Source organism: Amblyomma americanum, chromosome 4 (genome assembly GCF_052857255.1).
Source record: "Amblyomma americanum isolate KBUSLIRL-KWMA chromosome 4, ASM5285725v1, whole genome shotgun sequence".
NCBI lineage: Eukaryota > Metazoa > Arthropoda > Arachnida > Ixodida > Ixodidae > Amblyomma > Amblyomma americanum.
The window spans coordinates 136,388,954-136,460,722 of record NC_135500.1 but is presented as its reverse complement, the minus strand read 5'-3'; the positions used below and the strand labels follow the sequence as shown (position 1 = coordinate 136,460,722).

At 46.2% G+C, this 71,769-nt stretch overlaps 4 protein-coding genes across 5 annotated transcripts in view; 3 read left to right on the top strand and 1 right to left on the bottom strand.

The window, feature by feature from the left end:
- Positions 1–10,118, top strand: part of LOC144130379 (troponin C-akin-1 protein-like) — a 17,811-nt gene extending 7,693 nt beyond the window's left edge. The window contains exons 1-3 of one of the 2 annotated variants that reach the window (XM_077664303.1): positions 2,366–2,444; positions 4,369–4,615; positions 9,583–10,118. In XM_077664303.1, coding sequence (XP_077520429.1) covers positions 4,406–4,615; positions 9,583–9,981 — 609 coding nt within the window. In that variant the 5' untranslated portion in view covers positions 2,366–2,444; positions 4,369–4,405 and the 3' untranslated portion in view covers positions 9,982–10,118. Of the gene's footprint in view, positions 1–2,365; positions 2,445–4,368; positions 4,616–9,582 lie in introns of those variants that run through there. The other variant, XM_077664302.1, reaches the window with a different exon arrangement.
- Positions 10,119–24,097: 13,979 nt separating this feature from the next.
- On the top strand, positions 24,098–31,152 carry LOC144128404 (troponin C-akin-1 protein-like). The gene is made up of 3 exons (XM_077661783.1): positions 24,098–24,186; positions 27,919–28,161; positions 30,535–31,152. The coding sequence occupies exons 2-3, from the start codon at positions 27,952–27,954 to the stop codon at positions 30,931–30,933; spliced, it is 609 nt and encodes a 202-aa protein (XP_077517909.1). The 5' UTR covers positions 24,098–24,186; positions 27,919–27,951; the 3' UTR covers positions 30,934–31,152.
- A 4,436-nt stretch (positions 31,153–35,588) lies between these two features.
- LOC144128402 (uncharacterized) lies at positions 35,589–46,330 on the top strand. Its single transcript, XM_077661780.1, has 3 exons — positions 35,589–35,724; positions 42,358–42,600; positions 45,188–46,330. Exons 1-3 carry the CDS (start codon positions 35,719–35,721, stop codon positions 45,578–45,580), a joined length of 642 nt encoding a protein of 213 aa, XP_077517906.1. The 5' UTR covers positions 35,589–35,718; the 3' UTR covers positions 45,581–46,330.
- A 15,469-nt stretch (positions 46,331–61,799) lies between these two features.
- Positions 61,800–62,767, bottom strand: LOC144129855 (uncharacterized). Its single transcript, XM_077663919.1, has one exon. It carries the CDS (start codon positions 62,649–62,651, stop codon positions 61,800–61,802), a length of 852 nt encoding a protein of 283 aa, XP_077520045.1. The 5' UTR covers positions 62,652–62,767.
- Between the last annotated feature and the right edge of the window lie 9,002 nt (positions 62,768–71,769).

Here is a 71,769-nt window from a genome sequence, read left to right as displayed (position 1 = left end):
AACACCCATTCCCACCCTCGCCTTCTCCTAGCGGCCCTTCCCGAACCACCCACACACACAACTCTCTACAGAAAAAAGACACAATAGCCATAAATCACGAAACATGTGCACGAACACCCATTCCCACACTCGCCTTCTCCTAGCGGCCCTTCCCGAACCACCCACACACACAACTCTCTACAGAAAAAAGACACAATAGCCATAAATCACGAAACACGTGCACGAACACCCATTCCCACACTCGCCTTCTCCTAGCGGCCCTTCCCGAACCACCCACACACACAACTCTCTACAGAAAAAAGACACAATAGCCATAAATCACGAAACACGTGCACGAACACCCATTCCCACCCTCGCCTTCTCCTAGCGGCCCTTCCCGAACCACCCACACACACAACTCTCTACAGAAAAAAGACACAATAGCCATAAATCACAAAACACGTGCACGAACACCCATTCCCACACTCGCCTTCTCCTGGCGGCCCTTCCCGAACCACCCACACACACAACTCTCTACAGAAAAAAGACACAATAGCCATAAATCACGAAACACGTGCACGAACACCCATTCCCACCCTCGCCTTCTCCTAGCGGCCCTTCCCGAACCACCCACACACACAACTCTCTACAGAAAAAAGACACAATAGCCATAAATCACGAAACACGTGCACGAACACCCATTCCCTCACTCGCCTTCTCCTAGCGGCCCTTCCCGAACCACCCACACACACAACGCTCTACAGAGTGAAAGCATGCCGAGCATTTTGGAACATCACATTTTTCAGAAGTACTGTAAATTTGTTCAGAGTTCAGCGATGTTTGCTTTGTGAGGTTATAATTGATGATGAAGTGCCATTTTGTGTTTAATGCCACATTCAGAAGATGGCTTCACCGTGTGCCACAGAGTTAGAATCCAACACATGTAACTGGCAACTTGAGGCCACTATAACATTGCTAAGCTCCTGCACATTTGTGCAAAGTATTCTCGTTAAATCATGATATCGCGTAAAATGGTTGTTTGGGCTAGAAGTTTTATGTGAAATGTGAGCTTTATAAAGTTGTTATCGTGAGTTCTTAAAGCAATGACGCACTAATTAGAATTTATGGCTATGAAGTAACGGCAAAGTAACGTTCAGTACGTTTTTTTCGGTAACGGTAACGCGTTACTTTTTATAGGTAACGTAGGGTGGTAGCGCGTTCCTTTTTTCTTAGCGTAACGAGTAACGTATTTAGTTACTTTTTTTCTGTAACGCCTACAACACTGGGATAGAGTATGGCGACAGCCGAGCAATGTAGCACGGTCCATCTGCGGTGGCTGGAGCGAAACTTGCCGCTCGGGGAGAGGCTCAGCGGCGGTGGCGCCGATCGTCTCGAGCGGCGGACTGGAGAGGAGCGCAATCCGAAGGAGTACGTGTGGAAAACCTAAAAGAACGCTTTATTACGACACAGATATGAAGTCGCTCTCATATCCACTCCATAGACAGTAAAATATAAGTACCTTAATAACTCTCGCTCAGTCTTTCGTTACACCGTGGTAACCGTCCTGTGAGTTTTTTTTTATTAATAGCGGGCAGTTAATTTTATTGCCGCCGTGGGACGCGACAGTCAACTTTCCAAATGGTAGACCAAGTGGCTTGCTTGTTTTGGCCTGCTTTTGCTCAAACAGCATGGTCTGTGCTTTTAGTCAGAGCTATATGGCGTTTCTTTTTACTTGTTGACCAAAGCGGGATGCTGGAAATGCGTTTTGTGCGAGCAGCTTCTTTATACGATCCGTGGTGTTGAGCATGGACTGTGTTCATGCATGAATGCAGCTTAAAAGAAAAGTTCGCTAAAAGGAACACATAGTACAAGAAAGTACGCTGCTCTTAATCCGGTTGCAATTAATTTATAGAATCAAAATCAATTTGCCCGATTCTTTGTCCGCCAACAGCAAAGAGGAAGTCTTAAGCGACGAAGTAAACTGGCCGGCCCGTATTATGGACAAGCACTGGGTGATGTTGTCTAGAATGGTCCATGAAGTTTTAGAGAAAAAAATAACAGAATAAAGTTATTAATCTCCTTCGCTGCGTGAGGGAACTTGTAGCGGTAAATATATAGTTTAACCAAAAACGTCAACAAAATTATAAATTACTCTGTCAGCGTCGCATCTCTTCTATAGATGACGCGTGACCAGCGTCACTAGTTGATCGCACTTTTGATCGCTAGTTGATCGCACTCTCCGCCATGGACATCTCCGTGGGTGAGATCATTGGCACCTAGTAACGCATGTACCATAGACGCTGACCTCTGAGCGACATCCAACAGAGAGGAAGAAAGCCATTCCGGCTGCTCTGATTTATGGTCTTCACCGGTTTCCACCGGCGCGGCCTGCTGGGCGAAAACGTCCATTTGGGCCTTTCACCTATCTCGCACGTGCCACGCGTTTCCCTGCCACCACCGACTAGGTACGCGTCTCAGCTGTTGCTCCGCGCTTTCAGCAGCTGAATGTTTTGACCAACAGCGCAGCTACACCTGTGCCGGTGATGTAGGAAGTAGGGGTTCGACTAATATCATTATTGTGACACGGTTAAAATTTTCTTACCTCCTACTAGCTCTACCTGTAAAAGACACGACATTGATAGCGGCGGAGTAATTTACGCTGCACGTGCCTCAGTCAGCTGCCGACCTTGACACGACATCTATCCCACCCACTGCCAGGTCTAAATCAGTCCCGAAGGGAGAACACCTCCACGGAGACGAGGAGTGGCCGTTAGTGAAGTGTGAATGATTTGCAGACAGGGAGCCCGGAACACGGGGGCAAGGGGAGCGGACGCCCTTCTCCCACATTTTTCCAGAGAGGGCAGCGCCCCCCCCCCCCCCCCCTTCACCCAGTCTCCAATAGCTTGCACTTGGATCAGAATTCCGACAATTGAAACACTTCAGTTCTAGGGCTCCTTTAATGCAAAGCACAGTGGGGCTGAGCTACTTGGCTTAATTCGTAGCCGGTTGTAAAGCATTTCGTAAATGAGTAACATAAACCAGTCATACTCCCAACAGACTGTCTGACCCGTGTGCATGGTCATGATTACCAGAATTTAAACAAACTATGCATAAACTTTTTTTTAATCATTTGATCACTCCTCGTGCACACATTCATAAAGCTGCCCATTTCAGCTCGTTTTATATTGCCGTGAATCTTTGCACCGTTTGATCGTTCGCATTCATAAACCGCCGGCACATGGTTTTATCATTTTGTTTTGTAATGCTAGATGCAACCAGATTTATCTCCATTGATCGTGGCCACGTGCAAATGTTTCCACATTTTTTTCAGATTGTTGTAGTTGCTGTTAGCTCTATATCTCGAAGGTTGCCAGCTTTAAATTGAGCGTGGCTAAGAACTGCGGGCATTCAGTTCGATGACCTCCCAGCGTGCTTGTGACTATTGCCGCCGCCGAATCATTCAGTTCTTAGTGGGCTTTTGAAAGCCCACTAAAATCCATAAGCTGGCACCGTACTGTTTTCCGAGCAGGCTTGCTAGTTGCTGGACATCTTGAAAGCTTAGCTTTTTCGGACTATGCCAACAAAATACGAATAAAGCATGGACACCATGAAGGAATAAAAAATCGGCTTTTTCTCGAATTACTATTGTTCTCTTGCGAAGCGGCGAACAATGTTTGATCCATATGGTCGGCCTCATATTCCATAATTACCGCTACAACGAACAGAAAACTGAGTGGTCTCGATTTTGTGAGCTATGACACATCAACTTCGTTCGACGCACAAACATGTGTGACTCGTTCAGAATGGAATTTAGAGTGAGCAGTTTGAATGTCAGTCGCCGTTTTCCTGTAATGCCCTCGCGCGTTGACCTGTCCCGACTGTGCATACGTAAGAAGTCGGGACAATAACAAAATAGGAAAAACAACCCGTATCAGCATTAGTTTCAGCGCATATTCTGTCGCAGCCGGAACGCTTAACGTTTGGGTGTTTCGCTGTTTCGCAGCAGTAAAATAGAACGGCTGGTAGGAGGGAATGCTTGCATCATTGAGTTACACACTGTCCGGTCTCGAACTGGCGGCATTCAGATCTGTCGGTCGAATGACTTGGCCGACAAAACTTCCCGTTCATGCTTGATATTTCTGCTCTCCACCTTTCGTTCACCATTTTCCTGACACCTGTCCGCAACGTTTCTGGAGACCTGTTTACCGGCCTCGAATTAGGAAAAGAGGAGAGAGCGAGGTGTTTCTCCCTTTCTCCTAAAACACGTGGCAGTGCACTATAACAACCTGAGCACTCTTTCATAGACCATCTTGAAGCGATTGGTGGAGACATGTCAGTTTTCCGCTGCAGATATTTTCAATGGCACCTTGTGCTACTTGTTACGTGCAGATTCGCTCGGAAGACCCGTCAGAGCTCATCTACTACTATGCCAGGAGAGGGGGCGAAAGAGGCGTGGCACTCCGTGTTCGTCTACGGGACTCTCAAGAGCGGCGAAAGCAACAACCACTTCCTGAAGAGCGCAGCCGACGGACGGGCGACGCTGATTGGTGCGGCAAGGACGGTCAAGAAATGGCCTCTGGTTCTCGTGTCATCGTACGAGATTCCCTGCCTGCTTCCCTACGAAGGCGTGGGTTACGTAAGTTGCGAGAGCATACACTGTACTTGTAAGCCTCAACGGTTTGGTCACATGCGTGGTTTTAGTGCTGAAGACTATAGGCAAGTTGGGGCATATTTCGTAAAGTGGAAAGCGCGAACAGTACGAGTTCCAAGAGTACTTCTTCTTGGAAGAGTAGTATTTAGTGCAGACGCAACGCTATAACTAACTGATTTATTGAAACGTATAGCTAAATGGGATGAACAGCGTAGAGAACAAATATAAAACAATGCAAGAAAACGCCAAACCAGAGCCACAAAAAGGAAGTAAGGGTTTAGTGCATCTACCTATTACGCCAAAAAGTAATTCTTGCGATATAACTACGAGCGTCTTCCCTGCGTATTGCTCGTTTTGCGACTGGAGCGCTACCGACTCTAGTATATCTCACGTGCATTGGTTACTATCAGGGTCAGTTATGCTGGAAATGTTGAAAAAGGCCACGCATTTATAGCTCTTACAGTGCAGGCAAATACTGCTAGTTCCTTCGTTGTTGAACAGCCTGTGATGTTCCCCATTTTATTCGGGCATCTGCCTATCTAGCCTATGGAGCTGCTGCCATACGAGAGCTGAATTTTGCGCACGACACCCCAAGCGCAGTCCCAGGAGAATTATTCTGGCAGTGGGTCACGCAAACGGCGACAGCATCGCATTCGTGCTCGGTCTCAATTGCTTTACAGGGGGGACATTTACAGGGAGTCTGATAGATTAACGTACCGGAAAAGGAAATATGTAACTTTTATCGTGAACAGAACTTTTATAAGCCAGAAAATTGCGTAAAAGCGCTCTACATGCGCCCCCCCCCCCCCCCCCCCCCCCCTTTCCTCGAATTCCGGTAACTGCACTTCCTCGTGCAACGCTATTTCAACGTCAACGCATAAATGCCGTCGAAATAGCATGGAAGCAGCGCACCAAGTGTTGCCGAGACTGCGAAGAGTTTTTTGCAGCCATAAGCCGTTCTACTCCTAAAAATTAAGAACCACAAGCTCTCAGGGGCATTCACGCAGCATTGGAATTGTTTGTCCGGCCGGTCAAGTGGTTTCGCTGTCGCTCGAGCAGTCAGATTGGCCGCTTTCTGCAGGTGCAGGCTGTGGGTGATCTCGGACTGCAAAACGTATCTCCCAATGTGCATATAATTTTCATAGCTGGAGTTTTCGATAACGTTCGCTGTTGTCCTGGCGGTGCAAGCAATCATGTATGCTAGACTGCTAGGCGGAGTATTTGTGATACACATGTACGTGCTGTTGCATAAAACTGACGTAGCTCGTCGAAAACACGTTTCCCTTTGTCAGCGAACTAGACCGAAACGTCCATTACTGCTTCGACCTTCACAGCTTCATAGCAGAACGTTTTTTGCTCAAAGTCACACCGAAGCAGACCTCAAGCAAGATCAAAATGAGCGGCGATGTGAAGCGCATGCAGATACAGTGTTTGTATCGTAAGCTACATTAAACCATGTAAAAGTTTCGTTCTTCACTCGCCATTGCACTAGAGGAGAACATAAGCATACAAAATCCGTGAGCACGATTTGCCATGACTATTAGAAACTGGATTATGTTCACTGCTTGTTTAAGATATAAACACGAAGGAATAAAAACAGGCAGACAGGTGTCGATCCTAATTAAACAACAGACGACCTTTATACAGGCCTGGCACACAGGAGGGAGACGCATATCCACACGGGTCACGAACCACACTGCTACACATGGCACGAATATCCAGCACTGGACAAACGAATGAACATAGCACACACCGTCGAAGCTTGTTGTGAGGTTGAAAAAAGAAGCGACAATCACTTCGAAAGTACACGCGCTGTCAAAGGTCAATGAACGGCGACTCTCTCGATGAAATTAATTTTTTTTAGCGTCCAAGGCATATTGTTCGAGTTTTAATGGCGCACTGCCTAAATCGCACGCTTATATTTAGGCTACATTAATCTTTTCCAGGATTCACATAAAGTCGGTGATGAAAATATACTCTTTCGCTAATATCCCATTTCATAAACTTTCCACTACGGCACAAGCTTTTCAAAGACCGACTCATTCGCACCTCTACGCCTTCCTATTATGTCTGATCTCCCAATGTGGATGTACCCCATTTTCTGCTTGGGCAGCGACAACATCAACAATACAGCCCCGAGTCAGTCATCTTCACTGTTAACTCCTGGTTTCTTCGGCACGGCTCGTAATCGGCGGACTGATTTCCGTGACGTCACCAGGTGTCGCGCCGATTCGCTCGTGAGCTTCGGTGAACCCACATCATGAAATTGACGTAATCACCGATACAAAAATGTCCTATGGCCGGCTATAAAATTTTGGCCCAAATAGCTATAGACCTTTTCTATTTCTATCTATAGCTGTAGATAAAGGCTGATACATTTTTCTATAGAGAGCTTAAGACAGTTGTATGGTTCCAAAGCTATAGCTTTAGTGGCATAGATTTTTCAATAGCTGGCAATAAGCACCTCTCCGGGTGCTTATAGACGTTCATAAAAGGCCATAGACGGACATAGCTTTTTCCACAGACGCCCATAGGACGTTTTTGTATGGGCAGCCGTAGGTATGCGTCAGTTGTATGACGTAACACCCCAGCGTTTCCAGCGACGGTATTTGGGTAAGAAAAATTGGGATCCTGATTTTGAGATTTTCCAGCAGCGCTGCTGCGTTTCACGCAGAACAAAATATTCGAAGTAATAATGTATCCGTATAGCGTAGCAGCAACTGTCAACACGCGACAGTGCAGATTTTAAGCTAATCTGGAACAAAGGGCAGGCCAAAACGAGGCATGTGTGAGGGCGCAATTGCGCCTGGACAACCAAGGATATAATATCCGGCTATGCCTGTCGAAATTAAGCTTGGTTCAGGAGGCGTTTCCTGGTTAAAGGTTCAATTCAAGTGCATTATTATTATTATTATTATTATTATTATTATTATTATTATTATTATTATTATTATTATTATTATTATTATTATTATTATTATTATTATAATCATTTCTTCGTTACAATACATAGGCACTGCTTTCGGGATCCTTAGACAAAGTCTTGTCATGGATTCATGCAGTAAGAGCCAATAAATCTTTGAGGGCAGGGGGTTTTCTTATGAACTCTATCGAAATCTGATAAATATATACAAAAAAACAATATTTGCGAGGTGCAAACAATAGCTAATTAACATAAATTGTCCAAGTATGACGCAAAATGAAAACAAAAATCCTTGCAAGAGGAGCGCTAGTTGGAGAAGAAAAGCACGTGTCCCTGAAGCGGCTATTCCTGAGTTTTCATAACCCGGCATCAATAATGTACACGACGGCCATAAGATATGTATATATATATATATATATATTCTTGACAAAGATCGGTCCACCGATCGAAACGTCGAGTAAAATAAAAATGTTGCCTTAAACGAAGCATATACTTCCATGTGTGTGTGTATATATATATAAATATAAATATATATATATATATATATATATATATATATATATATATATATATATATATATATATATATATATATATATATATATATATATATATATATATATATATATATATATATATATATATATATAGAGAGAGAGAGAGAGAGAGAGAGAGAGAGGGGGGGGGGGAGAGACCAAACGTTTATACACTATTCATAGCGTGTTGGGAGTCTTCATAGGTGAAGTCTCTAGACCAGGATTCCTGCAGTGGCTGCGACAGCTCGGTCCCGTTCGACCAGTGAAAGCTGATCTCTGGGTTCCCATGCCAACCAGACAAAGGCTCCAAGCAACAGGCATTGTACTTAAGCTCATTATTTCCGTCAGGAAAAAATATTTAATGAAATTCAGAAATTAACCGATATTAAGACAGCACAAGAGACCTTGTTCGAAATCTTCGCCACTACGGAATGAAGGCGACGACGCCCATGGTAAGTACGAGATATGGGATCAAGGAATTATCCTTTGGCTGCTGAGCGACTGCTGTTGCTGTGCGAAATGAGCCCGAAGGAAAAGGAGAGACGTCAGAAAGAGCTCTTGGCACGAGTAGCGTAACGAGGAAATGTCGAAGCTGGAATATCGGGATCATTTGTTTACTCAGATGCAGCAGGAGAGAGGGCGTATTTGGGGCTGTGCAATTCATTACTCTAAATGCCCGCTTATGCAGGCGTAAAACGGGTGGAATGTAATTTTTGAAAGCGAACACCCACGACGCTATATGAGAAGTTCATTGTGCCTAGAAAAAGCTGCAGTGCAACGTTTTTGGAGTATTTTGAAGTACCGCTGAGATTTAACCAGACTAAAACATGCATAAGGAAACTTGTTGCACAATTTCTCAACGTAGGGTTTCCAGTTCAATGCAGCGACCAATGTTACACCCAGGTATTGAACTGTGCTGAACTACATGCCATTATCTCCTATCGATATCGCGTAAGGCACATTTTTTATAGATGGGCGTAAAAATGACATAGTTAGCCTCATGTTTATTTATTTAAGATTACTAACGTTAATTTAAAACATGATGACCCCTCAACGTGACCGAAACCCTGACACAGGCTATATGGTTACATATGGTTACCGTTCAAATACTTCCGCCATGTCCTGGAATGCGCAGCACCGGAACGGATCTGTTCATGTACTGTGGCGGTACACAAATGAGACTCTGGTCCTTCTGCGGCCAGTGTGGAAGGAACTTGAAGGTTGATTGCCACCAAAAGCAGACTTATGAGGGTGACATAAAATATGAACATGAGTGTGAACTTCCCTTCTTTCATCTTAGCCAAATTTGAACAGCCGCATTCTGTTGTCATTTGACACCACTTGAACGCACAGACGTGAACAGAGCAGTAGACGCTGGTTTGTCTACCGACCAGATATACAGAACGCTCCTTTGCCAGTGTCGTGCTTTTCGTTGGAAATTTCTTTACTCCCGGTTTTCAGCGTTCGTAAACACCTGATTGCCTGCTGCGCAGGAGGTGTCTGGCGAAGTATATGAAGTGGACGACCGTATGTTGGAGCTGCTCGACCGCCTCGAGTCACATCCAGACTTTTACGTGAGATCGCTGGAAGACGTCGAGTTGCTATCCCAGCCGCAGCCAGCGGACCCGGAAACGGAATCAACGCCGGATCCTCCTGACTCGGCTTCGCATTCGTCCAGTGACCTTTCGAGCTCCCAATCTCGACGAAAGGCCTGGATCTACTTCGTGCCCAAAATGGAGAAGCAGCTGCTGTCACTGCCGTATGTGGCCAGTTACACGCGTAGGCCCAACATCGTGTGGCCCGCACTAAGCGCGGACAAGGAGGAGTCGTTGCGCTTCTTGATCTCCGAGTTTCGGAAGATCCCTATGAATGACAGCTGTGGCAGCGGCTGAGCGCAGCGTGGAGAGAAACATCGCTGGTTGGGAGTGCACAGGCGTATAGTTTATTGCTTCCTGTTTAGCGGCAGCAGCTCCATCGCGTTAGACGCTGAATCAACTTTGCTGGCAATAAATATGTCCCGCCTTTGTAAGCGTTGCTGTGCCTCTGCGCGGCTGCACATCACATCATTCGGTGTGATGCGTGGCATGACGCTCCGTACCCATATCGTTAGAAGGAACACCGCTACTCTGTCCATGATTCGGGGTGAATCACTCTGCTAGCTGACCAACATAGTAGGTGTGACGTCCACCTAATTTTCGCAGTAGAATCATCATCATCATCATATATCATCAGCTTTGCTGCGCCCACTGCAAGACAAAGGCATCTTCCATATCTCTCAAAGTAACCCTGTGGTGCGCCAGCTGTAGCCACCCTATACCCTCAGGCTTCTTGATCTCGTCCACCCACCTAACTTTCTGCCGCCCCTGCTGCGCTTGCCTTCTCTTGGAATCCACTCCGTTACCCTTAAGGACCATCGGTTGTCTTGCCTTCGCATTACATGCCCTGCTCAAGCCCATTTCTTTCTCTTCATTTCGACCAGGATGTCATTGTGCTCCTTAGCTTAAGTTGAACCCTTTCGTTGGCCTCCACGTTTCTACCCCAAAGGTGAGTACCGGTAAGATACGGCTGTTATATACTTTTCTCTGGAGGGAAATTGGTAAACTTCTTTTCATGGTCTTAGAGGACCTGCCATAAGCGCTCCACCCCATTCTTATTCTTCTAGTTACTTACCTCTCTCGATCCGGATCAGCGATCGCTACCTGTCCTAAGTAGACGTAGAATCACCGGGTCTCAAATATCCTACACGGGGGCATCGTTTGAGACGTCGCTGCATTGAGACAGAGCTTTAACCGTCGCAACAATGACACTAAGTTCTGCAATGTTTGCTTCAGTTCAGACGGCGCGAATACGCCTTCTCGAACCTTACACCGCTGAAGGACGCGCTGAACGCGTGTCTGTGTACGTGGAGTGCTTGACGCCCTTTTCATACGTGTAGGTACCGCTGTGTCTGACGAAGAAATAACACCACACCCAGCAGCGTGGCGCGAATGATGATGAAGGCAGAACATTTTATACCCTATTTGCGGCTTGTACTCCTATGACCTGAAACTGAACTGTTACTTGATCGAATCGTTCATTACCTTTACCACCCCCAAACATGATCACAGGCCTTCCTATGCCTCAATAAGAGTTCGTTCGTTCGTTCATTCTTTCATTCATTCATTCATTCATTCATTCATTCATTCATTCATTCATTCATTCATTCATTCAGCATTCTGCTGGACTTGTGCGGGCCCTGTCGGATCTTTTCTGTCGGGTTAAATTATTTAGTTATTTTGCGAACATCTTCGAGTGTACGTTATTTGCGCGAAGGGGCACTGACGAAAACCTGAGATTGGCCTGAGTCAACTGGGCAATGTGAGGCTAAACAACAGTACCATTCCCTTCTATACACCGTTCACGTGGTCGTTAATAGTTTTTACGCCACCATGAGCGTCATGAATTCGAATCTAGTGGCGGGAAAGAGAAAAAAAACGCTTCATTTTCAGCTTCAAACTTCTCAGCAATAAGCTGGTCTTCCGCTGCCGAACGAACGTCACTGAACCCACAAAACGCCCAAACCAGTGAATTTTACTAACACCGATGATTGGATGTAGTTCGAAGTGCCCCATACGCCAAGCGCGCAAGGGCTGTAAGCTGACGCCACATGCGTGTTTTACGGCCGATAGCTGGCTGGTCCTCAGCTAGGTGCCTGGTACCACGGTGAAACCTGCGAGCAATGGCATAGGCCTGGCCGAGTGTTCAGCGCCTCTGATGGGAAAAGTGAGTGGTACTGCGGAATCAGCGCGGAGAGCCAACGACTAGCGCCATCTATGAATGAACGAATCAATCTAATGGGCTGCTTTCTATGGACAGTTAGATCACTGTTCTTTGCTTAGCCGAGCTTTTACACCAGTCTAGACATCTAAAGCTTATTTTAGTAAACTGATAATTCAGCCAAAATCCATCCCGGCTTCGTCGTACAAGCGGCATCTATGAAGAAAACAGTCCAGCAGTGTAGGCCTGGTACGCACGAAGGGGCAAGAGTATTTCGCTGCAATCTCTGGTATGTTTGCATAATGCCAGGTGGCGCTAGGACTGAAAGACGTTGAAGTTCGTGCACTCCGCTATTCACCTTGAGGACATCATCATCACTTACCGAAGGACGTGCGCTCTGCGGTGAAAAATTTCCTTCAAGAAACTCAGCGACTCCCATTCTTAGTTTTTTTTTCCCCATCCCTCTCTCAGTCAGTACGAAATTGAAACATTACAAACGTTGTATACGATTATGCACATTAAGCCATTGTCCCGTATTCGATCTCCAAGTTAAAAGAACCCCTCTCTTTACATAGCCCAATCTGTAAGACTATATATTATTACTACTCCTTTTCCCGTCAAAACGTTCCTGTTTCCAGCAATTAACCACCTGTATTTTGGCCATTCCCCCGTAGTGGGTGTGTGCCAGCTTTATTTGAGGCCAACCAACCAACCAACGAAAGATGTGCCGCCAAGCTGTGCCCGGTGTTCTTTTAGAGAGCAGCCTATTTCTTGCCACCAACACCATGACAAATATAGTGGATTGCCACCTGGAAATATTTGAGAACAACGCAGTCGCACTAAATAACATAATTCGTTCTATAGTGCTCGACAATCTCCAGCCATTATACGGCCAGCGCAGTCGGCAGTCAGCTCCATCTCAAGCGTTATCTGCTAGATGGGCACAGCAAGTGCTCAGACTTACGCAACTTCCGTCACCAAGCGAACACCAACCAAGGAACACCAAGGAACACAAGAAACAGTCCTTTGCTGAGAGCATGCTCAGAGACTATGACAAGCGACATACGCTGAAGATGTGCGACGTCCCGTGTCTCTTTCATGCTACCAGTGGACAGTCATGCAAGTCATACAAGTCATGCAGTCATGCAGCAAGTGGACATTTGGCGCGCGCCAGAGAGGCATGCGTGTTATACGTGCTCTTTTTCGGGGCATGCCGGTGCGAGAGCGGCGAGCGGGAAAAGAACACGTGACGCCTACGTCAGCGTGTGACATACGCTGTGTGTGATTGCGAGCGGTCTTCGGAAAGTGGTGTCTGTTTTGCGCGCCCGAGCTGCCATGATTCCTGGCCCTGCAGTGCCCACTAACATCGCATGTTAAAAAATCTAAAAACTGGTATGGCTACTACTGAAGGTTAAATACAAGTACTGATTTATAATGAGGCGTCTAACTGTATTAGGTGCGCTAATAGATTTCAGTTATACAAGTTTTAGCTATTTTCTCATGTCTTCCTCCGCTGACAATCCTGCGCTGGAGAAAACGTATTTTTAATGGAAAACAAAACCTACATTCTAAAAATTGCTCTCTACGGTGAAACAGCTTTTTTTATATGTGTAGGTGTTTTCTGTTACTGAAAATGCCAGCTAGGCACTCATGATGTGCATTTTCCTGCGCTCAATGCAACTGCAAGAGGCGCATTTATTAGCAAGGCGTCAACGGATCTAATCTGTACTGCGTCGGGCAGAGATATTTAATGGCGAACACTGCCGTTGTCTCTTCAATGCATAGGACGTGAGCGTGTGGGTCAACGCGCACAGAATTGGCTTGCAAAGTTTCATATTCGTGAAAACGCGGGCAATAAAAAAGTACGGCTGCTCTGGCGCTGCTCGAAAAAGTCGTCTTACTCAGTCCAGTCAACAAGGGCCGAACGTGCCAACCACAAGAAGCAAAGGCAAAGTTTTCAGAACCGGAACTGGAGGTCAATAGACGTACAGTAATGATCTGCCTCTCATGGAAGTCAGAGGAGTCGAGAGGAGAAGGCTGGGGAGGTAAGCGCACCCCGAGCGAGCCCCCGGCGTACCCCCAGCGCACAGCGCGAAGAGTGGAAATTTTCCGCTTCGGCGTCGGGAATTCTTTCGGCCACCTGCTGGGTGCACGCAGTACTGGCTTGATGATTTTGCGTAGGTTTAGGAAGGGTCACTCTTCTTTATTTATTAATGTTTGAATTATTAATGCGCGGGCATAATAAGGGTCTGTGCAAGCGGAAATGGCGACTGACATCACTCGTGATGCGTGACGTTTGGCGGGATATAACGAACCACCTCGGATATAACGAACTTTACGGCGTTAACCTAAGTATGCTACCTCGGATATAACAAACTCGTGTATTTCGTCGGATACAACGAACCTAACTGTGATACCTCGGATATAACAGACGGTCGTGTGTTGACTCCGGAAATAAAGAACTTAAGTGTACCACCTCGTAAAAAACGAACTTTAGTGCGTCAATCTTAGATATAGCAAACGTTTGGCTGCTTACGGATTCAAAACGACACGCCGAAGAACGCCTAGAGCTTTTGTTCTTATGGTGTAGCCTCTATTTTGCATTCTTGGCCCTTATTTTTGACTGGATCCGAGTTGAAGCCTGCAGAGCCAAGGTCTTCTTATGATTGAAAGCGGATCAGCCTTTATGTTCATGACAACGCGGATGGTGAAGCATATCTTAACTGCTTTAAGGACAGGAAAAGGCAAGAAAGAGGGGACACGAAATGCTGGGCTGGGGGCACTTCTCACATATGGCTAACGATTCGTGTATACCTGAGCATGTCTCACTGTATAGAACGGCGCTTTTGCACTCACTAATGCGTTAAGCATTGAGCATCAACAAATATAAGACAGTTCATTAAGTTCCTCTTTCGTCTCTCTGACGGTTTAACAACAAAGGCCGTCAAAAAGAACTGAAACACAGCCCCCACCTCGTCGTCCCGGCTTTAGCTGGTGACAGGCAGGGTGAGCGATCTAATCCCTGGTCGACCAGAGTATTCAATGGACAAGCGAACTAATACTGTCAGTTTGTCAGGCGCTGCGATATCCAAACAGCTGTCACAATGAGCAGCTGTGCGCCAAGCACCTGGGCAAGACGCCTATGAAGAACATATTGTGAGAGTCCCCGCTTTGTGCGCCTCATGAAGGCCAACCCGGCTGGGCATTTTTTTTTTATTTCCCTCTGGTCGCCTTGTGTGAAGTGTTGATGCCAGCATTTCCCCTCTTCACGTCGAGCGCTTTGCTGCTGCCCCCAACACGATCCCTACACAAACTTTGTGAGGTTGAGCCTCCCGTACTTCGCGTAGCTTATCCCGCTTCAAATGATACTCAGCAAAGTCAGCAGTTCTTTTCCTCGTAGGCAAACTTGTGTACATTGAAATGCACCGCTCTTTTTTTTTTCTTAATGATTAATTGCTGGACCATTCGAAAGGACAACGAGAAACAAGTGTATTGATTTTACACATACGGAGATTGTAAAAAAGGAAGTAATTACTCATTGGCATACACCCAAGCAGAGCCATACGGCTCCAAAGGAAAGCTACACAGCTTTCTCAGAAACTTCGCAGTTAAAAAAAAATTCGCCCTGGTCCGAGGTTCGAACCCGGCACCACCGATTCACCGGAGCAGTTTACAAAGTCTACTCCACCTTGGGGGATTTCCCTAAACATTTGATCAATGCAGAGATTGATATCTGTGTGTGTATAAGTAGATCATGCCCACTGCAGGCACCCGCCGCGGTGGCTCAGTGGTTAGGGCGCTCGGCTACTGATCCGGAGTTCCCGGGCTCGAACCCGACCGCGGCGGCTGCGTTTTTATGGAGGCAAAACGCTAAGGCGCCCGTGTGCTGTGCGATGTCAGTGCACGTTAAAGATCCGCAGGTGGTCGAAATTATTCCGGAGCCCTCCACTACGGCACCCCTCTCTTCCTTTCTTCTTTCACTCCCTCCTTTATCCCTTCCCTTACGGCGCGGTTCAGGTGTCCAACGATATCAGACAGATACTGCGCCATTTCCTTTACCCAAAAACCAATTATTATTCACTGCAGGCAGTTGAAATGTAGAATGCGCCCAACGCTGGATTCAACGGTTCGTGTTCAGTTTGACCCAGTACCACAGCACTTAAGGGGTAGCATTAAAGGACAAATAGAAATTGACCTGTAGGGATATTGTGCCACGTTCTAATCACAAAGAGACCAGCCGAACCAAAAACGGCAGTCGTAGCACCCCGTGCGTGAATAGCACAGTGCTGCCTCCTGCGGTTTAGTCAGCTGAAGGTATACTTACCAGTGAGGTGTCCCTCGCGGCTTTGTGGATATTTTGTAATTTTATATCAAGCATCACACTTGTTTTCATCAGACCGTGTGCTCTTTCTATGGGATCCTTTCAGGCCCAAACCATTTTATGTGCTCTTTTACAAACGCACGGCTTCTGTTGTGCAAAAGTTACTTTACGAATAGTTTAAAAGAACTTCTATTTGGGCTAGGTTGGTCACTTCGATCCAGAAAGAAAAACAGTAGCGCCGAAAAACACACACAGTAGAAGAACGACGTAGGACTGAGTGCTGTCATTTATAGATTGCCGCAATTCTGTGACGTGTTATCGCTGGGGATGTTGCTACTGTCGCGGCGTGTACATCGACCTCAGAGCGGTGCATGGATGTTGGACATGTTTTTCTGAGTTTAAGAACGCATGCACCTGCGGATGAAACTTGTTTATCAAAGCTAAAACCACATTCAATTTATCAGCATTCACCAGCACTCGCAGCTTTCCCGGAGCATGGAGGGTTGATGTGTGATTGCAACTGGGACAGTGTCTCTCACAGAAAAATAACAAATAAACAATTTTTATTCCTCTCGTTTAGTTACAACATCGTAGTTGCCTGTGTTTACTGCCCTTGAGCCGAGTTTGTGCCGACCCGTAGCACAAGCCTTAGAGATGAATAATGTCGCCCGAGGTGTTTGTCGACCTGTTGTACCGGTGGTGTAAAACATGACTACGCAAGTAAAGTTTTGGTGCACAACTCACAAGAAAGCGTACCTAACCGTTTTTTTGTGCGTCTTGGAAGGTTTATTCAAATAAGAGCCTTGGGAGAATCAAAGTACCGATCTGACTGTTGTCCATCAAGCCCTGTGTTGAAAAAGTCTAAAGCTAACGAATAGCTGGTAACATCAAGTTTTGTGTTATTGCTAGGCATCACGATACATTATAAACACGAACATCAACGACAGGCAGGCATAACATTCTCATCGTATATTTAGGGCACTTTTCCCGTGAGCACTGAATTTGCTCTCGTAATATTAAGTTACAGGCGGCACCTGCTGTCGGAAAGAATGAAGAAAGCTGTTTATCGTTGGTCGTTCTAGTCTAGATTCCGCAGATGGCTTTGTTATTGAACACTGGCTCCAGCTTCGAAGCTGTCTCAGTATTGCTCATAATGAAGGTGCATTGTCCGGACAACCTGCCTTCCTGCGCCGTAGTCTTATCTTGCTGGTTGTTCTCGAACTCAGGCGTTCCGTTTGACGCTATCGCCATGGACATGTCTATTGATGCGCCATGCACAAGGGTTTTCCAGGGAACAAGAATTATTGAGTGCTGCCCTCGTGTGAAAGATGTACTAGGGTTATCCATAGAGCAATGTAAACAAGGCTCCAGTGTGTGGGTCTAGGGAGCAGAAACGTCGATGCATTTGTAATCTGGGCAGAGCTGTTGTATTTTTTACCACGTAGAATCCTGACAAAAATGGCTTCCGCCGCAGAAAAAAAAATTGAAAGACTGCCGAAAGTATAAAAACAATCAATTTTAACGGCTTTTATTCACAACATGATCTGCCTTATTACAACATTAGTCACAGCGGGACACAAGCTATCGATTCTCATCTGTAGGGGTGGTTAGGGCCTAGGTGGAAGCCGTAGTTCGTGATGTGTCTTTTATGCCAGCAAATTGTTTACCCAAGCAGTTGGTAGAAAAAATAAATACCTTATTTAATTCCTTCCAGCAGGATCAACAGCTGCGGCATTGTGTTGCGTTTCAAGCTGCATGGCTCGGAACTGATTTGCTCCCAACTGAGACAACAGATAATTGGCGTAAAGAACTTTTCGCTTGTTTCAGGATGTGTAAATTCTTACAGATCATGGGGATGCTTCGCCTAAAATAAAGGCATCTAGAGTGTACGATAAAGGCAGTCGTCACAGCTACAGCTCGTGATGCGCTGTGATGACGTCCTTGATGACACTGCAATCGCAAGACGCATGACACCAGGTTGAAGCTTGTGTAAATGAGATTATACCGAATATATTTCTGTGGAATATTAACGCGATAGCGTTAGGGTTCCGGTTTTGCAGAAAAACTGGAGTCGTCTTCTTCGGCGTTGTGAGCGAGAAATCCCCGGAGAAGCAACCAATGCGGGGTCCACCTCTGTCACGCGACCTTGTGGCGTGATAATAACCTGCCCACTGGATTGTGAGCAAACTGAGCACCGTGACAGGTGTAACTTAAGTTAATGATTGGTAGTGAGAGGTTGGTTACTCGGGAAGAGCAACCTGGGTCACACAAGCCCCCACCGGTGACAGCACTTGCCACCTAATGGCAGTGGCGATCGCTTAATTGCTGCACCACTGCGCCAGGAGTGGTATGAGGACTTCCAGGGATTTATGAATGTAAAGTCGAGAATGACCAATTATGCGTATATGGGCATTAACCCATTAACGTTATCGCGTCATACCAATGAAGCGGATAAATTTTCCTAATGCTCGATCAAAACTTGAATTCTGGATAGTGCGTTTACACCGAAGTGTGTTGCAACAGTGGCATACGATGGATTTAATCAATAAAATCCCATCACAAGTTCGACTTGTTAATAAGCAGTTTGCCTTCGTTATAGCGAAGTGCAGTGTTGTATACTGCAGTGCAGTAGAATGCCCGATGCCACATTTTCTTTTTTCAGCGATGCGGGAGCATTCTTCGTTCAGCACTACGGTTACTCGGGTTGGTATGCTCAACGACGTTACCGTGTGTTACTTTGTACGAAGGTAGTTTATATAATACTCATTGTGACTATATTTCCCTTTGTATTTAATGCTCCCCTCCACCCCAACCCCGCCATAACCTCATGAGAGTTAAATGAGACAAAACAAAAATGCCAATATAGTTCAGCAAGAAAAGCTACATTTATTTCTTGAACCGAATATTTGAAATAACCGAGGCATGCACAGCGAAAGTGCCCCATGTAAACGCTGCTGTCCTCACTCTAGAGCGCCCTCAACTTTATAGGGTTTTTCGGGCCGGCAGTCGTTTTTGTAACGGCGTGACCATCGCTTTCAGGAAGCAGTTCTCGGCGACGAGGTTCCAAATAACCGCCTTGTGGGCATGCCCTTTCACTGCGAAGCCGTACGCTTGAAGTTGTCGGCAGATTTCAGTGCCTGATTACTGTGCGGGCTAGGCGTGTTGTAGTGGACGTAAATGTTTCAGAAGGGCATGTTTGCCGAACACTTAAGCAATTTTTCCTGTTGCCGATAGCGTATATGTGTCCCGGTACAAAGAACTCCGTACTGGCTATTTCTGCAGGTGTTACGAACAAGAAATTAAGCTACAAAATACGCGTCCCAGGACAGCTCTACCTGGACGCCTCTTTCCGGGAACGCGGCTTTTTTTGCTCGCCCACCACACTCCTTGCACGCCACTTTTTGGTAGCAGGTAGAGGCCTATTGAAAACGCGATGTTTACAGGCACAGCACGTGCAGGAGCGGGGTACATTTGGTTAACGGAAGCAAAACTTGAGCAGTGCTACTAAGCGATAGTCAGGACAAAACGCTCCGCTCCACTCTACGCTGGGTACGAGCATTATCAGACTCGCCCATTGTACAAAAAGCAGAAACATTGTCACAGCCCAGTTATATGTTTATCCATTTTCTCCCCTCCAGGACTGATTACAGATTAACACGTAAACACTACTTATCGCAGACAGCAGGCCGGTTATTGTACGCGCTTATCGCTCTGTTTCCGAGCCGCCGTCCTTTTTCACTACAGCGTCTGTTGTAAATGTGAAATCCTGCTGACGTGTGCAGCAGAATGCAAAAAAAAAAACACTCGGACATGTCAAGTGGGGCTACAAAGAGCCTGGAGGTTCCTCAGTACAGACCTGCACAAGGTGCTGACTTTGTGCCGCACCAGCGTGTTGACTTGCATAGGAGCCAGACTATGTGGCCGCTTCAAAGAACTGTAAGCTAAAGCTCAGTCTTATTATCTCCCGTGAGTTTCCCGGACTGGCCAAGGCGATGCGCTTAATCTTTGACTTCGCCCTGACGAAGAGGCTTTATGCAGCGTCGGGAATGAGATTAGTTCTCTTCACGTTAGTGCTGGAAGATTAAGAATGCACACTTTCCTTTGCGTTCGGGTTAGCTCAAGTATAGCGCTGCTAATGCTTGAGGAGTGCTATCGCGACCAGCGCCTGCATCATTCACATTAAGTTCAAGATTTTTGTTAGCGTCTCCGTGTACCTCCGATCGGTGAGTGCTGGCGAGATTCAAGGATTATACACTCTCCTCTTGTGCGATATTCCTAAGCCATGACCTTAGAGTGCCTGCCAAATACACTCCACCCTATTCTCATTCTCTTAGCTGTTTCACTCTGATGATTCAGCTCTACTATTTACCCTAGTGCACGTATTCTCTTTGCCTTTACCACTTCCAGCACTTCGTTGCCAATTGTAAACGAATACGTCTACTTAGGGCAGGTAATGACAGCTGATTCAGATCATGAGAGGGAAGTAACTAGAAGGATAAGAATGGGGTGGAGCGCATATGGCAGGTTCCCTCAGATCATGAATAGCAGGTTACCAATATCCTTCAACAGAAAAGTGTACAACATTTGCATCTTACCGCTACTCACCTACGGGGCAGAAACGTGGAGGCTAACGAAAAGGGTTAAGCTAAAGTTAAGGACAACGCAGCGAGCCATGGAAAGAAAAATGACAGGTGTAACGTTAAGAGATCGGAAGCGGGCAGAGTGAGTGAGGGAACGAACGTGGGTTAATGACATCCTAGTCGAAATCAAGAGGAAGAAATGGGCCTGGGCAGGAGATGTACTGTGATGGCAAGATCACCGCTAGTCCTTAAGGGTAACGGAGTGGATTTCAAAAGAAGGCAAGCGTAGCAGGGGGCGGCAGAAGGTTAGGTGGGCGGATGAGATTAGGAAGTTTGCAGGCATAGGGTGGGCGCAGCTGGCAAAGGATGCGGTTAATTGGAGAGACATGGGATAGGCCTTTGCCCTGCAGTAGGTGTAGTCAGGCTGATGCTGATGATGATGACGTATTCTCTTACCATAGTACTCGGCTGCCAATCGAAGTCTATCCACAGCACGGCTAATACTGCAACTTTTTTTTTAATATTTGTTAAATATGCATCCTTGCTTTGAACTACCGCATTAGTTGAGTTATAATTTCGAGTCAAATTTTAACCTCGACTGAATCCTTCATGCAAATGCATCTGGACCATTTTTGTCATTCACGGAGAGTGCATATAGAACTGAAAACCTCCCTCTTGCCTGTGAACATAGAGTTGTAATTAGCGTGTTACGATAAAGAGCTTCCACTTCAACGCTTAACAGAGTAAAGCGGTCAGTGCTTTAGGTCTGCATTATTGTATTGGGCTGCTATCTATGATTTTAAGAGCAGTGCAGACGGTGTCGCATATTTTACAATCTGGTCTGTTGTATGCGAGAAAAAAAAATGGCGGTGGTTTAGCTCTGGTTAAACCTGGAGTGACGCGACAGCTACAGCTGACCGAGTGGAGCTTGCTCAGTTGATTTGCAAAGTCAGTCTTTCGCCGCTCCGTTTCGCTGGGCGTTCCTTCTTCATCTTCGCATCACTTGACACGGCGCATGCGCACACCTGTTGCAGCTCGGTTTCGCCGGCGCGCCGCGCCGCCGGCAGCGGCAGCTGCTCCGCACCACGTGGCTGGTCACGTGACCAACCACGCGAGGCGTTTCGTTGGCCGTGGCGGCGCCGCCACCGTCACGTGCCGCCGCCACACTGAAAGCTCGAAATGCTACCGTAATGTAGCATGGCAGCTGATTTGCGTGGTTAGAGCAAATAAGGAAGAGTGCGCTGTGTTTCGCAATTTTGCATCATTGAATATTCTACGCTAAGGCGTCTGTCGCGTTGTGTTTTCTGTATAAAAGGTGAACCACCTGCTTTATAATGCCGGTGACTCACCTGCCACATATGTCACGTTATCTTGTGACGTTATCAAAACCTACCTGGTATATATGCAGGGCTTTCCACCTAAGATTTTACACAATTTTTAAAAATAGACTTTTTGAGTTAGAAGAGCGCTTTTTCGGCATAAAATTGTCAGCGGTGTAGTACATCAGAATACAGCTAAGACGTGGTAACTAGCCGGCTGGTTAACTAGTATTGAATAGTTAACTTTTTAATTATTGTCTCAGAGGCGTGTGTCCCACTGTAGCTAATATTTATATCAGTTCTTAGAATTTCGAAAACGCGGTTACCCTCGGTGCTGTGACCCAACAAATTCTGGCCAAAATACGAGCGCTTTCGAAATGCTTGCAGGCAAAGCAACCTCTAAAGATCACGTATCCTGTCGAAATGGCCAAAACAGCCCATTCGTGTGCTTGAGCGCAAGTAGTGAGAAATTGCCTTCAGGTGTCTTTGCTCAAAGTTTCGTACGCAGCTTCTTTATCTTTATTGCGTGGCTGCCCGCCATCTGTTTTTGCTTGTCTCTGCATCCGCTGCTCACTTTAATTATTGAACCAGCGAGTTCAACGGAACAATGGTGCGAGTATGAATCAACGCCGGAAATACTTTATGCGCTTCCCTCCAAGCTTAGTCCACAACTGCCGCAACGGCGTCAGCCGCGCATTAACTATCAGTGCGCGTAGGGCATTCGGCTCAACTGCGCTGCGATACAGGATAGCCTTGAACGCACAGCATTATAGCCAACCGGTAACCTTGTGCGAATCAGCTGCTTGGTAATACTACCCAGACAGACAGACAGACAGACAGACAGACAGACAGACAGACAGACAGACAGACAGACAGACAGACGGACGGACGGACGGACGGACGGACGGACGGACAGAGAGACAAACAGACGGGACGGACGGACAGACAGACAGACGGGACGGACGGGACGGACGGACGGGCGGACGGACGGACGGGCAGACAGACAGACAGACAGACAGACAGACAGACAGACAGACAGACAGACAGACAGACAGACGGACGGACGGACGGACGGACGGACGGACAGACAGACAGACAGACAGACAGACAGACAGACAGACAGACAGACAGACAGACAGACAGACAGACAGACAGACAGACAGACAGACAGACAGGCGGACGGACGGACGGACGGACGGACAGACAGACAGACAGACAGACAGACAGACAGACAGACAGACAGACAGACAGACAGACAGACAGACAGACAGACAGACAGACAGACAGACAGACAGACGGACGGACGAACGGACGGACGGACGGATGGACGGACGGACGGACGGACGGACAGACAGACAGACAGACGGACGGACGGACGGACGGACGGACGGACGGACGGACGGACAGACAGACAGACAGACAGACAGACAGACGGACGGACGGACGGACGGACAGGCGGACAGACAGGCAGGCAGGCAGGCAGGCAGGCGGACAGACGGACGGACGGACGGCGTAAAATAGGACAAGGGAAAGTAGGGACGTCAATGAGCCTGTTTTGTCCCCTGTTTTTCTTGCCTTCAGACTGTTTGCTCCGAACAAAAAGAGCGGGATAGCATCGCAGACGCTTTTTCAGCATTGGCTCTCTTAAAAGAATTCCGGAGAACTCCCGGCGAGCAACGACCTTGCCGATGCCGACATTCGCATTTTAATGCGAAAGTAATATGTTGTTATGTCGCGTTAGCAAAAATTGTCCGCAAATTTTCTTTTTTTTTCGCTGCATTTCGCAGCATGCGCACTCGATCTAAATGCTACGGGTCAGCTTAATGGCGTTGGCATTTACCCCTACGGACCGTAGCTTCACGTGGAAAAGTGATAATAAAGGTATTTCTGACTGGTCCCGGCGGTGTCCGTAAAACCACGTGTGTTCAAACGAACGCTCTCGCGGGCTGATGTGCATGGCTGGAATTCCTTTTGCTTTTTTTTTAGGCGGGCATATGCTTGCAGCTTTTTCAAAACAAATGGTATGCGTCTGTAGCCGCCGATGCGCTCACTGGCGTTTCACTTCTATTCGGCGCACCCGCGACGAAGTGCTGTGCCTCCACACAACGAACGCTGCGTACGGTGAGCGTGCTGCAGGCTCGACTCGCAAGCGATGTTATTCCCTGCATAACGTAGTGTGCGAGAGCTAACTAATAATTTTTTCTTCGCTTTCAAGAAGAACCTGGCAGGTTTGTAACATTTTCCTCGCGCCATGGACTTGCGGACAGACCTAAAAAAAATTAAAAGGTCTTCAGCAGCTGAGGTGCAATGATTCCTCGCTGGCACTCTTGTGGAAACTAAACCTCAGCCTGAATTTCTTAGGGCTCGTTCGAACTCGGCCATTAGGTGGCGGCAGCGAGCGAGATCCGCCGCCCTTCGTCGAATAGGTGCCTCGTTCACACTTCCCGGCCACCACGTCTCCGCTCGTCGTCTGCATGCCGTCTGCTCGCGGCGTACTCAGATATGGGAAGAAAAGCGATTAATCAACGCTGTCTACGTACCATAAGTACATGCACGCTTACGTACACTAAACGCAGGTATTTTGCGGGACGTTACACCATTTCTCATATTCGCACTTTTACTTCTGCGTATGCAAACCGACACGCAACGATAAGCTAACTTTAGTGGCGCCATCTGGTGGTTACGAAAGAAACCATTTTTGTCAAAAAAAGCAGCGCTAATTTAAAGCCCAGAAGCGGCAGAATCGTCACTCTAAATGAAAAATAAACCAAATTTATGACTCATACGCTTTGTTATGAGATGAGACTAAGCGAAAAACCAGTGCCCCAATATGGCCAGCGAACGCACTGAAAAAGCCAGTAACAACGACGAATTCAGTCCGAAGACTAGAGTTTCTTACTGTTAACTAGAGGGAAAGCTGGCGGCGCTGCACCTGGACCTCCATGGGCGCTCAAAGCATCATGGGGCGATGAGCTACTTGGAGCTGGACAGTCGTTTTTTTTTTTTTTTCAGGAACATAGAGTTGCGTTACTGAGGTGTCCCATTCCGTATCTACAGGGCGTCCCGCGCGCAGACGAATTCGGCGTAAACGTATTGCGCAAAAGTCACAGTAGCGAAAACGCAAAACGTTGTTGTTTTCCGAAATGTCATGAGGAAACCTTTTAATAGGTTGAAGCGACAATATTTTTTAAAACATTTCTTGTTAAAACTGCGCCTGCTACGAACGAAATATTGTCTTTTGCGGTCTGCAATACTTGGGCAATAGGAGAGCAAGCCATCGCTTATTTTGGGCAAACTTTACATTTACATGCTTTTCTGCTCGTTTGTTGCAAAATTTAGACAGAATATTGACTTTTAGGACATTCTTTATTATCGAACAGAGTTTATTTTCGCATTATTTTTTTTGGCCAAAAGTTGTGGTTCTGCAGTCGGCAGCTCTCCGCCTCATGATACTTAGAGCGCCCATGGTGGCTGAGGTGGTCTCGAGGAAGCCCCATGAAAACTCCCACATGCGGGGCGCCAGCTTTCCCTCCAGGTAATAGTAAGAAACTCTGTGGTCCGAAGCGACGGGCCCTGCTTAAAAGGGCGCCGCCATTTTTGTCGCCATGGGACTGCTACTTCTTTCTCGCCGCCCTGTTGGCCGATTGCAATAGGCGGAACTTTTCGGGCAGCAGAAATCGGTACAGGACCGATCGGGCTTTCCGCTGGGCGTTTCGATGGAATCTCTGCCGTGGCGGCGGATTCCGCTCGCTCTCGCCGCTGAACGCCCAAGTGTTAACGCGCCATTAGATAAAATTTTTGTCAGCGGGATTTCCCTGAACAGAACACCGCTGAAAGAGCACAATTTCTAAAAAGTTTTAAGTCGTACATTTCTACTTCTAGGAACGATACTTAACTCAGGTTGAGGCAGGAGTGTTTGTGTGTGTGTGTGTGTGTGTGTGTGTGTGTGTGTGTGTGTGTGTGTGTGTGTGTGTGTGTGTGTGTGTGTGTGTGTGTGTGTGTGTGTGTGTGTGTGTGTGTGTGTGTGTGTGTGTGTGTGTGTGTGTGTGTGTGTGTGTGTGTGTGTGTGTGTGTGTGTGTGTGTGTGTGTGTGTGTGTGTGTGTGTGTGTGTGTGTGTGTGTGTGTGTGTGTGTGTGTGTGTGTGTGTGTGTGTGTGTGTGTGTGTGTGTGTGTGTGTGTGTGTGTGTGTGTGTGTGTGTGTGTGTGTGTGTGTGTGTGTGTGTGTGTGTGTGTGTGTGTGTGTGTGTGTGTGTGTGTGTGTGTGTGTGTGTGTGTGTGTGTGTGTGTGTGTGTGTGTGTGTGTGTGTGTGTGTGGGCGCATTTCTTGCCGTACCAACTATATCGTTTCATTGCGGATGGTATATAGCCTTAGCTGCTTATGCGCCATTAAACCCAACAGAATATATCGTTACATTATGTGAAGTAATTATTTATCGCCCTTTTACAAGAGAATGAAAAGAACAGAATTCTAAGGTTAGGCTTCCGAGGCAGGAGTTTAGTTCAGTTATATTTGTAATGCACTTATATTGGAAGAAATTATAAGAATATCTATGTTGAGCTAATCGTGCCGAAGATCGCGTTTTTATAAGGAAGTTTACAGTGAAGCTGTAAAAAGAATGATAAAAGCTGCGCTGCTCCTCGCCTTTCGACGTTTCGGTGACGCTTAACCGCTGCACCACTGCGCCAGGAGTGGTATGAGGTCTCCCAAGTATGTATGAATGTAAAGTTGAGAATGACCATTTCCGCATATATGGACATTAGCCCATTAACGTTATCGCGCCATACTCTTAAAGCGGTTCTTAAATCCCGTCCAATTTTATAAAATCTGTGATTCGGGATCAGAAAAGCACGTCCTTCGCGCCTCGCTAGCACACCCCTGAACTGCACCAGTTATTGCTAGTGTCTCATGTTCAGGCCATTTCAGAGTTGCTGTGTGTCGTTTTTCACTAAGACACCAACTATAGACTGTCGTGTCCTGTTGTTGGCAGGGAAGCAACTCGAATTTCACTCCGGACACACGTCTTTGGTAGTGAAAATTTATTCTTAATCTCGAATTCCTAGCTTGCTCTTTCAATGCGGCAAGCGAGATTTGATCGACGCGGCTATAGCTTCGGTTGTTGCGCTTACCGCTACAATGAAGAGAGCCCTATCTGATCCAAATTTCAAGAGAAAACAGGCACGTTGTATACGAAATACCAGCAATACCAACATTAGGTGCCCATTTTGATAAGCATTTAAGTTAGACCAATGAATGTTTATGCTTCTTAAAACAACCAACTAGCTCGCACTTCTACTTTTGTACCGTTCAATGTTTACACGGGAATTTCATGCGGTGTCGTCTCTCAAGGGCATGTGAAAGTAAGAAAAAATATGTTGTTTAATACTTTAGAGGTTACCAAGAGATGCAGAGGACGTTACAGTAATACTGAAAGCTTCCATTACTGAGTTCAACGCTCGTCTGTGCTTAACTTGTGGCATTCAGATCTATCGGTGGACTGCGTATGTAATGTAACGAGGTGCGTATTCTCGTGCTTCCTCTCTTGCTGTGCAGCTCTGCATCAGTCCCACTGTACTGTTTTATATAGCCCCTCCCCCTTCTGATTCTCGTTGGGAAAAGTAATGGGCTAAGGTAGGCTGGCTCAGGTCGAGCACTCTCGCCTTTCATGCGAAATCTTTCCTTTTCTTTCCACTTCTTAGGCGGCAACTAGCCGAGACACAAATATGTCACAGCTTACGCGCACTTTACACAGATATATTGGGACAGCTTCCTGTTAGCATTTGATGATTTGTCGTTCTCCAAATCTATGCTCTCAATACCTTTCACTGCGACTTCGCCACGTTGTGACACGCAGGTTCGCTCGACCGACCTGAACTCGTCTACAGTTATGCCGACAGAAGAGGCAAATGAAGGTGGCCACTATGTGTTCGTCTACGGAACCTTGAAGAGCGGCGAGCGCTACAACCACTTCTTAGCGCGGCCTACCGACGGCCGGGCGTCGCTGGTTGGCCCAGCGAGGACGGTGAAGAAGTGGCCCCTGGTCCTCGCGTTTGCGCAGGAGATACCGTGCATGCTTCCCTTCGAAGGCGTTGGTCACGTGAGTAGATACAGCGCCCCAGTATCTTTGTAAGCGTTAGTGGTTTGGCCACGTCCGGGGAATCCTCCTTGCATAAATCAAACCGTTCTTAACCAGAAGTGGAGACTCAGTGGGTATCTTCGGTAGCGTGGAACCTAGGGCTAGCTGGTAAGTGATCATGGAACACGGCGCACCACAAGATAGGACAAAAAAAAAAGAGCAGACAGGATGAGGATAAATTGGCAGGGAGGACGACTTTGGCTGGAGTGGCAGTGGACCTTGGCTCCACTCGGGAACAAAAGTTTCTGGGACGCGAATCCTGGCCGCATCAGCAGTACTTCGATGGGTGCCAACTATGAATACAGCTTGTTGTAAACTAGGAAGCGCAAAATTCTGGACGAGGGACAGAGTAAGAGACACAAAAACAGGTTCAGGAGCGCTACTACCAACCGTAAGCTGTCCGAACGTTGTCAGTGACACGTCTATTCATCGGAATGTGATTCTTTTTCTGATTAACTTGTGCGCATGACTGATGTGCTGTTTTTGTGCCTTTTCCGTCTACGACCGGCTCCTGCTATCCCGCTATAAAAAAAAAAAGGTGTTTGTATTAGTCCGAGTGCTAAGCTTCCTATAAGGTGCTGGATAGGTCCTGCGGTTTGGCCGCTGCGCCTCGAGGCGTCAGCTAGAGTTGGACGACAGGGGTACAATAACTAGAGACTTGCGCGGCATCGGGATTCGAACCACGGTCCTCTTGCATGTGAGGCGGATGGTGTACCTCTACACCAACGCCTCATGGCATGTCATGCGGTAAACTATTACAGCTCACCCTGTTCAAAAAAATATATATTTTTCTTAACCTTTCTGTCTGCATCTGCTTTGTAGTCATTGTTTTAATTATGGATCATTTCCACATAGCATTCCCGTCGATGAGGTTTTGCTGGAAACTGTTTGCGCGTCTTTAAAAAAAGCCATTGCATATTTCAACTAAAGTCAGCGGGGCGGCCATACTCTATGCACTATCTCATGGTAGCAATTACTTCCCCCGTTTTAGGTTGCTCTTGTTCAGTAGCTATTGGCTGATATATTATGTCAGTGTACGAGAAGGAGTGAGCTGTGCGACCAGTAATCAATCTGAGTCAGTCGCATCTCGGGATAGCGAGAACGAGATATGAACTCCAATGATGTGGTTATGCATAAGGACGCTGCTCCTCCTGGTGTCCGCATTCTGGCGACTGCATTCTGTTAATATTAGCATCCCACACCAGAATATACACACAGACGGGATCAGATCGATAGCTTCCTGGTTCGACTATGATTCCGGGCGCAGAATTCTGTTAAATATGGCTAGTAATCGCAAGGTATACCGCAGCCCCACGAAACTTTCCTATCAGGCCGTGAATATGAAACTATCGAAATATGGTCTCTGTATAGTACAGAAATTGTAGACAAATCCGTACTCTCCGCAGATCGTCTCCATATGATTTCCATACAGCATTTATGGGGTTTTTATATGACTTCCATATGGAGCTTTGACGTCACATGGAGCCCGGATGTGTTTCACTCGTGTTTAAAAATATGGTTTTTGAGGTGAACAGAAGCTTTTTCCGGCATAGTAATGCCAGCGTTGGCGGACGTCAAAATACAGGCGAATCATGTTAACTAGCTGAGTGAGTAACTAAATTCTAATAGTTAACTTTTTAACTAGTATACCAATAGGCACCTGATTGCGATTAGAGATTTGTAGCCGGCCGTTAGTAATAGCCATATCGGTTTTTAGAATTTCGAAAACGCCATTACTCTCGCCGCTGTGGCACGACAAAATTTGGCTACATCGTGCTAAAATACATGCACTTTCGAAAAGTATGCAGGCAAAGCAACCCCTCCAGTGGTCGTAACTAGTCGAAATAGCGAAATTTTGTCGTGCCACAGCGGTGAGAGTAGTGACGTTTTCGAAATTCTAAAAACTATTATGGCTATCACTAACGGCCGGCTACAAATATCTAATTGCAATCACGAACCTATTGGTATACTAGTTAAAAAGTTAACTATTAGAATTTAGTTACTCACTCAGCTAGTTAACATGATTCGCCTGTTTTTTGACGTCCGGCAGCAATAATATTACTATGCCGCAAATTGCTTCTCGTTACCTCAAGAACCTTATTTTAAAAAATTAGTGATCACCTGCCCTGAAACACTTGGTATATACGGTTCGTATAGACTGATTATGTTCCGTATGCTTTCCATGCGAGGAATAAGGAAAGCACACTGAACTATGAGAGTCTTCTTTTAGAACGTTTTCCCATGACTGCTTCTTCTCACGGTTTTCAGTAGTTGAAAAAAAAAAAGGTAAATGGTTCATTTCAGCGCAAGTCAGTCAGTTCTTTGCTTACGCAGGAGGTGTGCGGCGAAGTGTACGAGGTTGACGACCGGATGCTGGAACTCCTGGACCGCCTCGAGTCGCACCCGGACTTCTACGTCAGATCGCTGGAAGACGTCTATGTACTGTCACAGCCGCAGTCAGAGGATTCGGAAGCCGAAGCGACTATCGATTCGGCTAAGTCGTCTCCTAAACCGTCTGGCAACAATTCGAGCTTCCCTTGGCGCCGAAAGGTGTGGGTGTACTTCATGCGCAAAAATGAGGAAGATCTGTTGACACTGCCCCACGTGTCCAACTACACGCTTAAAGCAGGCATCAAGTGGCCCGAGCTTACTGCAGACAAGGAAGAATCACAGAGCTTCTTGGTCTCCGAGTTCCGGAATGTCCCCAAGGACGACAGCTGCAGCAGCGGCTGATCGCAGCGCGCAGCTTGGTTCCAGAAACGAGGCAGTAAAGATAAAAAAGAAACCGCATCTGCGGTGGGAGCAAAGGTTTAGAAAAAGGTCAAAACACAGCCGGTACGTTGTAAATCGTTTCTTCTTTTGCGACAATGCTGCATTACACTCGCTTGAAATTATGCTAACGGGCCATTTCTTCTATCAATAAATATTATCCTCTTGATTCTATCTCTGTCAGCTTCAGTACGCTAGCCCATAGCTTTGCTTGATGTAGCGAATGCTGAGTGTTCACAACACAAAGTAACAATATTTAAGTCAACCAGACATCTGTATACTAATGGAGGTATTCGATTACACACTATTAAGAGATATATGGTATACATACAAGTAGATATGCTTTACCAGACACCATAGCAATATTGTCGGGAAGTCGGTTTCATGGGTGGGAATCGGTCCAGACCGGCAAAGAAACTTCCTAACAAACATGCAGATCACGATCTCATGTTTATTTGTCAAATTTTTGGAGCCCAGGGGTTTGCTTCCGAGCCACACCGTGTGGTTCGTAATGCATCCCCAGCGCTCCAAATTTCCTGAAGGTAAGAAGATTTCTGGTTCTGCCTCCTCCAATGGGTATACGACTTCCACGAATATTAGAGAAGTCCCCGTACAAGGCTTAGAAGCAAACCGCCTGGGCTCTAAACTTTTGAAAAAGACTGTACTTTCCTGCGCTAGACTCTTTTTGCAGGCAGGCAGATGGTTTTAGACGTTCGAGGTGCAGCAATTTGTGCAGAGGCTCGCTTACCTACCTCGTTCGGCTCGCTTACCCACCACGGGGAGGCAAGGTCACGAGACCCGCTCCGCCGATAGAAGTTCACTCGTCTCTGTAGCGTTCAAACATAACAAAAACGACAAGCTATACCGCTGCAGAAATGACAAAAATGCGATTGTCCTGAATCATAAGAACGCTGCGGATGACCCGACCCACTGGTAATGGAGCGTTTTCGAGCAAGTACGAGAACTTAAGAATGGCGCTTGCTAATCTGAGCAAATTTATTTATTCAAGTAACTCACAGGGTCCTTTTTACATGAGAGTATTGCGTGAGCGGGACACAGGCATGAAGTTCCAAAAAAATTGGAGCACTAACTACGGTTAAAGAAGAACGTTATTAAATAGCAACACATACTGAGCCGAATACACTTAAAAAAAGCGTTATACAAGCTTGAAAATGTGACAACATAGAAACAGAACGCGATTTTGCAATGAAGTCGACAAGTGCACAATTTCGTACATATTATAGAGCATAATAATAATAATAATAATTGGTTTTGGGGGAAAGGAAATGGCGCAATATCTCTCTCATATATCGTTGGACACCCGAACCGCGCCGTAAGGGAAGGGATAAAGGAGGGAGTGAAAGAAGAAAGGAAGAATAGGTGCTGTAGTGGAGGGCTCCGGAATAATTTCGACCACCTGGGGATCTTTAACGTGCACTGACATCGCACAGCACACGGGCGCCTTAGCGATTTTCCTCCATAAAAACGCAGCCGCCGCGGCTGCGTTAAGGCGCCCGTGTGCTGTGCGATGTCAGTGCACGTTACGGCTGCGTTTTTATGGAGGCAAAACGCTAAGGCGCCCGTGTGCTGTGCGATGTCAGTGCACGTTAAAGAGCAGTAAAATTGATTTTTAGTAAAAGCACATACAACCAAGACATTAGGCAAGTGTGGTGGTTATCATATATCTCGAAACATGGCAGGATCTCTGCTGTTAGTAGCATCATCAGGAAGATTATTCCAATGGCGTATGGCTTGTCGGAGGGCAGACATGTTAAACGCTTTAGTGCGAAACGAAATACACGCAAAGCTGCTATGATTTGGAGACGATGTGATGTTCCACATGGCCGTTCTGAACGCAGTGTGTGTCCTTGAGGACTGAAATTCATTTGATGAAATATTCAAAGAAGTGCGAATGTACGACGTGATTCTAATGACGCACATGATAGTGATAACGATGTTAGGCACCCTGAGATGACGGTAATAATCGCGTGCGATGAAGCGTGCAGCATTGTTCTGTATGGATTCGTGACAATGTGTTAGATATGCTTGGCGAATTGATTGGCTTGGCGAGGTGATTGGCTTGGTGAGGCCGACGCAAATTCAAGTTTTGGGTGGTCAAACATCTGATAAGCGAGTTTCCGAGTGTTAGATGGGGCACCATCTAGATTACGTTTTTAGTGCCCTAGAGTTCGTGAAGCCTTAGCTGAGATTTTATTTATGTGTGTCGACCAGGAAATGTGTGCAGTAAGGTGATGGCCGAGATATTTGTATGAAGACGCCGTTGTGACTTGGTGATTGTTGAGAGAGTAGAGGAAAGTGAAATTTGATAGTTTATGGCCGAAAGTCATTAATTTGCATTTATCGATGTTTACTGTCATTAGCCACTTAGAGCACCAGTTTGTTATATGGTCAAGATTCTTCCGTAGAGCAAGATGATCGCCTGGATTAGAAATTTTATGTTAGAAAATACATTCGTCAGCAAACAAACGGATGGTAGAGGTAATATCGGTTGGCAGATCGTTAATGTTTGTTACAAATAGCAATGGGCTTAAAGCACTGCTCTGAGGAACACCAGACGATACCCAGGATGGACAATTATTTATACAGGTGAATTGTTCGTGAAAAGATAATAGTTTTCTAATCCGTGATAGGGTTAACCAGTCTATGTTTAACGTTGAAAGTTTGGTCATTAAACGACATTGTGCTACCCGATCAAATTCCTTAGGAAAGTCAGCGAAAATACAATCAACCTGCTGGCTATCATTCATATTAGACATAACTTCGTGAGTAAATTCTATGAGTTGCGTATCACACGACAGTCCTTTTCTAAAACAATGCTGATGAGGTTAATAAAAGGCCTTTTGATCAAGCTGCTGAGAGAACATTGAAGCAATGGTATTTTCTAGTAGCCTAGATATAATGCTTAAATTTTAAAGACGTCGGCAGGCAGTTAATGATATTACTTTTGTCTTCAGATTTGAACACAGGAATGACTTTGCCAATCTTCCAATCAAACGGTAGTTTGCCTGTTGATAGATACTGCTGAAAAATGTGACATAGGATTAGAGCACTTGAGTTTAAAGTGAGTTTAAGAATATTGGCGGTAATTCCACCTACACTAGAGCTAGTGGACATTTTAAGGTTTTTGATTAATGACACAACGCCTTCGACGGTTAATTCAGCTGGGGTCATATATATTAAGTCGACGTCGGCGGTGACAGGAATGTCATAATGATCTTCTTTGTTGAACACTGATGTGAAATAACTGTTAAAGACTGTCACACTTTTGCCATGAGTAATTACATTTCCGGTATTATCTATAGAGCGATTTGGCCCTGCGTGTTAGCTGGACAGTTTGTCCGCCAGAATTTTTTCGGGTTGTTATGCATAAGAGATTGAAGGTTATGCGAATATAATTTATGCCGAGTGTGACTGGGAAGATGTAGAATGCTGTCGTATGACGAAATGGCGAAGCACCGCGTATAAACAGCGCGACATGCAACCCAGTAAAAAGGACTGGTCGAGTGCACGCGTTCTCGTGTCTGGGTTGCCTTTCACTCTGTTTACTTTTTGAACAAGCATTCGCTCGTCCAGTAGCCTTCATTCTATAATGATAGCACGGCAACTGTCGCACAGCCGTCACCCGTCACCTGAAAAACATGATGGTAATGATGATGATTTCATTATTGAAGCCGCAAACACAGCTCGGCCAAGCAGCGCTATTGGCTGTAGTGTGTCGGCAAAAGGTGCGGTGGAATACCCCTCTTTTATAGAACACAAGGCCTTGAAAGCTTCCACCAATAGACTTACCGATGGGTTAACCGCTGGTGATCGAAACAAGCCTTTACAGCGTATACGAGGCGGATGCACAAACCATTAAGCTGTCACTGTGGCAGAAACGACACAGTGGCGCTTCCCATGTACTAGCTGCATTATTTGAAGAAAAAAAAAAGAGACGTAGATAACTTTGCAAAAACGGATCTTTGGTACCCCTTATAAATATGGTCTATACTGTCTATAGATGTCTTATAGACTGTATTTCCTACGTATAGATATTTCCTTTTGTCTATTCATAGTCTACAGCCTGTCTATAGAAAAACTGTCTGCCAAAAGTGTTGGCCATAAATCTAGATTATCTATAGACTCTCTATATGATTTGTGTTGCTTCGAGACTATTCTATAGGATTTGTCTGTGTAAAGTCTATAGACTTGACTTCATCGACAAACGTCCATGGACAGTCTAGTTTTATTCTTTGCATGATTACAAACATTAGAAGGAGCCAGGAACGGACAAACAGCCATAAAGCGTCCGCAGTGAAGCCTTCGAATCTGCGGTTGTGTTGAAAACCCCCGTGTTGTGACTCAGCAGTTTACAGCCTTGCTACCGGCTGCTGGGCTAAGTCTCCTCAAATAAATATTTAACAATATATTCACGAAGTCAAACGCATCTGTGAAGCTTAGCCTGTCCTAGCCTACACTCGTTGCAAAGCCCCGTTCGTTACACTTATGAACAAGCGCCTAAAGCAAAATAAACTTCAAGGCCGCTAGCACATGCGAGCGGAAAAATTCTTGTTGTGAGCGTTGGCATGAACAGAGGTCACCGGTGATGACACGTGCGCCGTGCTTCGGGCCTTGCCAACATCTGTTTTTTGCCAATCCCGAGCTTTCAGGTGAGGAGTTCAGTGATGCTAAGGACTGCACACAGTTGGGACGGAGCTGTTTGGTTCATACCGCCGGCAGACGCCTTGCATGCTGGTAAGCGCTGAGTTTCTTTATCATGTCATTTTAGGTAGCTCCGTTTCAAAATCAAAGCCTCGAATGTGGCAAGTTTAAAGGGACACTAAAGAGAAATAAAAAACTAAGTCGGAGAGGTTTCTCCCCGGGAACACTACCGGTATTTTTTCTGCCCGCAAAGGTGGCTGCGTTTGCGAGAAAACAGCAGACGAAAGTTCCGAAAGCCTTACACATTCATACCGCCTGCGAGAAATGAGCACAGTTACATCATTTTTATGACGCGTTTGCAATGAAGCCTTCCGATCAATCAAAGGCACCACTTCCCATGACAGGAAACGCGGCCAGAAGCCGAAAACAGAAAGTCAACGGATCAGCGGTCACGTCGGAAAGGTGCAAATGCAAATGCAGGCCGTTTCAGCCGGTACCCCCCCCCCCCCCCTCCCTCTTCGCGTCTCGTTGCTAAGCACACGAACCATAGAAATAAGCCCGGTGGATGCGATAGAAACTAAGTGAAGTTATCGAGGGCAAACGCAGTGCCGCATACTACAAAACCAGCTGCTTGTCGCCCTTACGCATGTATGCATCGGCGACAACGAGGCGAGCTTGTAGGCTTCAGTGCTCTGTGTGCTGCAGTGAAGTGTACACGTAAGCTTCGAGGTATTCTCAAAAGCTTGCAAGCAGCAGTCGCGCTGCAAACTATTTCAACACCACATCATTGAATACCACATTTTATTCGGCTTAATTATTCTAATTAGTATCTCACTGACACGTCTAAAGCACGCCCCAATCATGAGCACATCATTAAGCTTCACTTAACATCACACACAAATCACCCTTCTAGAACCGCAGTGAAGTCAACCTGCCTAGATGGTCTAGTCGATGGCGGAGTTTCGCCTCACAACGGACATCGACGGAGGAATGATTGGTTTTCCGCTGAAGGGGAGCATTAAAGCTTTCGGTTTAAAAAAAGCACGGGCATTGCTCATAAGACGCCGCGTTGCTCTGTTTATTACCCCTTGTTTGTTGACTACGCAGTAAGTACGACAGCAAACGACTCCTATGATTGACGGCTACGGTCGTTGCGATTTCTACTTTCGCCAATTGCTTCCTGCGAGCTGTAAGGGAAAACGAGTCAGGGTACGGTGCTCCCAAGCTTTAGTCTGCAGCCTGCAGCGGCTATAGCTGTCGGCACGGAATGCACGCATAATATTGAACACGCGTCAGGCGGTTGAACGTTTTTCTCGCGGAAGTGCGAGTTATGCGCTGTTTTAATTATGAGACACTTCGCATTCTTGGTTTCGCTCGCTGCGCCGGTTTTCTCGCATTTCGACGGCGATTGTCCATGTATACGGCGAAATAGCGTTCCTCGAGAAAGCTCGTAAATATGTCACCAACCGATGCTGCACGAATCTGCAAGTGGTGGCGCCAGTTGTATTCGCTTCCACGCTGTTTACCGGCTTATAAAAGCGTTGATTCGAAAAAAAAAATACAGTGGAATTTTGCTATCGCGTGGCACTAAACAATCTGTCTTGCCTGACTTAGTATTTTTCTTTAGTGTTCCTATTAAGAAGTTCGAAGAGAGCGACTCCTTCATTATGCCCTACCATCACCCGTCCTTTCAAGCAGCGATAACCATACGGTGACGCAGAATTAAGAACCAGATACTGGCCAGAGCGAATGGCGTCTGAACTTTTAACTCCTGTCGGCTTTTATTTTTGCTGTGGTTATACACTATAGTCACCTAAGCACCTGCTGCTGCAACCTATGAGGGGTTGTCCTCAGGGAAAATCACCGCTCTTGATGCCCGTTGCTGACATAAGATTCTCTGATGGTCCGTCCGGTAGCAACCAGAAAACGTTTAAAGATGATTTGAAAGGACAGCAGGGTACGTACCGAGGACGATTATGGTTCAAGCATGGCAGGGTAGCCAGGAAATGAGAGGGAGGGAGTACGAAATACCCCGAACTGCAATAAAGTGTTTGAAATAATAAAATCGACGAGCACGACTGCCCCGACAGCGGAAAGCATAAAGTGCAGCTCAAAGCCCCCGAAACTATCTGGAAGAATGAGGCTGCACTGAATCTTTTCCAAATGGCTTTCGAAACGCTACATTGTTCCCGGGACTTCGAAGCATAACTTTTTTTTACATTTTATTTCTTGGCACTTGTTTAGACATTTCCGTGGTCAAGTTTGTGCGCACAGTTCGCCATTTCGGAGAGTAAACGGAATCCATAGAAGAACAAATAAATCAAGCGTTTTCACACTCCTCATTCCAGTACACGAGCACTTCGTGTTGCTAGCATTTCTCACTGAGCACACAGCGAAAACACTGGCCACTCAGTTCCTTCTACCGAAGAGGGAAAAAAACTCCCCCTGCCAGCTCATATTAATACCTCCTAGCAATGGAGCTGACTGATGCGCCAATCTCTTGCGTGTGTGAAAGTGCAGACTACTTTGACTTTGAGGAAACCTGTGCTCCGTCTGTTGTTAAGTCGGTAGCAGTTCTTGCGAAGAAAAATGGCAGCATTCGGCAGTTACTGGTGCGCATGCCCTTTTCTCACCCGTATCCGAACGATAACCGCCCATATTATAGAGGGAACAATCAGAGACCAGGACAACGCCTCTCGTATTTTACAAGCTTGAGAAGCTTTTTTTATGAGCTGTTTATCTTGTTTTCTGCAACCTGTGATGTCTCGCAGAGGTGCGAAGTTTTTTTAAAAATCTCCGACACCAATTGGCGATTTTCACGAAATCGACGCCACGCTGCGGCGCCGGCGCGAACTAGTATCGGGAACGGCGCGAGGTACAGCGCCGTCTCCACCTTTGCGTTAGTGGTTCGCCGGTGCACTCAGGCATTGTTGTCAGAGTTTTGCTGTAAAAATACGCCTTAGGAGCCCTGTAACGTGCATGCTTGCGTGGCGAAAAGATAGAAGAGGCGATAAATGCTATTACGCGAGTTTTCTGGGGCCAGCAATACAAAAAGAGCACGCGCACAAGATTTTTGCACGCTTCCTAGTGGAGCGCTTGCAGGACCACGACAGCGCAGCTCTTATCAGGCGCCGATGCTTTATGTTTAAAGGAATGATTTGAGCATATCTATATGAATACGGAGCGCTACTTGTTAACAACTTTCGCTGACCACACATGGTTAGCGGTATCACGAGGAGTTTATGCATCAATGTTCCTGTTATGTCAAGCCTTATTACAGCATGCTTTTATCGGTTATCTACGAATAGGTGTCTTGATATAATGATTTCCTCTAACCCTATTTAGTTACATTGCTTTTTCACTTAGTTATTGCCCCATGCCTCCGCTGTGATCTAAAACGGGCGCTCAGATGGGCGGATGCTAAGGGCGAATAGAATCGGGCGAAAAGATTGTATAATATATAGCGACCTTAGATTCATCACGTGCCTTCAGACGACTGCTTACGAACAAACAGATCTTAAAGCGTGGGGAAAGTAATCTCATATTGTGCGCGCTTTCCCCACGTACGCACAACTAAATGTTCAAATCCGTGTCTAAGGTGACACGTAATAATAATAATAATTGGTTTTGGGGGAAAGGAAATGGCGCAGTATCTGTCTCATATATCTTTGGACACCTGAACCGCGCCGTAAGGAAAGGGTAAAGGAGGGAGTGAAAGAAGAAAGGAAGAGAGAGGTGCCGTAGTGGAGGGCTCCGGAATAATTTCGACCACCTGGGGATCTTTAACGTGCACTGACATCGCACAGTACACGGGCGCCTTAGCGTTTTAAAGTGACACGTATTCAATAAACATTTATGGACACGAAAAAACGCAGAACGAGTTTAAACTCATGCGACGGTGAGAATGTTTCCAGCTTGTTTTCTATGCAAGCCGCATGACATTCGCACAACATTCTTACATCTAGCGCCCATGCCCCCACTGTAGAAGTCTCTAACACAGATGTTATTCATTTCAAATTCTCTCCAAAGTTCGCAGCCACCGACACCGTTTAGGATTTCTTGCCAGCCACATCCCACCCTAGCCAGTGATTTCTTATTTGTACTTTGTTTAAACTTTTTGTGACCTCGAGCTACGAAAGAATTACTCGCACGAGGTCACATGAGAAGCTTTTCTCCCTAGCACCGCCATATTTTGTACACTGAGACGTCCTTTCTAGGTAATAAACATCATCAATACAACAGCATTTAGGCAATCATGTCAACAAAGAGGAAATGGAAGTTCGTTTGTATTTGTTGATAAAGAGCAGCATTTGTTGATAAGAGACAGTTCAGATAATTTTGCCGTACTTTCTTGAAGACCTCTATTCAGAGTTATTACAAACCAGGCGGGGTTGCATGTGTAATGCATGGTTTATTCAAAACTCATTTGTGTTAATCCCCAACTGAACCGCATCCGTCAGTTTTTTTTTAGCTGACACAGTTTAGGCCGTCTGAGCAGGTTCAATGATGTGAGGTGAAGCAAGAATTTCTTTACGCAACACAACATGCATAAGTGTCTGAACAAACCACATGTCACGCTAATTAATCTTACCTGCGTGTCGGGGGGGGGGGGGGGGTATATCACCTTATTCGTTGGACATTCATCCATCCAGTATGCTCACTTCAATCGATCAATCGTGCCTATAGGCTCCGTCGGTTGTACGACTATCGCAGCAGATGATTTTTTTTTTTCAATAATGGTTACCTCCATCGCATCGACAGCACGCCGCCTATTTGCATGCTATGCGACTGTGCTCAATACCCCAGCAGCTCTTGCATGAAAAGAACCCACGAACAAACACCGCTCTATCGTCGAGAGCAAACAATCAGCAGTGACATCTGCACTCCACAAGCAGCCCCGACCCAACTGTCTTTGGGACATTGTACCTATGATAAACGTAGATAAGTTAGCGCTCGTCTGCCATGTTTCTTCCTTCCACTTCGCATTCGGCTCTTCAAGTGCCCACAGCACATTCTCCAGGAGGCCTGCTCCCCGATCTAGCGGGTAACATTCGCATTGGTGAGCAGGTTTTATTTTGCAACATAAGAACTTTAAACGCAGTCGCCGCCATTACACGTCCTGAAATGACGGTGGTGTGCTCATGCCCAGAATGTGTCGTTATGGCTCTTCACACAGGCTCCCACCAGCTCGTTCTTTCTTGTCGCTCGCAGAGAAGCAGCTTGCATTATGCAGCGGAAAGCACGCGATTAGAAGCGAAATATAATGTATTTCCTTTCGTGCGAACTCATATAGCGTGCTCCTACGATGCGGCGTGAGCTTTTAGACCTACGCGGTGGCGTCGAATTCTAGGAGCACTGCGACACCGCCTTGAACGCTGTCCGATAAGCAGGATAAGGCATGAATGGCTTACAACGTACTGTTGCCCGCAAACTTAACAATGCTCGAGCGTGCGGCTTGCCCTGACGCCAACGCCATGAGGCGTTGGCCGCTTGGTCAGAGTGCAAGCGTTAGCATTATCAAGCAAACTAGGCGCAAGGCAGCAGACAAAGCAAAAGAACAAATAAGGATGCTGACTAGCAAATTAAAGTTTGTTCCGCACTCTAATAAATATACTGGGGGTAGCGAAAGAAATAAACAGCCGGCAAGGAAAGCAAGGCCGGGCGAGACTGGAAGGCAGGACGAGAAAGAGCTAGAGGCCGGGAAGGAGTAATCGAAAGAAAGGTATGGAAAAACAAAACGGTGTAAGAAGCACTGTCAAAGATACAAGGCAGGGAGGGGGGGAGGGCGGTAAGAAAACAACCATGAATTCCTGATATCTAAAGTGCTTTCAGATAAGGTTGTCAGTATACAATGCTTGAAACACCTTCCGCGTGCGTTGGCCTTTGAAACGACCCGAAGCTTTTCAACTCTTCGAAGAAGGCTTGCAAGCACACGAGGCGCAAACAAAGAGAGAAAGAGAATATGTCATGCTGAACTTTCATTCCTGTCCAGGGCCTTGGCCGGTGGCGGACAGCCGACTGCATGCAATTGTACTGCAGCCGGCCGTAAACACAACAGCCTATCTGTCCTACAAAGTGGCGGCCACGAGAAAGAGGAACATAATAAAAAACTGTCCGTGCACTCGACAAAGCGCTTTTGGTGCCTCTATTTGCACCGCAGAGCGAGGCTAACCCCACAGCTGACGCTTCTGCTCAGTTAACTGAATTTTCTGGGCGTATAGAAAGCGGGGTAAGTGAGCGGCTCTCGCATTCTGCTCCTGGATACAGATTTCCGTTTTCTGAGCCAGTGAAAGCATGATAAGTTTTGATTGTGCTGAATGCTTTTAATCCTGAATGACTGCTTTACACGTGACAGTCACTCGTATCGTCAACATAAATATGTATTTAAGCAGCCGATGCTAACCAAGCTTTCGTAAGTCCCAGCTATCTCCTGTTCATCCTTCGTCTGTATTTTGCAGTCTTCTGCTAATTACCGCTGTCCAGGGTAAGAGGCTAGACTGCGCTAGCTCGGATAGCTCTCTATCAGCTTTCGTACATATATTCTCTCTCCCTGCCCTCCAGGGACACATTTTGCTGAGACTAGCAGAAGCACAACTTTGTCTCAGTTTGCGCGGCCCTTCTTGAGCCAGTGCAGACACTTTGATACCAACACGTTCATTTTGAGATCCATTGTGTCATCGATACAGATATTTTCCAATACCACTTCCTTCTGTTTGTGAAGCGCAGCTTGGTTCGACTAACCGGAGCTCATCCGGCATCATGGAAGGATTTGAGACGAAAGGGGCGTGGCACTCTGTGTTCGTCTACGGGACCCTGAAAAGCGGCGAGAGCTTCAACCACGTTTTGACGGACGCCACAGAAGGCCAGGCATCGCTGGTCGGCCCAGCGAAGACGGTGAAGAAATGGCCTCTGGTTCTCGTGTCCTCGTTGGAGATACCGTGCCTACTTCCTTACGAAGGCCAAGGCCACGTGAGTAGAGGCGCCAGCCCGGCGCCGTTATGAACGTTACCAGTTCGCTCATTGCCTTGGCATGACCGGGATTGGATGGTACAAAAATATTGGGGAATGGGTAAACGTAGGCTGCGTGGATGAGCGCAAACGCATTGTCAGGGAGAAAGGAACGAGAAATACTGTGATAAGAAAGCATGAAACCCTACGGGGTACAATAAGTACGAATTGCTGAGGGAGTCTAGAAAGAAGTAATATCGTCAGGGCTTACTTTTGGGAACGCGGTGTTGTGTATTGAGGTCTCAAGTGAAATCGGGGATAGAAATAAATCAGTGAGCTGTTGGAAGATTAGCATTAGCTGTTCGTGGGAGAACCACAAATGAGCAAGCACAGGGAGACATGTGAGTTGGGCAGCACTTGTACCGCAGGAAACACTGCGTAAAATATTTGGTGAAAAACGCCTTAGGAGCATGGACGAGAATTGATGGGCAGTTCCGACATTTAAGCGGTTATACAGCAAATTCTTCGACGGCGGGGGAAGGCAACTAGACAACTAAAGATGTATACATGAAACCAGACTGGGGAAACGAAGAGCTCTAAACGCTGCGTCGAAGCGACAGAAGATGCCAGCTGTATCAGTTTCGTGGGTAAGAAACCGTCTATGGACCTGCACAAAACAGAAACGATAAATCAGAAAGGAACCATTTTACGATATTTCCCGAGTCAGGACCCAATCATTTGAAACCAGGTCAAGAGCCTGAGAACATGCATCTATGTAAAGAAATTTGCCGAAGATCATGATTCGTGTGTAGTGTACGGTAAATTCGAATAGACAATTGAGCATATTGTGTTAGAATGTAGAAGAGCCCATTCAGACGTCGACGGAAGCACGATCACTGTCCCTGAGTCCTTGGGGGTCAGGGACGACGAGAGAAATATAAACTCATCCTTGGTAAACGCCTATAACGCGGTTGGAGGATTGGCAGTTATAAGTAGGACAGTAACCTGATGTTAGAAACTAATTAGGACTCGGTCGGTAAATCGATATATCGTTAAATGCATCAGGACCGGTATCCGGAAGAACGATAAATTTACGCACTGCTTTCAAGCGATGAAGGAAGTGTTCAGAAAAGGTTGAGGGAAATGTCAACTTCCTTCGCCCCCCCCCCCCCTTGCCTTGAGTCCTACACTACGGGACGCCTACTGTTGTTAAGATAAATAGCTCGTTATTTATATCTCAGAAAAGATTATTTCCCTCCGTCTTTCTTCCTGCGCTCACTCTGTAGCTGTTTTTTTTTAATAAAGAAATTTCGCGCTAACAGACATTGCCGAAGTTGTCTTGTCGACAGTTTTATACAATTTAAAAAGCCCTTACAATAGTTAACTAACGAATTTGTGAAGGTCAACTGTTGTCGCTCCGTCGCCGCGAAATGGTTTATGGTAGTTGCGTGGATCAATTTCTGAGTCATGATGCAACGCCGTCTGCAAGCAGGGGCCCTTGAGAGTGCGATAGGCAACCAATTCAGGTTGGGCCAAGCTGCATACTGTTTGTACAAACCCATATCAGTTGCGCTTACACAATGGTTTTGCACGGAGTAATTTAAAGTTTTCTGTGGCAACCTTATTTGTCACAGTTTACTATAGAATTCCTCACCATTGCCTATGGTCAAATACAAATATAGAACGAAGCGGCAAATGCCCTCAAGGACACCCTCCAGCCAATGGCGTCTACCGGTTGCCATTACATCACTATTAAGCCCGAGGGACACGCAGGTGCAAGGGGATTATTCACGGATTAACTGGGACGTCATAACAATCTGTCGATGCCATTTGCTAGAGGGTCTCTTTGAGGGGAATCTGTTGCTTCGTGCTTGAGGTGTATTTAACTGCAGAGGGAAAAGAGCCTGCCACCGTGAGTGCGAGTTTCTTAAAGTGCGCTTCAGACTTCGCGGCAATGCTGGGAAGTGCACGGTTCGTATTATGCTTCGCTAGCGATTGGCAGAAAACATTGGTTCTGCAGCGGAAACACAGCTGTGCCGCGATGTTTTCCCCTGAGCACAAATTAAATTTTTGTAAAAGGGCGTTCTACTAGTTTTAGTTCTACTAGGGAATGTTTGATATTAGTCTCGTACGAAATACCTCTTAGAGGTTCCCCCAAGAAAAGGCGTATTAACAGACATTTGCTTCCAAACATTTGCCAAGCCGAATAAGTCTATAAGGGTCTATAGACAGTCTATAGACTTCTTCTAAACTCTATTGCCTTCCTATAGATATTTCTTTTTGTCTATTTATAGTCTACAGACTGTCTAACTAAAGAGTTAAAATTGTATGGCCATAAATCTATTGATTGTCTATAGACTGTCTATAGGATTTGTGTTGCATGTTGACTGTTCCCTAGGGTTTGTCTATAGTCTACAGCATTTATAGACAGTGGTCTACGGACAGTCTATAGACTGTAAAGAAATTTTTCTGAGTGTACGGACGATGAAGGACCGCGACATTCCTTTTCCACCTAGGCAGTTTTGAGAAACCCCATGCGGTTTTCAGGACTTGAAAAGGCCTTAATTTTTCATTTCAGTTCTCGTTTCTCGATCTTTGCGCTGCGCAGGAGGTGTTCGGCGAAGTGTACGATGTGGACGACCGCATGCTAGAGTTCCTCGACCGCATCGAGTCGCACCCGGATTTTTACGCCAGATCGCTGGAAGACGTTGAGTTGCTGACTCATCCACAGCCAGCGCACACCGGAGCCGAATCAGCACTCAACTCCTCCTGTTCGTCTGCGACAGCGTCCGATGATATTTCGCACTCCCTTCCTCGCCGGAAGGTGTGGATCTACATCTTGCGCCACACGCAGCCGGAACTGCTGTCGTTACCACACATGGCCAACTACACGGGCAAACGTGGCATCGAGTTGCCCTTCCTCACGGGGGACGATTCGTTGCGCTTCCTGACCTCGCAGTTTCGAAACGCCTCCGCAGCTGAAAGCTGTAACAACGGCTGACCCTAACCCATTGAAGGACTATAGATACCAAATTTTGGTGCGCGTTTTCTTCTGTCAGACGATGCGTTAGACGTTGAAATACATAGATTACCGGACGGTGTTTGCCTACAACCTCTAAGTAATTCAGAACTGAATTTCTTCTCTCATGCTGTTTCGGCTTTTATTTCGTCGACCGAACGGCGACTGTGACGTCAAGTTGGTGTTTTGATCACGTGATCCACTAGAAAAACTGCAATATAATCACTGATGTGTGGATTTAATTCACTTCGACATTTAATCCAGCCTCTTCCAAGATCTCGAATGACAAACAATGACCTGTCAGTGATTATATTACAGTTTTTCTACTGGATCACGTGACCAATACATCAACTTGACGTCACAGTGATCGTTCGGTAGATGAAACCAAAACCGAAACACCGCGAAGAAGAAATTCAATTATAAATTATTTAGCGGTCGTACTTGAGTACCACAGAGTGCGCCATGTATACGAATATCCAACGCATCGTTTAAACGAAAAAAAAAACAAGCGAGCAAATATTTAGTGTCTATAGTCCTTTAAGGCCAAATACCATAAACAAGAGAGTAGGCGAAGAGAAACAGCACCTATTCTGTGAATAAGAATCAGAAAAGTGAATGCAGTGACACGGGAAAGTTTGTTACTTCCCCCTTAGTGATTGATACAAGAGGGTTAAAATTACTTTAGAACAAGTTTTACGTCTAATTTGCTATCAATAAATATCTTCCTTCCTATTTCGACCGCTAGAACCATAACGATGCATGCATATGATATCGTTTAGGACGGTAAGAGATCAGAGTATACAATAAAGGAGAAAGCATTTTGGCAATCAAGCGAAGGCAGTATAAACTGACATAATTTTGTTAGACGTGATGTAGGATATATAATCAGAAAACCTCGATTAGGAGCCAAAACAACGCTAAGGATAGCTGTTGGGCTCTCTGGTGTCTAATAACAAAGTTTGTAGCGCTCAGAAAAAGGCTGCATATATGCTACCAATGAGTTCAGTGGGAATGCAGCGCAAGTCTCTGATATGCGATAATTTCCACAATGTCTTTTTCAGGCGTGTGTGTGATGTTCGCTTATCAACGATGTGAAGCCTCCTTAACCCACTGTGGCTCCAACTGGTTACATTTAACTAACCAACTTTTTGGGTTGGCGTTCGGCGCCTGTAGACAAGCGCCTAGTACATTTCAACCCAGGTATATAAATCGTGCTGCCAGCTCATGAATGAAGAGAATAGAAAAGCTTTTTTAGCGCAGTAGCGCTAAATATGTCACTCGCGAAAAAGCCGCTATGTTCGGGTGAAGCATCGGAGCAACTCGGGTAAGCTCGGAGGAGCGTCTCGCCAGCTGCAGCCAATGGGAGGAAGCTCGGGTAAACTTGGATGAGCATCGCGTATGCTGCAGCCAATAGGAGGAGGGCATCTCGCCAGCGGCAGCCGAGGTGAGAGAAGGTGTGAATATGAAGAGCGAGAAGCGTGAATTGTTGGGCGAGTTGGTACATGTTGACGTGAAAAAAAAAAACCAGCGAGAAAAGACGCAAGACCAGAGGAAGACGCACACAGACTGACGCCGGAGACTGCCGGCTAAACAGAATACGGGAAGAGATGGAGAGCGGGAAACGAGAAGAGCGAGAAAGAAGAGGCGAATGATGAAGTCGCCGGAGGAGATGTTTCCTTCCACACCAAACTGCACACACGTCAACCTTGTTTGCTTCTGTATGCCACTATTGCTTGAATGTGCAAGGCACCCTGGTCAATCCCTGACTGTGGGTATGTGCCACTGCACCTGAGGCCAACAACAACGTGCAGCGCCATTGCTTCACAGGAAACATCAGCAACGACGACATGCAGTAGGAGGCCAGTGCCGGCGGGTTAAGACAAAACCGAACAGAGGGAATGACGACACGAATCGCAACGGGCAGCTCAGGCGCTTTATCACAAGAGGAAAGCCGAGGAACGAGAGCAAGAATATTTAGGTGCAATTGGCATTTTTAGGCTAAAAAATGGGTAAAGAAACAAAAAAAAGAATAAAGATCAAACGTGCTAGCGAAGCTACGCATCAAACTTAACGAGGTAGATCAAGGGCAACTTTTTTTTACAGTTCCTAGAGTTGTCATTTGATGTGAGCACGATCAAGAACAGCTTGAATAAGCACCGCTGCAGAGTTTGGCACGTGCGAGTTGTTGTTGTTGTTGTTGTTGTTGTTGTTGTTGTTGTTGTTGTTGTTGTTGTTGTTGTTGTTGTTGTTGTTGTTGTTGTTGTTGTTGTTGTTGTTGTTGTTGTTGTTGTTGTTGTTGTTGTTGTTGTTGTTGTTGTTGTTGTTGTTGTTGTTGTTGTTGTTGTTGTTGTTGTTGTTGTTCGCCGTGCCTGAGCACCTTGAGCTCTGCTTTTTTTTTCAGATACGCCAGTCAAGTCTCTTCATTGCGTGTTTTTTGATGTCAATACCTCTACGGCTCAGAACAAAAAAAAATAAGACTATACATCCACCGGTACTGACCTACTAGGCTTTTTCGTAAATAGGTGCGCAACAGCAGACAATTACATGTGGTTTCGATTGCTGCTAGGCTGCCAGCTAATCAAAGGGAATGCATTAAGGGAGCAAAGAAATGTTGGCGAATTCAGAAAGGAAAAAAAATGGCTGGCGGTTTAGCATTGCTAAGCACGAAATAATGTGAGAAAGCCCAGTTTCTTGCAGGTGGACACCACCGCCACGTACCTGAAATTGATAGAGGTGTCCACTGACACCTACGCAATGTACGCCGGCGGCCTATGCTCCAGTGCCGCGTTTCATCAGAAATGTCGGTCGCGTCAAGGCCTATTGTCGTAGTGCCGTGTTTCCGCCAGAACGCCGTCCACGCCAACGCATGCAGCGCACAGGTCTGTCACTACTGCCACACAGCTCAAACCGCTAATATTTGTTGACGAAGAAGACGAAGTGTAATGCATAGCGCGAGAGCGTGTCACAGTTTAATCCGGGACGTGATCGGCTGCGGCGATGGTCTAGGAAGAGGAAGCCGTTCTGAACGGCTGTGCCATATACCTGGGGTGAAGAAGAAGAAGAAGAAGAAGAAGAAGAAGAAGAAGAAGAAGAAGAAGAAGAAGAAGAAGAAGAAGAAGAAGAAGAAGAAGAAGAAGAAGAAGAAGAAGAAGAAGAAGAAGAAGAAGAAGAAGAAGAAGAAGAAGAAGAAGAAGAAGAAGAAGAATGGCTGTGTGTTGAAATGCTTCTAGCTGGAAACAGCGCATCGGCCGTTGGCCGAGGTCTCCCGACACCTGAAGTTGCCACGGACACATACAAAGTTATCCTCCCTCGACTGCCTACCGGTAATGTTGTCCTCAACACCTTCTATCTGCATGCTGACCTCAAGGGTCGCCCATACCGTGCTCCCGACTTCCGAGACGGGCTCGCGCAGATTGTGGACCACCGTGACATTCTGTGTATTGGCCAGTACCAAATGAGCCACGTTTGGATGGTTACCTGCGAGAGCAATTCCTCCATGCAGAAGCTTATTGACAAAGCAGAGTTTCATGTCAAAGGTCTGAAATCAATCGTGTTTTTCCCGGACACTAAAAATGTGAAGCTTAAGGTTCTATGGCTCCCGCGCTATATGGAGCATCGGAGGATTGTGGAAGCTTTGGAGCCATTTGGAACTGTGCAAGCTATCGAGCGTGAGAAGTGGCGGTGCCCCAGAATAAAGCACATGAAAACAGCGAACCGTGAAATCTCACTCACGCTTAAGGACGGAGTGTCAGCCAGTACAAATCCTCACACGCTCAACGTTTTCGGGGTACAAGATATAGTTGTGATCCCAGGCAGGCCTCCGCTGTGTCTTCGTTGTAACCGTGTGGGCCATGTACGGAGTCAGTGTCGTACGCCTTGATGCACCCAGTGCCGACGATTTGGGCACACAGTAGACAGCTGTGTCATGAGTTATGCTGACAGTTTGCGCCAGGGCAAATGAGCACATGAAAAAGTGCTGTCAGAGCACATTATGGATGTGTCGGATGTTGTCATATTTGAATACACTTGAGTGTCGGATGTTGTCATATTTGAATACACTTGAGCACTGGTTGAACGCATTACACCTGAAGTTAAATGTTGGCAAGTGCGCCACCCTTGTTTTCCCTCTATACACTCCTGTAGTAGTCTCTCTCACTTGCCAGTTAAAAATAATACCGCAAGTTCAATCCCTAAATTACCTATGGGTCATTTATGACAACAAACTCACCTGGCGACCTCACATTGACCATGTCGCGGCGAAAGGGGCTCGTGCCGTGGGCATGTTACGGAGATCGTCATCACCGGTACGGCATGCGCAGAGATGCGCTATTAATGATCTACATAATGTATGTCAGGCCAATTTTAGAATTTGGATCATTGTTGTTTTCAGGCTCGGCTACATATAAACTTCGTCCTCTCGTCCTTTTAGAGAGGGAAGCACTTCGCATGTGCCTCAGCCTTCCAAAATTTGTGGCTACCAATGTGCTGTACCTTGAAGCGCGCGCATTCCGCCTCTCTTATCACGACTTCAATTTTTAACTGTGCAAACTTACCTCAGGATCTATGAATCCCATTTCCACCGTTCCCAAAGCATTTCCTGTTGTCAGCCGACCTCCTTTCTTGGTGTCCCCTGGTCTCGTTTCGATTCCCCTCAGGTAGTGTTTGCGCAAAGATTACTTCAGCCTTTAGATGTAAACATTTATGATATCCTTCCTGCGCTTCGCAATGGGCCCGCTATCCACATTGTTTTCGACGACATATTCCCAAAAAATGCAAAACTTTTGCCACCGAGTATTCTAAATGGTCTTCTAGAAGATCATCTGAGGACCCTACCTACAGATATAGCAATAGCCACTGACGCATCGCAATGCAATGAAAAAGCAGGTGTGGGAATATTTTGCTCGAATTTAGACTGGTCCTTTTCACTGCGCCTTCCAGATTTCATCCCTATTTTTCAAGCAGAGTTTCTAGCAGTTGTACTTGCTCTGCGCAAGCTAGTCCCCTCTATTACAGCAGTTGCAGCAATTACTGATTCTTTATCTTTGTGTTCGTCCCTCGCTGCACATGTTGACGGTCCCATTTTAACAACTTTCTTATCCCTACTTCCTCCGCATTTGAGCCTTGTTCATTTAGTATGGGTTCCCTGTCACAGCAATGTGACAGTAAATGGGATTGCTGACAATCTCGCAAAGGCTTCCCTCAGCGGCCCCGTGTTGCCAGTCATCCCGGCTACAGCCTATATAACAGCATCTAGATTTCGGCGACGTGCGTTTTTAAGCACGCAAGACACAACTCTTTTAACACCGGCGGATTATGAGCACCTTAAATATTATTGGAACAGGAAAATTTGTTGCTCTCGGCAGCTTGAAGTATCGCTGACGAGTCTGCGCTGCCGCCTCCCCCTTCTAAATTTCTATTTACACAAGTCGGGTTGGGCGCTCTCTCCGTTTTGTGCATTTTGCCGTGAGCCTGAATCTATAGAACATTTTTGGCTGTATTGTCGCCGATTCAACTTTCTCAGAAAACGGTTGCTGGAGAAGCCCTTGCAGCATCTTGGCCTTAGTTTGAGCAGCCCGCTCTTGCTATCATTTGGCGCCACCACATTTGGGTTCAGCCACAGATCTGTTTGTACCGCTGTTCTAAATTTCCTGAAAGAATCTAACCGACTGTCTTGCTAAGTGTTCCAAACTTTTCTTTTCTATCAATAATTACATTTTGACTTAATCATTATTATGTAATCCCTCTCTTTATTATTATTCTTACAATACTGAATTCGAAACTCTCATCCCTTTTCTGTTCATGACGAAGAATTCACCGGTGTTGCGCTCCCACGTGCTTTTCCTTTTTGTTAACTGCGTTCAGTGAATAGCCACCAGATTCTTGGCCGATCACCCAGTGTGGGTATGTGCCATCTTTTGATAGGCTAACAACACCAATAACGCTGTGTCATCAGCATATTGGAACACTAAACAATTGTAAATAGCCAAAGGGAAGTCATTCACAAAAATATTAAACAACAATGGAGATAAAATTGACCCCTGATGTATAATATTAATAATATAAATAATAAATCTTTTATTGCGCTTAACATGTACAGAACAATGATACGGGCCTGTCAAAGCCTCTAGTGGCTTGAGAGACTTGGCCGGCATAGTTGGCAGACGGACGTGAAATATGAACATAAAATATCAACATAATATCAACACAATAGTAACACGAAATGAATATTGACCACGGGGCAACAGGTTAGGAAAAGTAACATCAACAAGAAATGAAGATAAACAGCAAGGAACCTACGTTAAGACAGCAGTGATTTAGCACTTCGTGCCAGATCATGAATATTTTTCAGGCATATAAGAACCGTGTTACAGTGAGTTGACCACGATTTTTAGCGCTTTTTTTGATATTGCGGAAAACACTTCCTCTGGTAAATCATTAAAAATTTGGGGAACATAAACACAGCACCTGGCTTCCTCATACCTTTCTGAGGAGCGCGGCACCTCAAAACGAATGGTACTACGCAGGCTTCGGGAAGCTGTACGACGTATTTTGAAATTGCTGTCCCAGAAATGTCGTACCACTGCAGTCTGTACAAAGAGTGTTCGAAAGCATGGAAGACCAAGGGCTGTGAAAACATTATCGGACACAGAAAAGGGGGCGTCATATGCTACATTTCTTAGTATGTTTCTTAATAAAGTGTCAACTCTTTTTTGCCATCTGGCCGAGCAAAAAGCAAAAACAGTAATCCCACATCGGAGAATGCTGTACACCAGAGCATGCGCAATAGTTTTTTTTTTATTATTGGAAAAGGAACAATGGATTTTATATGGAAAAACAACCAGGCTGCGCTTCGAAGCTTATCACAGACTGTGATGGCTGGCTGTGCCAAGAAATATTACTGTCGAAGAAGACTCCCAAGTATTTTAACGAATTCACAAAGGCGTCCGGCACTCACCGAAAGGGAAAACAGTCGTGAACATGTAGAAAAACTGGCGCATCCATAGCTGTTAGCTTTAATGGGGATGTGAAGCACACGAGTTTTGTTTTATTCGGATTAACCTCCAAGCAGTTATTAATAAACCAAGTCATTGTTATGTGTATATTATTCTGGAGATTAGTAATGGCCATGTTGTACGGAAAGTGCTTGGAAAGCAAAACAGTGTCGTCGGCGAATTGAAATATTAGACCTTTGGAAATTACTTCAGATAAGTCATTAACAAACAAGTTGAGCAGAAGAGGTGATAATATGGAGCCCTGCGGAGCTCCGGCCTTCAATGGAAGTTGACTACTTGCATTTGTCATCCCATCTAAAACAACAACTTGCGATCGACCGGAAAGATAATTCTTGAGCACATCGTAAAACGCACCTCTGAAACCTATGGAGTATAGTTTCTCTAATAAAGTACCGTGATGAACTGTTTCAAAAGCATTGGAACTGTCTAAAACTAAAGCAACACTAAACAAATTTTGATCGAAAGCTGAAAAAAAGTTAATCAGAGAACTCTTCCAGAAGAGCTACAGCACCACGACCGGGAACGAAGCCAAACTGACGGGATGACAAAATGCAAAACTTTTCAACAAAGGATGACGTGGATCTCAAACGAAATTTTTCGATTATGTGAGAAAGTATAGGCAAGATCCAGATGGGTCGATAGTTTTTCACGTCGTCTTTTTGTCCTCCTTTAAATAGCGGTTTAACTATAGCAGTTTTTAATAATAATAATAATAATAATAATAATAATAATAATAATAATAATAATAATAATAATAATAATAATAATAATAATAATAATAATAATAATAATAATAATAATAATAATAATAATAATAATAATAATAATAATAATAATAATAATAATAATAATTTATTTTGTCACCGTCAGTAGCAAATACAGGAGAGACAGGCCGGTCTAAGCCTTAAGATGGCTTGTAGGACCGTGCCTAAACATAGTGATGGAAAAGTATGGCTCATGCGTATGTATATAGGCGAAGAAAGCAAAATAACAATAAACATGAAAAAGAGTACACTGAAAATTAGTAAGTTCATTCGAACCACAACTGAAAAGATCATAAAGGTGCAAAGTCTAATAAGGCGAAACAGATTGCTGTAATCCTATAACTAATTTTTCCATTCATTCTTCAGTAAGTCTCTGAGTTTGCCTCTAGAGCTAGAGTTAAATATTTCACCTGGCAGTTTGTTGAGGGTAGCCGGAACATAAGTGCAACGCCTGGCCGCACCATACCTCGTGTTTGACCGAGGTACAATGTAACGGTTATGTTTCCTAAGTTGACTCGTCTGGGTAGTTTCCTTTTTTAATTCACTGTACCAATAGCGCTTAAGGACAACAGTATCAATGAATAAGGATTTGAAGTTCGGGAGAGCTAGTTCACGACAAAATAAATTGTCACGCTAGTGACAAAATAAATTATTATTTTTTTTTCATGTTCTGGCAGGTATTCTCCTTTGCATACTGAATGTTTTTTTGGAGGGCGACGAAATTCCTGAACGCCTGAAAACTGCTGTTGTTTTACCCCTACTCAAGTCAGGACATAAAGATAAGATTGAAAACTACCTAGAACTCAATACAGCAAAAACAACATACATTTTATTCAGGCCTCATAACGAAAACATGCATAGTGACATTAGCTTATATTTTAATGACACGGAAATTACCCGCGTTAAGGAACAAATTTTCTTAGGTGTATGGTTTGATGAACATTTATCGCAGAGTTCACATATAAGCAGGTTATGCTATGATGTTTCTAAATCAGTAGGTATTATTAAAAGAATAGCCCACCTAATTCCTATTTGGCTCAAACAACAGTTATACAATGCCTTTTTTTATTCAAAGCTCTGCTATGGGATCTTGGTATGGGGAACAACAACAACAACAACGAACAACTACAAGCTAATTCTTTTACAAAAGCGCATTCTTCGTATATACAACAATTACCATGGTCGTTATGCAGATCTTGCAACCGCTCCATTATACCAGAGTTATTCACTTCTTCGCAAAGACAAAATTTATTATAAGAAGCTTCTGCTTACAGTACACAAACAGAAATTATTCTCTAAAACATTCAATACAGATACATCTCGGCACCTTCAACGGCGAAACATCCGACACAAGCCGAAAACAAGAACAAATTACGGAAAGCAAACATGTTTATATCAGTCAACTGAAATATTAAACAAGGTTGAGGAACTGTTAGACTTTAGCGCTCCATTGGGTACTTTCAAAAAAGAGTTAACCGCATTGCTACTAGCCAATGTTATTTCTTTTTCTTGATTAATGTAATTCCGTTCCATTTCTGTTTGTTTGTATGTACGTACATCCGTTCACAAAATCAATATATACAGTGCATTTGTGCTATGTGTGCATTGTGGCTGTGTAGTGCGTATTACAAGTGTAATATATTGGTACTTGTGTAAATTCTGTATTTATTGCCTTTTATATGTATTTCCTTCTCTTATCACTGCTGTCCGAACTGTTTACTGTAAGGGGGACCTCTCGTCAGGTCATTGGGACCTTTAGTCCCAGTCTCCACTCGCTATGACGAGAAAATAAAGTTCATTCATTCATTCATTCATTCATAAAAACTCCAACACCAAAGAATGCGGCAGAATTGAAATCATTCTTCGGCCTTGTGGAATTCTATGCAAAGTTCCTGCCACACTTGGCTACATTTGCGGGGCCTATGAGAGCATTTCTTCGAAAAGGCCATTCGTTTATATGGTCGAAAGAAGCACATGAGAGTTTAAGCAAAGTGAAACGTCTTCTTACATCTGCACTTGTCCTTCATATGTTTAGTTCCTTGCTTCCCACCATAGTGTGAGCTGACGCTTCAGATGTAAGGCTGAGAGCTGTGTTGCAGCAGGAGGGTCCTGAAGGACTCTGGACTATCGCCTTCGCATCTCGGACACTGTCTCCGACAGAAAGAAGATATTCGGTGGGGGAAAGAGAAGCTTTAGCATGCATTTGGGCATGTGAGCGATGGCATGTGTATCTTTGGGGTCGTCCGTTCACACTTCGAACTGACCACCAGGCACTTGTCGCCGACCACTTCGTATTTCACGATGGTACAACCGGTTATTGTGTTACAACTTTGTCACTCAGTATCACAAGGAATCTCATAACCAGGTAGCAGATGCATTATCAAGACTTCCTGCGCCTACTCGAGGCATCGAAAGAGAAAGCCAAGAAGAGGTGATTGCATTCATTGAGTCAACTTGTGTCACGAGTGAGGGCTGCATTGGAGGAAGATAGTTGCATTAAGCGCGTCCAAAACTTTGTCCTTTCAGACTGGCCAGCGTCGCATCAAATATCAAATGATCTTAAACGTTTCTTCAATGTGAAAGAAAAACTTTCTGTCATTGATAACTTGCTGCATCGCGCAGATCGTATTGGAGTTCCAGAATAGCTGACAAAACAATTGATTGAAACAGCACATGAGCCAAATCCTGGTATAGTTCGCATGGAAGCAAGACTGAAAGGGAAATATTGGTGGCCAGCTATGGACCGACACACAGAACAACAGATAAGGAACTGTCCAATCCGCATCGAGGCAGATAATACTGTGAAAAGATCTGTAGCACCTTTTTTAAGCTTGTTCCTTTTTCAGAGAAGCCTCGGCAAAAGTTCAAATCGACATAGTCGGCACGTTTGAGCGAGCGCCTCGACATTGTCGCTATGCCATCACTTTAGTTGACTATTTTTCGAGATGGCCTGAGGTGAAGCTCACAGATGATGCAACAACTACAGGTGTTACAGAATTCTTACTTGATGTTTTTGCCCATGAAGGCTATCCAGAAGAGATAGTATCCGATCAAGGCCCTCAGTTCATGTCAAAGAAATTTAAGCAATTTCTAAGTAACAGGGCTAACAAGTTAACTCATTCTTCGATATATCACCCGCAGGCCAACGGACAAATCGAAAGATTTAACAGAACTTTCAAGTCTTTTGTTCAACTGTCATCGTTGGAACGTCGGCCTTTGAAAACCACAACTGCACAGTATTAGTGCGTATATATATATATATATATATATATATATATATATATATATATATATATATATATATATATATATATATATATATATATATATATATATATATATATATATATATATATGTGTGTGTGAAGGGAGCCAACAGTCACCGAAACCAAGGTACATAGAGTAACGTTATTTTTTTTAATGTGTTGTGCCTATCAGTGGGATAATATTACTTAGATTAATAAATCGCTTAAAGAAAATTACTTATAAAGCAGCAGAAAAAATAACCATGCCGCCGGTGGGGATATTATCCCACTGATAGGCACAACACATTAAAAAATAAAAAATAACGTTACTCTATGCACCTTGGTTTCGGTGACTGTTGGCTCCCTTCATAAGTTTGACAAACAGGCCCCTCATTTACTTTACCTTGTCTGTGAAAACCATACACACACACACACACACACACACACACACACACACACACACACACACACACACACACACACACACACACACACACACACACACACACACACACACACACACACACACACACACACACACACACACACACACACACACACACACACACACACACACACACACACACACACACACACACACACACACACACATATATATATATATATACACCTCATGCCACAACAGGGGTGGCACCGGCAGTTCGTCATGGCAGATGTCATCGTACAAAGCTTGGTATTGTGGGATTTCCTTAATTTTCGTCATTGTTTGCTGAGAATTCATATCTAGCTATTCAAGATTTGAGGAAAAGGATGGAGAAGAAATAGATGACGATAAAAGAATACACAGATAATTCATGTGTGTATATTCATGTGTGTATATACCGGTTCAGTAAAGCTCGCTGATGTTCTATGGTCGTGTGGACCTTTAGTTTCATTGATGTAGGATGGTTCTTCCAGCGAATTAAAACTAGCCGATGTTCTACAGTCATTTCATAAAGATAGCAAGAAGAAGGAGCATTTTATGAGATATCATTTTATTTGAATGAAGGATTCACTGCTCATGGGGACGCCTATCAGCAGATTACCTGGGCACACTCAGGGAACAGACAATTCATCCAACCCTAATGACATCACGTGAGCTCCAGTGTCTGACGTTACTAGTAGCCTTCAGTGACGCTGCCCTAGCAGCATTTGTTGACCATTTTTGACGATTTCAGCTTGCCATGCATTTAAGACCCCTCATTATTTCTAAAGAAAAAAAGGGAGAAGATATATTTCGGATGGGCATATTCATTGTTTTCTATGATGTGTTCATTATACTTTTCAGATATCCAGATGTTTCAGATAATCAGTGGTTTGATGAAGTGCATTTTTTTTTATAAAGTGTGAAATCTTAGTTTGTGACAAAGAGTGTTTTCCCCGAAGGGAGGGGGTATGTTGTGTCCTAGGTGTCAGTTCCAGTTTGTCTCTGTTGTAGCGGCGGGTGCCGCTCAAGTACACGAACTGCTAGCAACCAAAACCATCCCCGTTTATTGCCACATACAGTCATATATATACACATAGCGACACTGGTGCCTCTGGCGGCAGGTGATCCCCAAACCGAAACCGAAACCACATATACAACATATTCCCTTCCTTATAAAAAAAAAAAGACAGCTACATGGGTTAGTGATTTAGTAGTGGTAGTACGTTAGTGCTCTTTTACAGAATTATATTTACAGTAACAACAATGTGCTTGTCTTATGCACTTAATACAAAAATATAAAACAAAAAGAGGAAAACAAAATACACAACTCCATTTATGTCCATATTTCACAACGTCAGCAAACTCAACACTCGTGCAGATTGTGACGCGTTCATGTTCACTGCAAAACGTGTCTTTCTGTACTTAGTGTCCATAGCGGTCTGGAGGTCGTCTATTCCTTGATGGCTGTACCCTACGCTGAGGTCCCGATGCTTCTGAGAAACCACTGGCGGCAGGCGAAGTCTCTTCCGGCTCACAGCCGGTCACTGGTGACATAGGCGGCTGCTTCGCAGCAGCCACAGCTGAAGTTCCGGTTGGCGCTTCTGAAACGGGTCTCTCCAAGGTAGGCGGTGAGCTGCTTTCCCTAGCGGTGTCATTTGTATCACTCCTTTCCCCCCACCCACAGATAGATGCAGAAGCTCGTGGCATCCTTGACAACTTTGAAGCGTTCCACGTTTTTCCATCATCAAGTTGTAAGGACGATTGCCCCTACTTTCTTATCACTTTTCTTGGGCGGCTAAAAGCCAGGTCACCTTTAAAAGCAGTTTGTCTGCGTACTCGTACATGGTCACCAACATTCACTTTGGTTTCCCTTGCGGCCCTGCGAGCGTCTGCGTATAGTTTACTGGATTGCTGCTTTTGCTTCACCCGCTCGCGTAGGCGGTGGAGCTCTGAAGTAGGGTCGGTTGCAAATATTGCTGACGGATACCCAACGACATCGAGCCGAGTCCTTGGTAGACGTCCATGCAGGAGAAGTGCTGGAGCAACTGCAGTTGTGGCATGCGGCGTACAACGGTAAATGCCCAAGTATTCTGTTACCGTTTGGCGTAAGGGACGCTGCTCGAGTGTAGCCACTTGAACAAAGCTTTTAAAAACTCTGTTGAACCGTTCTACCTGTCCGTTTGCTTGCGGGTAGTATACGGACGAATGCCGCAAGCGGATGCCGCGATCCTGCAGAAAAGCTTGGAACTCTCGAGATGAAAACTGTGGCCCGTTATCGCAAACAATTTCCTCTGGGTAACCTTCACGTGCGAACACTGACACCAAGAAGCCTGTTACTGTGCGTGTTGTGGCTTGGTTGCAAAAGTATACTTCGGGCCACTTAGAAAAGTAGTCGACCAGCGTGATCGCATATCGACAATCGTGTGGTGCTCTCTCAAATGGGCCAACAATGTCCATGCCAAGCTTTAGCCACGGTTCCTTTGGTAAGGGGACCGGGTTCAATGGTGCAGCCATAACCTTCGTGCTCTTGTTCGCTGCCTGGCATATACTACACGTTTGAATAGCTAGCTCGACTTGCCTGTCCATGGCTGGCCACCAAAATTTTTCTCGCAGACGTGCTTTCGTTCGTACAATTCCAGGGTGAGCCTCATGAGCAGCGGTAATTATCCGCGCTGTAAGTGATGCGGGAACCAAAATGCGTTCGCCACGCAAAATCAAATTGTCCACCACTGACAGTTCATCGCGAAGTTTGAGGAGAGGTTGAAGCTCACCCGGCAGAGATTTTTGCGCAGGCCAGGACGATTCAATGTAGGCCTTGATTCGTTGCAGTGTGCTGTCTTCCGACTGAGCCTGTTCAAACTCTTCCCTGGTAATGCAAGAAGATATAAGGGCAACTGATACAGTTTCATCTGGTAAAGACTTCTTCCTGAGGAGGTGACGCAGGGAGGCGAGAGAGCGCATCTGCTACTCGATTTTGCGAACCCTGCCGGTACTTTACTGTATAGTTGTACTGCAGTAGGCGCTCCGCCCACCGTGCTATCCGCAAAGGACGCCTTCCTGGCCATTGAGTAGACAGCAATGCGACCAAGGCTTGATGGTCAGTAAGCAACGTGAAATGGCGTCCCCACAAGTAAACATGCCACTTCTCGCTCGCCCAAACACACGCAAGCGCTTCGCGTTCTCCTACTGAATATCTCCTCTCTGCAGATGAAAGCGCTCGAGAAGCAAAGGCGACAGTGTGTAGTTTCTCTCCCTCCACCTGTTGGAGAACCGCTCCAAGCCCACAGTCTGAAGCGTCAGTGGAAACAACAACTGGAAGAGATGCATCGAACATCCGCAGGACTATGTTGGACGCAAGTGCCTCTTTGGTCTTTCGAAAACTGGAGTCTACTCGCCAGACCGAACAAATGGTTGCCCCTTTCGAAGCAGAACGCGCATCGGTTCAACCATATCGGCAAAGTTGGGAACGAACCTAGAGTAGTATTCGACCAGTCCCAGGAACGATCGAAGGCTGGCTGTATTGGTGGGTGCCGGTGCATCCTTGATGGAAGCAACCTTTTCCTCCAGCGGAACAATACCACTTGCTGTGATCCTGTGACCCAAAAATGAAAGTTCCTGCGTATCGAAGATACATTTGCTGTTCAGTTTGAGTCCTGCCTCTTTAATGGGTTGAAGTACTGCTGCAAGGTTATCTATGTGCTCCTGTCGGCCCCGCCCGAAGACTATAATGTCATCTATATAGAAGAGCACGCCCTTACATCCTTGCAGGACTTTGGACATCATACTCTGAAATGCAGAAGGCGCGGAAGCCAGTCCGAAGCACACTCGTTTAAAACGAAAGAGGCCTTCGTGAGTTATAAATGCGGTCAAATCGCGACTCGCAGGGTGAAGCATGACCTGGTGGTAAGCTGATGCGAGGTCTAGCTTAGAAAAATTTGTAGCCCCCACTAAACTATGCAATAGCTTTTCTGTATGAGGAAGGGGAAAGCTATTACGACAGCTTTGTTTGCTTGTCGAAGGTCTACACAGAGGCGAATACCTCCCTCTTTCTTCTTAACGACCACAATTGGTGACACCCATTCAGATGCCTCCACCCTCTCTATCACGTCCAGATTTTCCAACCAATGGAGCTCTTCCGAGACCAATGGTCGTAGCGAGAGCGGACGGCGCCGAAGTTTGGATTGCACTGGCTGCACCATGGATCGCGTTTTGACGTGATGCACAAAACCTTTCGCGAGGCCAAGGCCTGGATCGAAAAGAGATCCAAACTCGGCAACTAATTACTTTGGGAGGTTAATATCCTGCACGGCTTTCGTCGGGTCAGGGCGCTGTTCCCTTCGAGAATTAGAAGTTAGCGTCGTTCCAAGGCATTGCAGAGATGACCCATCAATCTGTAGACCGAGGGCCTTGATGGCATCGATACCCAAGAGTGAGGTGCCTTGTTCTACGACGTAGAAAAGAAGGCTTGTTGTGCTAGCTTTGTACGTAACGTCAGCGAAGAAACAGCCACGAACCGGAATTGGCTGTTTTGAATAGTCCAGTAACCGAACAGTCGGGGCCAAAAGTACTTGGCCTTCAAAATACTGCTTAAAAAGATCGTGTGCAACAATGGAAACTGACGACCCAGAATCTACAAGGAAAGTTATGTCCGCACGGTCAATCGAAACTGTGACGTAAACAGCGGAGCGAGCGGCCGTCGTCACAGCCAGAATGCTCAAAACTTCCTCGCTAGGAGAGTCTTGGCTGTCTACCTCACGCACCGGAGCGGAGCCTCGTTTCTGGCAAACAGAGCGGAAGTGACCCATGACACCGCAATGATGACAACGCTTGCTTTTGGCTGGACAGCGAACTGATGCTGCATTGTGCCGGGATGAACCGCAGCGATAACAACTGGCGGTTGTGCGACCACTTCGAGCTCTCGTCGGATTCTGGTGTACGCGTAGGCGTATTTCCACGAGTATTTATGCGTCCAACATCTACAGAAGGAAATTCTTGCAGATCATTGTACGCCTGCTCAAACTGCCTTGCCAGTAGTACTGCTCTAGCGAACGAGAGAGACGATCCTTCAAGCAGAAGACGCTCGCGCAAGCTCAGAGACGAAATACCAGCAACGAACTGGTCGCGCAGCGAATCTTCTTCGACGGGAAAAGAGCATGTAGCAGAAAGCTCCCGCAATGCAGTGATGTACTCATTCACTGATTCACCAGCTTGCTGAACTCGCCTACTGAAACGATGCCGTTCGGCAACAACATTGCTTGTTGCCGAAAAATGAGCATGCAGAGCGGCGACTGCGATATCGTACGACGATACTTCAGGCCTTGTGTCGCCTGTGCCCTTGCTATCTTCCGAAGTTTTCTCAGTAGCAGTTTGCTCACCGAGCTTGACGTTGTCCAACGATGGAAGTGGTAATGTGTAAAATATGCGCTGACCTTCTACGCCGAGGCTGTGAAGAAGTAGTGCTTTGCGACGATCCGGCGTGCAGTCAGAGGCCCCCGAAGCAAGCACGTAGTTCTCGAAGATGCGGAACCATTGCGGCCACGCAACAGCAGGTCGCCCAGGCACAGGCAGGAACGGGGGCGGCGGCGCGAGTCCAGAAATGCTCATGGCGCCGGAAAGCAAGCGGCGAAAGTCACGCCCCCCGAAATGATCCCGTCCTCGTCGCCAATGTTGTAGCGGCGGGTGCCGCTCAAGTACACGAACTGCTAGCAACCAAAACCATCCCCGTTTATTGCCACATACAGTCATATATATACATGGCTTGCATTGCCACATACAGTCATATATATACATGGCTTGCACTGACGTCGTAGCTGGGAACCCTGGGATGCTGTTCCGCCATGTTGGTGCAGTCGCAGCGGCCGTGGTGCACTTGATGCAATTCGCGCGTACGGTGTACTTCGACGGCGTTGCGATGGTTATCTGCGCTGTTGTTGGATGCTCCAACCGCACTTGTTGGGCGAAATCAACAAACACAAACTTTTTTCGTCTTCCAAAGGTCATCGAGCATCAAGGTGACCGTACGAAAGCTTTATGCCCGAAGCGACGGGAGGTGTGGCTGGCTCGTATAAAACGTGCCGATCTCAACACCGAAAGGACGGGCATACGTGTTTGCGGCGCCCGCTTCGTAAAAGGTAAGTCCGTTGCATATGCACAGTGTTTATTTAGGTGCATGACGTACAAGCATAGCGGAAAATCTCATTTTAAATAAATTTTTCTTGCATTTTGTAGCCAGACCATCAAAACTGTAGGAGGAGACGGACCCGGACTGGGCCCCTACGCTTTTGCTCGGCTACAGCGCAAAACATGGTGATCCCGGTCGCCACGCTCGCGCGGCAAGACGACGGACCCAGAAACGCGCGGCTCAAGCGGAGTGTCAGGCTGAGGAGTCGGGAACAATGGAGGCTACGAATCCAAATTAACATTGGGCACATCTCTGCGAAGGCACACGTCACTGTCGATCTTGTCGCGCTACCGGACCGTCGAAAACGGCAACAGCGATGAGCTTGATCACTTAATGCGGGCCGTAGTGCGCGACGCGACAGGCGAGACCTAAATTGTTGGTCGACAAATCTGTAGCGAGCGATAACAATCTCTCCACGCATGACCGTTTCTTTTTTGCGCAATAACTTGTTGGGTTTCCAAACTAAGATAAACCAGCAATGGTTCCTTTCATATGCCCATAAAAATAGAATAACTCGTGATTTAATCTGAAGTCGTCCAGGTTCAGTACATATGAAGAAATGAATCACTAGCCTGACAGTTTGTAAACAGTTCTTTTTAAAACTTTACTGAGTGATTGCTTACACTCAGTCACTTGCGGATTTAATAACCGTTATTTATTTACTCTAATCCTTACAAAGATCAATGCCCTGCGGCTTACCTCTCCAAGTAGAAGCACCTTGTCCCCTTGCAGCTGTTTTGCCGACAGTCCCTTCACCCAGCCGCTAGTGAAATAATTATGCGCCTCGGTGGACTTAAACGCCTTCATTTCTTCAAGGGTCAGAAAGCTTGCAGAAAAAACAAGGTAATTGACGATGTCACCGTAACAAATCTCTGGAAATATGTCGACATCGCTTGTGTCCGTTCCCGGCCGCAGCATGAACGGGTCGATATTATCGCAGAGACGCACTTTTTCCGCATACCGAACCCGCTCCGACCCCGTAAGATCTAAGCGGTAGGTAGCGTCTAAAGGCTGCTTACTGAGAAGCGGCGGCATGCCACACAAAAGGCAACAAAATTGCACGTGTTACCACTAGCGAGGAAACGCGTGCGATACGCACTCCACCGACTCCGCACAGACTGCACCAACATGTCCGCCGCAGCGCGCGCCGCCGGACGTGGCGTCATATGCAAACCATGTATACACATAGCGACACTGGTGCCTCTGGCGGCAGGTGATCCCCAAACCGAAACCGAAACCACATATACAACAGTTTCTACTTGGATTGGATTTTGACTTGTATATTTGCATCTTTATTTGGATTGCCATGTGACCGTTCCGTATAAAAACCCATCACGCCATTAATAAAACGTCATTCGTCATGTTTTGCCGAGTCTCGACTCCCTTCTTGGGCGGCCCTCCAGGTCGACACCACAGCAGGCAAGGCAACCAATTACAGGGTTGGTAAGCAAAAAATTTACGGGGCTATCAGACATGGACAATTCTGTTAAAGAAGTTCGATTTATCACCGATGATGACTTTGGTGTTTTTATTATAAGCCCAGGCTTCACACACGCGACCCAACTTTCCTGGAGGGTGGCAGTGGGCGGGCGGGCAGCTCTCTAGTTAGGGGTATTAGGCGGGGATATGACTGGTAGAAAACCATTGCTTTCGCAGTAAAGAGGAAAAAACTGCTCGCAGATGAAAAAGAAGAAAGGCAGCAAATAACCAGATGGGTGCAGTCCATCCCACTTACCTACATACTCCTACATAATTTACTTAATACTCCAGCATTGCCACTTATACTGAAGAACGTACTCACAAAGATCTCCGTCAAAACGAGGCGGCATTCTAACTCCAACTCAGGACTAGCACCTTCCTCCCCCCGCGCTACCGCGCCCTACATGCTACCCGGCAAACTGCCCTTTTTGTGGCCCACACACCTCCCTCTGCCATTCCACATGAAAACGCCCCATTCCTGCCTCCGCGTCCCCATACCTCACCCCTCCAGGTCTCAGCGGGAAGTCGTCCTGTCTAGCACGGCCCTGGAGGATCAGCGCTGTCTGATCGCCCGGGCCAGCCGGATAGCTGATGGGGCACTCGACTAAAGACTCCACCGCCTGGGGCCCTCCCTCCACCTTCAGTTTGTTATAAGGATTTTTAGAGCGAAAGTTTTTCTGGCCGCGAACTTGCGATTTCGCCGTGGCGGTGCTCCGAGGAGGCACATGACGTCACAACGCGCTCTTCGCCGCGGATATTTCTCTCTCTCTCCTGCTCCCTAGTCACTACTGCGCATGCGCCACTAGTAGCACCGAGCCACAGGTGTTCCGCCGCTGCGCAGCGCCGCTCCTTTCCTCAAAATCCAACTTTCAATTTTCAGTTTCCTCTTTCTTCTTTCCCTCCTTGCTTTATTCCTTCCTTTACGGCGCGGTTTGGGTGTCCACCGAGATATTTGAGGCGGTTGCTGTGCATTTCCTTTCCTCAAAAACGAAACAAAACAAGTGAGCCGACGGCGTTCATAGAGTTCATTGGCGTTGACAACAAAGAGAGTATGAGCGTCAGAAGGCGAAGAGAGCAGCGGAGCTGCCCGAACAGAGAGGAACGATTTGCCAAGAGGAGGTGCCAGACTTCCGAGCGTAATAGACGGCGGATAGCCACCGAGAGGGAGCCTATATCTCTCTCATTGCTAAACATACAGTGACCACAACAAGCTCAGCCAGGGAAACGTATCTCTCGCCATGTATATCCTGGCGTAGTCGAGCTGCCAATTTTTTTTATCCAGCTCAGGCTAGGCCAGATCACGTGGTCAGGCAGCAGCCGCTCCGTCGCTGTGGAGCACCGGCGCGGCGACGTCACGTGATGCGTTGCTATGCCAGCGGCGCAGCAATAATAATAATAATAATTGTAATTGGTTTTTGAGGAAAGGAAACGGCGCAGTATCTGACATATATCATTGGACACCTGAGCCGCGCCGTAAGGGAAGGGATAAAGGAGGGAATGAAAGAAGAAAGGAAGAAGGAGGTGCCGTAGTGGAGGGCTCTGGAATAATTTCGACCACTTGGGGATCTTTAACGTGCACTGACATCACACAGCACACGGGTGCCTTAGCGTTATTGCCTCCATAAAAACGCAGCCGCCGCATCAAGGATGTTCAAATGGCATCTGATACCTGATTTAATATCTGTTGCTGGTCCTTGAACCCAAGATATTAAACTTATTTTTGGAATATGGCGGAGTGCTAGACGCACTCCGGCACGGGTCGGCCCGGTATTGAACTGCCTCCGGGATCGGCCAGGGGCCTATGGGTCTATTAGCGCGCGGCACCTTTTCTATCAATCTTTGCACTAATATCCTTAAACTCTCCTACTTTCTGCACGCGGCAGCGAGCGGGGCTCGGCTTGAGCCAGTAGGCAGTCCCGTGCACTTTCCTTTCTTCCTGTCAGCAACAGCACAGCACAGGAATAATAATATAATAATAATTGGTTTTTTGGGGAAAGAAAATGGCGCAGTATCTGTCTCATATATCGTTGGACACCTGAACCGCGCCGTAAGGGAAGGGATAAAGGAGGGAGTGAAAGAAGAAAGGAAGAAAGAGGTGCCGTAGTGGAGGTGTTTGGAATTCGCACAAGAATGTTCAAGAATGTTCAAGATCAAACGTGAGGCGACGGCAAATTCGCTCTGACGAAAGTGGCAAAAGCTTTCGCTTTTAAAATTCGCTGCGGTTTAACTACTGCTGAACCTGGCTAGAGATCGAAAGCTCTGGTGTATCGGGCAAGTAAACGCGGCTTGGGGTCTGTAATCTTGAGTGCGTTCTGCATACTGGGTAGGAAGCAGCGCGCCCAACTTTCAACCCTGGCAGGGGGCAGTTAGTGGTTGATCGCAAGAGGCTGCTCACCCAATAAACGCTGCGGCCCATTCTACTACCCTCCACCGGCGAATGGAGAGGTCAAAAGTCAATGTCAAGTGGTTCGACACCATCCTGGGCCACATAGGTAAGGCATATGCCACATATGACCTCTGGCTAACTTGAAGGCCAACCGGCACCGCACGGCAAAATCTGCTTTACATAGTGTAGGAAAGCTTTCGCATAAAACCGTGCGTTCGCACACCTCGTACTGAGCACTGGTGTGCTTAGAAAAAAAAAAAGTTATTTCGACAACGACATTATAACAGGCTGAAAATGTCTGAAACGTTATCACCACGGACTGCTATTAAAAACGAAATAAGACGCATTCCAATTTCCATGCTATCGTCTGAAACGACTGAAGTTGCGCAGGTTAAGTTTGAAGTTTAGCAAAGCATCATGAGGCACTTTAGTAAAGCTGTAGCAGAAACTTTTTTGGGATAGTGTACTGCACAAAACACAGCATGTCTTAAACCTAATCAGCATGAATCTGCGACAAAATTGCAGGGGAAGCGGGCTCTCGGCTACTGATCCGGAGTACACGGGTTCGAACCCGACATCGGCGGCCGCGTTTCGGTGGAGGCGAAACGCTAAGGCGCCCGTGCGCTGTGCGATGTCAATGCACGTTAAAGATCCCCAGGTGGTCTAAATTATTCCGGAGCCCTCCACTAGGGCTAGCAGCACCTCTTTCTTCATTTTTTCTCTTAGTCCACCCTTTATCCCTCCCATTACGGCCTGGTACAGGTGTCGGCCGAAATGTGAGACAGATACTGCGCCATTCCTTTTCCCACAATACCAATTTTTCTTTCTTTGACATCGCAGAACCCACGGGTGCCTTAGCGTTATGGAGGCAAAACGCTAAGGCGCCCGCCCGTGTGCTGTGCGGTGTCAGTGCACGATAAAGATCCCCAGGTGGTCTAAATTATTCCGGAGCCCTCCACTGCGGCACCTCTTTCTTCCTTTCACTCTCTCCTTTATGCCTTCCCTTACGGCGCGTTTCAGGTGTCCGCCTATATATGAGACAGATACTGCGTCATTTCCTTTCCTCAAGAACCAATTATTATTATTGTTATTATTCTTTTTCTTTCTTTGGCTGTCTCATTTATCAGTGCACACTTCAAGCGCACCGCGATAGAAGTAAGGGAGGAGGGAGTGACAGAAGCAAGAAAGAAGCACCGTAGAGAAAAGAAAAATGAAAACTGGTTTTTGAGGAAAGGAAATTGCGCAGTAACTCTCTCACATATCTCGGCGCACACCCGAACCGCGCCTTAAGGGAAGGAATAAAGGAGGGAGAGAAAGAAGACGGAGAGAACTGAAAATTGAAAGTTGCATTTTGAGGAAAGGAACACTTCCTGACTGATTTGAAAGAATTTTCCGCGACTGAAACTTGCGAATATGTTGCGTTTCGCACCCTGAATGTAGACCAGCGCAGGAAAGTGCGCAAAAGGCGGAAGCAAAGAACCTTTGCCTCTCTCCCCGCTGATGTATCCAATTTTACCTGTCTTCGCGAATGGGAAGCGTTACCCACAGCTGACCGCCTTGCGGCGTGGGGCTTGGCGCCCTCCGCCTCACGTCCGCAATGCGGTCGAACTGAAACTCTGAACCATGCCGTTTTTGAATGCCCAGTCGCGCGCAATTTCTGGCGCTTGGTAGCGCGCATGTTCCAGGTGCGCATGCGGTGGCAGAGTCGCAGTCGCGATTTCTTTGTTGAATTAATAATATGTGTGGGTGCTTATGTACTCTGGAAAAGGATGGGACTTGCTGCCTTGCGGGGAAGCCCACAGAAAGCAGTGTTCCTTTTACTGTACCGCCTTAGAACATTGATGCTGAAACACTTGAATGAAGAACTCGTCGTGTTGGGTGAGGAGGTCTCCCTCCTCCGCTGGTCAACAAGGTTTATTGTTGTTAGCGATAGAGGTGTGTCCACGCCCATCCTTCCGTATTAGGAAGTTTGGCGAGTGTTGCTCATCTTTTCCTTTCTTGTATTCCACTTAAGCGCATAATGAAGCTGCTTTAAGCCATCTCGTGTAGAAAACACGAATTGTTCACTGAAATGTCATTTGCACATATGTGATGCCTGCACAATAATAGCTCATTGTGATGACCTTGGAAACCAGACCACTTGTGTAAAGAGTCCTTAGCACTGTAGATATTTTCGGAAAAATAAAATTCTCTTAAAATCCGAGCCACGCTCGCTGCCGCGTGCTGAAAGTAGGAAAGTTAAAGGATAGGAGAGGAAAGCGCGCGCTAATAGGCCCATAGGCCCCGGCGCCGATCCCGGAGGCAGTCGGTAGTAATAGCCGATCCCGGAGCTCGGTAGTAATACCGGGTCGGCCCGGTAGTAATACCGGGCCGACCCGTGCCAGAGTACGTCTAGCACTCCTCCAGATTACAAAAATAAGTTTAATATCTCGGGTCCAAGGACCAGCAACAGATATTAAATCAGGCATCAGTGTGTGTGTGTGTGTGTGTGTGTGTGTGTGTGTGTGTGTGTGTGTGTGTGTGTGTGTGTGTGTGTGTGTGTGTGTGTGTGTGTGTGTGTGTGTGTGTGTGTGTGTGTGTGTGTGTGTGTGTGTGTGTGTGTGTGTGTGTGTGTGTGTGTGTGTGTGTGTGTGTGTGTGTGTGTGTGTGTGTGTGTGTGTGTGTGTGTGTGTGTGTGTGTGTGTGTGTGTGTGTGTGTGTGTGTGTGTGTGTGTGTGTGTGTGTGTGTGTGTGTGTGTGTGTGTGTGTGTGTGTGTGTGTGTGTGTGTGTGTGTGTGTGTGTGTGTGTGTGTGTGTGTGTGTGTGTGTGTGTGTGTGTGTGTGTGTGTGTGTGTGTGTGTGTGTGTGTGTGTGTGTGTGTGTGTGTGTGTGTGTGTGTGTGTGTGTGTGTGTGTGTGTGTGTGTGTGTGTGTGTGTGTGTGTGTGTGTGTGTGTGTGTGTGTGTGTGTGTGTGTGTGTGTGTGTGTGTGTGTGTGTGTGTGTGTGTGTGTGTGTGCGTGCGTGCGTGTGTGTATGTGTGTGTGTGTTGTCTACGGTTTATTTCGACCACCTTGAGATCCTTAACGTGCTCTGACGTTGCAGAGCACACGGAAAAATGAAAATGAATATTGGTTTTTCGCGGGTTCGAACCCGACAGCGGCGGCACCGTTTTTATCGAGGCAAAACGCTAAGGAGCCCTATGCTGTGCGATGTCAGTGCATGTTAAAGATCCACAGATAGTCTAAATTATTCCGGAGCCCTCGAAATCGGCTTTACGTAGTGCAGGAAAGCTCTCGCTGCAAAACGGTGCTTTCGCGCAATATTTAGTACTCAGGAACGCAAAACACCAGCAGGTTGAAAATGGTGTGGCCAGAAAAAAATTAACATTACATTTGCATTGGCATTAGTAATTAAAGGATAAAAGTGCCTGAAACGTTACCACCGTGCACGTACTGATATTAACACCAAAATACGACCCATTCCAATTTCCATCCTGTCATCTGAAACGACTAAAGTTGTGCAGGTTCAGTTTCAAGTTTAGCAAAGAATCATGAAGGCTATGTAGTAAAGCTGTAGCAGAAACTTATTTGGGTAAGTGTACTGCACAAAACCCAGCATGTCTTAAACTTAATAAGCATGAAGGTGCGTCAAAACTGCCGCGACGGCTTTCCCTGCCCTGCAGTTTCAACGTAATATAAGTATATATTTCTCAGCGTAACTTAGTCAAGAAATCATTAGCGCAGTAACTGCCTCACCCGCCGCGGTGGCTCAGTGGTTTGGACACTCGGCTACTGCTCCGGAGTACCCGGGTTCGAACCCGACCGCGGCGACCGCGTTTCAATGGAGGCGAAACGCTAAGGTGCCCGTTTGCTGTGCGATGTCAGTGCACGTTAAAGATCCCCGGGTGGTCGAAATTATTCAGGCGCCCTCCACTACGGCACCTCTTTCTTTATTCTCTTAGTCGTTCCTTTATCCCTTCCCTTACGGCGCAGTTCAGGTGTCGGCCGATATCTGAGAGAGATACAACACCATTTCTCTTCCCCAAAAACCAATTTTCTTTCTTTCTGATCCGGAGTTCCCGAGCTTTAACCAGAACTGGGCGGCTGCGTTTCGATGGAGGAGAAACGCTCAGGCGCCCGTGCGCTGTGCGATGTCAATGCACTTTAAAGATCCCCAGGTGGTCAAAATTATTCCCACTATGCCACCTCTTTCTTCCTTTCTTCTCTTAGTCCCTCCTTTATCCCTTCCCTTACGGCACGGTTCAGGTGTCCGTCGATATGTGAGATAGGTACCGCGCCAATTCCATTCCCTAAAAAATACCCAACCAACCAACCAACCAGGTTGCAGGTTACATCTTAATAACAGGGTGAAGTTTGGGTCACTGACCTAGTCAAAAACAAACGAAAATGACGTTTCCGGTCCCGTACGGGACCCTTGTTCACAATAAGACTGTCAAAGAAGAAGGCGGGATTATATAGTCTTCAGGATTGTTCCTAATCTTTTTGCGTAGATATGATGAAGAGAGCCTTGATTCCTGTTCAAAGTATATTTCGTCGTCCTGATGACTAATGATTCCAGATGCAGTCTTTTCAAATTATTTCTTTCTGTGGCTACAATCTCCGCCTCGTCCCAGGCTATCTCGTGGCCAGTGGTCTGCACGTGCTCGGCGATAGCGTTCTTTGATGCGCGATGATTCC

What these genes read in the sequence shown, in the direction of transcription:
- LOC144128404 (XM_077661783.1), top strand. Translation starts at nt 27,952, where the DNA reads ATGCCGACAGAAGAGGCAAATGAAGGTGGCCACTATGTGTTCGTCTAC. An exon ending in CCTTCGAAGGCGTTGGTCAC is followed by an intron (nt 28,162 to 30,534) that starts GTGAGTAGATAC and finishes TTGCTTACGCAG; the next exon opens with GAGGTGTGCGGCGAAGTGTA.
- LOC144128402 (XM_077661780.1), top strand. An exon ending in CTTACGAAGGCCAAGGCCAC is followed by an intron (nt 42,601 to 45,187) that starts GTGAGTAGAGGC and finishes TGCGCTGCGCAG; the next exon opens with GAGGTGTTCGGCGAAGTGTA.
- LOC144129855 (XM_077663919.1), bottom strand. Translation starts at nt 62,651, where the DNA reads ATGAGCATTTCTGGACTCGCGCCGCCGCCCCCGTTCCTGCCTGTGCCT.